Source organism: Chelonoidis abingdonii, chromosome 14 (assembly GCF_003597395.2).
Source record: "Chelonoidis abingdonii isolate Lonesome George chromosome 14, CheloAbing_2.0, whole genome shotgun sequence".
Lineage (NCBI taxonomy): Eukaryota > Metazoa > Chordata > Testudines > Testudinidae > Chelonoidis > Chelonoidis abingdonii.
This window is the reverse complement of record NC_133782.1, coordinates 33332167-33401405: the sequence shown is the minus strand read 5'-3', so window position 1 is coordinate 33401405 and position 69239 is coordinate 33332167. Positions and strand designations below refer to the sequence as shown.

The following is a 69239-nucleotide window of genomic DNA, read 5'->3' as shown; positions in this document are numbered from 1 at the left end:
AAATCACAGTGTCGATCCCCAGGCTGCCCTGACCTCATCACCTATTGGCTGTCATTTGTCAGACACAAAACCCTGGGGATAAGATAGATTTGTATTTTATTTATTTACTTGTTGCTATTTCTGACACATTTCATTTCAGACTCATTGATATATGCTCCCTTCCCTCCCCCCTTCCTACCTCCAGTAAAACTCACCATTCTTTTGGGACTCATGACCCACCTCTTGGAGCAATGGGCTCAGGCTCTCTGCAAACTCAGGCAGCATTGGTCACACTCAGGGCAACTCCTCGCTCTCACAACTCAGTTGGCTGGGAACAGCCCATGGAAAGCCCAGGAGCTGCAAGCAGACAGGGGCTGCAGGAATGTGTTCTGCAGTCACTCCTGGGGCCAAGGGATACATGTTTGGGGCTATGGAATGGAGTCTGTGGTTACTACCTGCCTGGGAGGAGGGAGTCTGAGCTGACAAATCCAGAGTTGGGAGACAGAAAGACCCTGGGGAAAGCAGTGGGGGAATGAACTGCGGGTGTCCCCCGGGAGCTGCATTGCAGGAGAGTGTGCCAACCTCTGAGCTACGGGTGTCGCCCTGGAAGCTGCTGTATGAAATGGCTAAGAGGAACCATTGGGCCAGAGAGCGAGCGAGTGACATCAGAGTCTGGTGCCTCAGAGCTCTTTGGGGGCAGGACTGCAAGAACCCGTCCTCTGACTAGTGAGTTATTGATCCAGAGTGAAATAGCTCCAGCTGGAGCCTGCCTGGGTTAGCCCAGAGCTCTAGGTTCGGGTCCTGCAGCCAGATGAGAGGCCCACGCTCCTGGCCTTTCTCCCCAGCCAGCACGGCGATGCGCTGAACCAGGGCGAGTGCTCGAATCCCTTGGGATACAAGCTGTGACGAAGTGGGGGTTTTCTTGGGGTTTTCTGTCTTTTCCAGGGTTTGCATGCACAGGGGGTGGGACTCAATGTACCTGGGTGTTACTGGTTTAACGAGGTGAGGGGAGAGGGAGTTTGTTGTTACAGAGGACCGGAGAGGGACCCCAGCCCAGGAGACACAACCGGTTCTGGCCAGTGGGAGGACAACGGGCTGCAGAGAGAGGACCCCAGTGACCTGACCAGCCGGTTCCAGCCAGAGGAGACCTGCGAGGAAAGGGGACTCAGGCCTTCCTGTTTACGACCCTGTTTACCTGGAGAGAAGACAATGGACTGAGGCGGAGCTTGAGGCCGGGGATATCAGAGACCCAGCTGGAAAGGGGCTTTTTTGGGCCACCTGGCGAGGAAGCAGGCAGAGCCCACCGGGATGCAGGGAGACGGGATGTGCTGTTATTGTGAGAGGCCAGGCCTGAGGCCCTGAGAGTTTCCTGTGCTGTGTTCACATCTCATAAACCCTCCTGTTTTATGCTGGCTGAGAGTCACTCTGGTCTAGAGAACAGGGTTGCATCAGCCCCTTTGGGGTGAAGAGGCCCAGGGGGTCCAGAGTGCGTGGACCTCCCGGAGGGGGCCCACGGCAGAGACAGACGTGCTAAGGCTCAGAGAGGTGCGGCTCCAGGAGGTGGAGGGGCCTGACCCGAGAGAGAGTGACCCCGCAGAAGGGCTGTCTCACTGAAAGGGGCACCCCCCACAGACCCCACAGGGCCAAGTGTGGGCACGATCTGTGAGTCCGTGACAACGTGGTAGCAGAGGAATGGTCTGTGGATCCACTGTAGACGTTTGGCCGGGCTCAGGCGCTTTTCAGTGAGTGGCTGCCAGCGATAGAACGAGGGTATTGAACGGAACCAGCCTGGAAATGGCCTATAACCAGCTCCGTAAGAGCGACCTGGCACATATGTGCAGGGAGAGGGGCTGAGTGTGGGGAGGCTCCTAAGGAGCGGCTGATTGATCAGCTTGTAGAGAATGACCAGTCTGAGGAACAGGCTCCAGACCCCAGGGGCTCCCGGGGTGCCCGGTGAGCTGGGAGTAGCCGTGGGGGCAGTCCTGTGTAGCGACCGGGAGGGTGTCAGACCCGACTCCCCAGTCAGCACAGGGAGACCCAGTCAAGTTCCTCCCTTGAGAGCTGCGGAAACTAGAGCTGGAGCTGAAAGCGAAGGAGCTGGCGCTGGAGGACGAAGGCTGGTGGACAGAGAGAGAGAATGAGAGGACCGTGTAGAACAGAGAAAACAGAGTTGGCGATGGAGGAGCGGCAGGCCAAGAGGGCCTCCGGGGGGTAAGTGGGGAAGGGCCCCGAGACACCAGTGGTGTGAGGACTCTGGACACCAAACTGCTGCCCAGTTCAGAGAGAGGGGGGGATATTGATGCCTATCTCACAGCCTTTGAGAAGGCTTGTGATCTGAACCAGATTGACCCCACAGACCAGGCTGCGCTGTCTGACCCCCCTGCCTGGGTCCCAAGGCCATAGAGGCGTTCAGCCAAATGGATGGTGTTGAGACGGGGGAACTATGACTGTTCAAACAGGCTTTGCTGCTGAAGTTTGATTGACCCGAGGCGAACAGGAAACAATTCCGGGGTGTGCGCAGACCTCAAGCGTCACTTACAAGGAGGTTGCCAACCTGCTGGGAATATCTCCGCAAGGGGGGGAAGGGTGCAGGGCCACCACCACAGAGGACGTGTATAACCTGGTGGGGTTGGAGCAGCTGTAATGACATCTGCCCTCCCAGACCTTAAAAATGTGGCTAGTGGACCGGAAGCCAGCGATTTGCGCAGTGCAGGGGCACTGGCAGACTGAGTTTGTGGACAGCAATCCAGGGGCAGGAGGAAGGCCACAGCAGGGCCTCAGAAGGGGAGTCACCCAGAGACCTCTCAAAGGTGGACTCCAGGAAGCCAAATCAGGGGTGGTGGGAATGCCGTGGGGGGCCGACCCCCCGCATGGACTTGAGGGACTGAAATGTAATTACTGTGGCCAAAAGGGGCACAGGTGGCCGCAGTGCTGAAGATGAAGGAAAATGGCAGCCAAGCAGCACCCGAGGGGTGTTAACTGGGTGGAAGCCCACCACGAGGGGGCACTGCCGGGCCAGAGGGCTGCTCCAGGGGGAGGGGACCGCCAGACCAGGCCAGCAGGGAAGGGGGGCCCCAGGTCCAGGGCGGCTGTACTCCATCCGCCGGGTGAGCGTGGGACAGGCCCGGGGGACATCGCCACATCATCCCATTGAGGGTGGGGAAGGACTGTCCAGGGGTTCTGGGACACAGGCGCTGAGGTGGACGCTGGCGCGGTCCGAGGTGGTGGACCCAGACCAGCTAGTGCCCGATGCCTACATGACCTGAGGGGAGTGTTCGGGCCCCCGTCAAAGTGCCTGTAGCGAGGATACACCTGAAATGGGGGCTAAGGAGGGACCCAAAGAGGTCGGGGTGGCATGATCAATTGCCTACTGAGGTCTAATGGGCAATGACTTGGAGAACTGGCCGGATGGCACTCAGAGCGCCCTGGTCCTTCCGGAGCCAGAGACGAGAGGGTCGAGGGGACCTCCCGAGGAGGGGGCCCGAAGGGCCGAAGAGTAGGGCTCGACAGGGCTGGGCCGGCGCTCTGTCCCAGGATGGGGAAACTGAGGCACCACAACCAGGGCTGTATCGTCAAACCCGACCGCTGACTTCAAACGGAGTTGCAGCTGGATCCCTCCTTGGAGAAACTGAGGCCCTGGCAGGCCACAGCGGGGCAGGGTCCCAGGGGGAGGACCACCAGGAGCTATTCCTGTGGAAAGGGATTCCTGTACCGGGAATGGGCTGGTTCAGGGCACACTGACCTTGACAGGTGGGAGGCAATTGGTGGTTCCCACAGAGGTACCCGCCACAGACTGTTGTACTTGGCCACGATATTCCTCTGTCAGGACAGCAGGGCATCCGGCGCACCAGGCAAAGGCTGCTGCAGCACTTTTACTGGCCTGGGTCTTTGACGCTGTCCGACAGTATTGCAGGTCCTGTGACTCCTGCAGAGGGTGGGGACGGCCTGTTTTGCTACCTTTGTACTTACAACTGGGAAACAGAAGATTTAGAAAGACTGGAGATAGATCCTCTCATAGCTGAGAGACAGACAAAAGAAAGAACAAAGGAACACACACCCAAAACTTCCCTCCCTGAGCTTTGAAAAATCCGATTTCCTGATTGGTCCTCTGGTCAGGTGTTTGGTTCCCTTTGTTAACCCTTTACAGATAAAAGAAACATTAACCCTTACCTATCTGTTTATTTCAATAACTCAGTCATGGGTTCGGGATTGTTATAAATGTGTATGGGTAGGGTTTTGTGGCCTGCCTTGTGCAGGAGGTCAGACTAGATGATCATATTGGTCCCTTCTGACCTATGAGTCTATGAGTCTATGAGTCTATGACAGGCTTGAATTGGGTATCTGGGTACTGGAGACAGGAGTACCTGCTAAGTCATTTTCAGTTAAAGCCTGCAGCTTTGGGGGACGTGGTTCAGATCTGGGTCTGTGTTGCAGCCGGCTGGCATGTCTGGCTCAACAAGGCAGGGTTCTGAAGTCCCAAGCTAGCAGGGAAAACAGGCTCAGAGGTAGTTTCAGCATATCAGTGACAGTCCCCAGGGGGTCTCAGTGACCCAGCCTGTCACACAGGGTGTGATGGGTTGGATCACAGAAGCCCCCTTGGGAGCTGCCACCAGATGTACCAAGACTGCTTTTATCCCTGCCTTCCCTTCCAGCTGCGGGATACCACACCCTGTCTTACTGAGCCAAACACTCCCGTCTTCTCCAACACAGACCCAGGGTCTGAATTACTTGCCCCAAAGCTGCAGGTTAACCTGAAAACAGCTCACAGAAGTGTGCTTGTCTTTAGCACTTAAATGCCCAACTCCCAATCGGGTCTAAACTCAAATAAATCTGTTTTACCCTGTATAAAGCTTATGCAGGGTAAAGTCATAAATTGTTCATCCTCTATAACACTGATAGATAGGCAGAGCTGTTTGATCCCCCCTCCCACCCCAGGTATTAATACACACTCTGAGTTAGTTAATAAGTAATAAGTGATTTTATTAAATACAGAAAGTAGGATTGAAGTGGTTCCAAGCAGTAAAGGACAGAACAAAGTAAGATACCAAGAAAAATAAAATAAAATGTGCGATTTATGTCTAATCAAACTGAATACAGATAATCTCACCCTCAGAGATGCTTCAGTGAGTTTTTCCCTCAGACTGGACACCTTCCAGGCCTGGGCACAATTCTTTTCCTTGGTACAGCTCTTGTTCCAGCTCAGGTGGTAACTAGGAGATTCTTCACAATAGTTCCTCACTCCCTTTGTTCTATTCCACCCCTTTATATATCTTTTGCATAAGGCGAGAATCCTTTTGTCCCTCTCTGAATTCCCACCCCCTCCTTCTCAGTGGAAAAGCACCAAGTTAAAGATGGATTCCAGTTCAGGTGAAATGATCACATGTCACCGCAAGACTTCATTGCCCTCTTGCCAGCACACACCTATACAGGAAGACTTACAGGTAAAATACACCCATCTGCAGACAATTGTCTTGGTTAATGGGAACCATTAAGATTTCAAACCACCATTAACAGCCCACATTTTGCTTAATTACAATAGGCCCTCAGAGTTATGTTTCAGATGCAAAAGTGGTACATTTATACAAAGAGGATGAATACATTCAGTAGATTATATGTTTTGTACTGATACCTTACAAGAGATCTTCTGCATGAAGCATATTCCAGTTACATTATATCCACTCTATCAAATTTTTATAAAACTATATAGACTGCAACTGTCACACAGGGCCTGGGGCAGAAATGGAGGTGCTGTAGGGACCCTGACAGGGAAATCATAAGGCTCAGCAGCAGCTGAGTGGGGTTTGGGTAACGCCAGGGTCGCCTGAACGTGGGACGTCAGAGCTGGAAGTGGGAGTTGGGCACCTCTGTCTGAATGGTAAGATCCTGTGCCGGCCCCAGGCAGAGTTAAAGGCATTTGGGAGCGATGCTCTGCGTTTCCTGGCTGAATGGGTTTGTATTTCTTTTCAGTGTCATGGGGATGGGGAGTGTCTGGGGTCTGCAACACGTGCTGTGGGGATCCTGGCACCAGCCATGGGATATTTCTTATCCCACAGGGACAGGCACCACCCCTCACCTTGAACTTCACCTTCTCGGAGCTTTCTGCCTGGCGACCTACAAAGAGCCTGGATTCTGCCTGCCTCCACCTAGCTCCTAGGCTCAGAAGTGGGGGTTTGGCCCACCCCTAGGCCTGGGCTGGGCACCAGCTCCCCTGGGTTTATAGCTGTTACACATTGAGATAACCCCCGTCTCTTTAGACTGTCCGGGGGAGCTGGGCACCCAGCTGCCATCTGAGCCTGGAAAATCTCCCCCCATCTTTTCTCTCTAGAATTGTTCCTTCCAATTTCAGTCCTGGGCTGGCAGCAGCAGGGCCTGGCACCGCCACTGCTGGAGGCCGCACGACCCTTGGCGTCAGCGCACAGATGGGAGCAGCCAGGCAAAGCACTGAGGGGGGGGCTCTGTGAACGGGGGGGGGAGTGTTAGGCTAAATCTTTCCAATTTGGGCGTTTGCTGCCTCCCTGTCCCATTACAGTGCTGCTGGATCCTCGCTCCAGGCAGGGCCCGGGGGTCCCGAGCTGTTGGGGGGCTGGACACCGGGTTCCCAGGTATCTAAATGGGAATCACCATGTCCCAACGGTGGCCAAGCAGGGACAGATTTTCTGGGCTTGGCAGCTTATTCTCCTGAAGGAGCAGAGACCAGTGAGGGGGTGTCAGGGATCAGTACAGACCAGCAGCTAATACATCCTGCTAAACCCTGCCCTAGGCCAATGCTCCATGTCTGTCCCCTGCTCCCCACGTGCTCCCCGCTCTCCGGGGCTCCTCCTGGCCTCCACCAGCCACCCCAATGTCTGGGTCCAGCTGCTCTGCCCCACCAGAAAGCCAGAGCTGGGAGTGCTAATGCACCCACTCAGGGCAGGCGGTCCCTGACCCTGTGCTGTGGGAACCCAGTGCTGTGGGCAGCCGTGGGGAGCACAGAGCCCCGGGAACCCAGACAGACAGACACACCACTGAAGACAAACTCAGGGAAACTGCTTGTGATGGGATCTCTGGGGTGCACCCTGGGACTGTGCAACCTCTGTGCTCCCTTCACTCACTAACCTGGGTTGTCTCTCACAACTTTTTTTTACTGGTGACAAGCAGCAAACCCCTCCAGGTGCTGTTACCACTCAGCACAACTGCATGTGGTGCCCCACACCCAGCTAGATTGCATGAATGCCCCCAGAGCCACTCACGAATCACACAGAGAAAGGCACCAACCAGATCCCCACAGCTCCCAGCCTAGTACCTCAGGAATATACCGTCTTGCACTGCTCAAGACCCTTTCTTGAGCAATGCAAATGTATTAATTGATTCACCACTTCATCAATGGAAAGTGGACACACACCAGCCTTTGTAACCGGAGCAGATTTACCAACCACTTCAGGCAAACTCCCTGCTAAGGACAAACATTAGAATAAGTTTATTGATTACAGAAGATGGATTTTAAGTGATCATAAGTGATAAGCAAAAAGTTAGAGCAGTTACCAAAATAAAATAAAATAAAATATAAGCGCCCAGTCTAAACTCTCAACCCTATTAGACTGGGCAACACCTAGATTAAGCAGTTTTTCTTACCCCACTGGATATTGCAGGTTGGTTACAGTATTTTATAAACAGGCTTTTCCCTCTTAGTCTGGGAACCAGTCTCTTCAGCTCCAGCATTCTCAGTGCCGTAAGTGTAGGTGGAGGAGAAGAGAAAGGACAAAGCATGGGACCACTGTGTTCTGTGTTATACCCTTAGTCCATGTGCTTGGAGAGCACAAGTCCAGGCATGTCTGGTGGGAACTGCAGAGTCCCCAGGCAAGGTTGAGCAATTCCCCTGGTGTGGCCTTGTGCAAGTGAGTCATCATATTATAGCTCCCTTGCTGGACAATGGCTGTTGATGGTTGTTTGACACCCACCCACCCAGGTGTTGATTGTCCCCCTGATTATTGTCTTTGGGGAGCTAGTATCTGGGTGCAGATAGCATATTTAAGGGACAACCATGCAACACAGTTCTCATAATTTCATATGCATTAATGATACACATATTTAGATGGAACAGTGGGTTTCAGCAGATCATAACTTTTCCCGTGATACTTTACAAGGCCCGCTTTATATGCAATATCACAAGTATATACAAATGATGAATATGAGGGTTACAGGGTACTTCCCTGGGGGGTAGAGTGTCACACTACTTTATTCCAGTGAGGAACTCACGGAGAGGGCCCCTACCCCCAGCACCAAGGGCCTGTCTACACAATGACCTTCCTGCTACATGAATTATGGTGTCAATTCAAACTGATTTGGTTACACTTATACAAACTTATACTAAATTTAGTTGAAGATCAGCTTGTATAGGTTGAGCTTAAGTCATTTGGGAAGAGGTTTAAGCTAAACTGAAATGAGGCATTGTCATAAATATAAAGGGAAGAATGACCAACCTTTATGTATGCAGTAATATAAAATCCCTCTTGGCCAGAGGTACAGAATCATTTACCTGTAAGGGGTTAATCAGTTCAATTAACCTGACCAGAAGGACCAATAGGGAAAGAAGATACTTTCAAATCGGGGGGGAGGAGGAGGTGTTTGTGCTCTCTGTGTGTTCCCTCTTGAGACAAAGAGAGAGACCAAGCAGGTAATCCAGCTCCTACTGAAATGATACAACTAAAGTAACATAAATTGTAAGTAATAGCAAGGAAATGTGTTAGATTGTCTTTTGTTTTAGCTTGTGAATTTTCCCTGTGCCAAGAGGGAGGTTTATCCCTGATTTGTAACTTTGAAGTTGAGCCTAGATGGGAATCCTCTGTGTTTTAAATCTTTTCATTACCCTGTAAACTTACCTTCCATCCTGATTTTACAGAGGTGCTTCTTTTATTTTATTTTTTTATAATAAAGTTCTTCTTTTAAGAACCTGATTGGTTTTTAGTGTCCTAAAAACCCAAGGGTCTGGTCTGTGCTCACCTTGTTTACCTATTTGGTTGGTATATTATTCTCAAGCCTCCCCAGGAAAGGGGGTGAAGGGGCTTGGGAGGATATTTTGGGGGGGATAGGACTCCAAATGTCCACTTCCTGAATGTTTGTTTAAGTCACTTGGTGGTGGCAGCAATACTGTCCAAGGACAAGGAAAGGAATTTGTGCCTTGGGGAAGTTTTTAACCTAAGATAGTGAAATATAAGCTTAGGGGGGGTTTTCATGCAGGTCCCCACAACTGTACCCCAGAGTTCAGAGTGGGGAGGGAACCCTGACAGGCGTCCTTAACCCAAAATAAGGGTGACCATGTGGGTTTGCATCAGCTCAATTAGATGGATTTACAAACTGATTTGAGAAAAACAGGTGCAACTCTTCCACACAGAAACTCAGGGTGAGGAATCCAGGCTCTTGACAAAAAGCATCTTGCTTGCAATTCTCTGCAGAGCCTGCTTTAGCTCCTTGTTTTGCAGGCTGTAGATGACGGGCTTCAGGACTGGCAGCAGCACAGAATACAACACGGTGGCCAGCAGGTCCTGCTGCAGGGAAGACATGGACCATGGACATATTTAAGAGAACATGGCGGTGCAGGTAAATAAAGAAAACACAACCAGGTGCAGCAGGCAGAGGTCCAGTAGAAAGGTATTACCGGTTTCCAGCACAGAATGCAACACTCTGCTGAGCCATGAAGCAGCTGCTATCTACTTCACACACCTCTGTTCATGGTTGGGATGTAGCGTGGGGGGGGGGGTAGCAGATTGCCACGTAGCGCTCATAGGTCATCACCATGAGCAAGGTCAGCTCTGCGCTTGCAAAGGTGACGACCAAGAAGACTTGGGCGATGCGGCTGTGTTGGTTAGGGGGTTGGCCCTGGACTTGGGGATGGTGATGGAGAGGTAGCAGAGATCAAGGAAGCACAAGTTGCCCAGGAAGAAGAACATGGGGGTGTGAAGGTGGTGATCGAGGGCTACAGCTGTGAGGATGACAAGATTCCCCACCAAGGTGGCTGGGTAAATGACTAGAAACACTATGAAGTGCAGAATCTGCAGCTCCCAGAGGTCAGAGAATCACAGGAGAGGGAACTCGGTGAGGGCGGTTCAATGGGGCGTTTGTTGCCTTGGCTGCCCAGTGGTGAGGGGAGGACATGGAGAGTGATCAGAGAAAGAGGAGTCAGAGGCACAACACAGAGCAGAGAAGATACTGGGCTTTTACAAAGTGAGAATGAGAGCTCGTGTTTACCTCCATGCCCAGTGCCCAGTGTGTGCACGTGTCTGTTCTTAGGCTACTTGTCTGGCTGTATCTAGCAAACACCCGTGTGGAAACGGTGGAGCAGTAGAGGACACACTTGGCCATTCCATTGGATTTTGCAATTCACTTGCCATTCCATGGAAAGTCCAATGTCCGGGAAGCTTTGGTGACACTTACACATTCGGGAGGGAACTGATCTTCTGGCATCATAACACACTGGTGAAACTGGTCTTCTGTGCCCCGGCCCGCTACCTCACTGTGCTGGGGGTTCGACTTCCTGCAGCTTACATGGGGCTTCCCCCTCCCTCAGAGAGCCCCTGGTCCCATCCAGTGCTTTGTCACAGATTCACTCCGGTCTCGGGCTGGTATGCACTGCCAAGCTGGGAGCACTTCATGCCTTGGAGGAAGCTGAGCTCTGCCCAGTTGGGGACCCCACTAGGCAAGGGATGAACTCTCCTGTAGACCTCGCTGTGGTCTCCAAGATCCGGGTTTCTGGCAGTGCCAGGCGCCGAAGTGGCGTCTACACTGCAGCTGTGCCACCGGCATGTCTTGTGCAGACAGTTCATTCTCTCGAATGCTGGCATTGTGGTAGCGGTTCAAGACCAAAGGCAGAGCAACCTGAGAGCTCCTCCGTGTCTCACACTCCTCCGGCCCGGACAGAAACAGACTCCAACCGATCACTCTGCGCAGACGAGCTCCCTGGCAGTCACTGCCTGGCTCCGTGGGAAGGGGGTTTATGTGGCTCTGTTCTCCAAGGGCTCTCTGCAGCTTGCTCCCCAGAGCCCTGCACAGAGGCGCAGAGGCAGAAGTTAACATCTCTCCTACAGGAGCTTTCTTCATGTTCCCCAAGGTTGAGAGACAGCAGTGACTAGTGGGGAGAGCTGCAGGCTGGAGCCTAGGAATTGCTGAGTCCTAGGCCCGGCGCATGGAGAGAACAGGTGTGCGAGCCATTCTGTGTGCCCCGTAGCTTTCTGTCTCTATTCTGCACACTGCATTCGGCAGTGCGGCTCCCGGCCTGGGGCCACAGACTTATGCCAGCAGGGCTTGGGCCAGCCCCATAGCTATGCAAACGGCTCAGGCCGGGGCTCAGTCTCTGGCTCCTCGCCCCTCCCCAGGCTTCAGCACCTGAGCCACAGCATCTCCGCAGCTTTGTCAGCACCAGGCCGCAGAGCTGCCCTGGACAGCCTGCTGGGGCGATGTGCCGGCTGTCACGACCTGTGTGGGGAGGCCTTGGGGGCTCGGGGCCCCACTTTCATGGTGAGCCCGGCTGGCCAGCCCTTGGTCTCGTTAAGGGGATCCAGGTGGAGGGGGCATTTGGCAGGTGTTGTCATTGAACACCCCAGGACAGAGGTGAGATGGCACCGCTGGGCCGCTGCTCCCTGGGGCTGGGTTTGGCCCCGGGAACCTAGAGGGAAAAGCGGCTGCTCCAGCCTTTCTTCCTGAGCCAGCCAGCCTGCTCCGAACTGCCAGAGCATTCACTACCTCAACGCCCTCCCAGCGTCCGGTAGGGGCTCATGTTCTCTTGGGACATCTCTGCCCAGGGCTTCCCATGGTGTCAGGCTTCTGCGTGGTGTACCAGCACACGTCCCAGCCAGGGATTCAGGGCATCCCGGCAACCCCAGTGAGTAGGGAACCCACCCAAGCCCCACAGAGCTGTGACTATCTCCAGAGGGCACCAGCTGGGGAGTGACTAGAAAACAGCTCCCCAGAGCAGGCCCTGGAGCCCTGTGCCCCAGGCAGGTCCACTGGATGCCAGTTGGCAGAGGGCATAAGGATATTGAAATCCCCTGGGTCTGGTGCTTACAGTCGAGTTCACCTGCGGGTGGCATGGAAAGTCTCCGCAAAGACATAAACACTGGTGTACATTACTGGGGTAGAGTCTTTTGGTTAGACCGTTGGTGCACATGGAGAAGCTGTTGTGTGCACTGACCGAGCCCTGCATGAGCCAGGCCGTGTAAACCTCAGGTCGTGACTCCCCCTGTACCTGTGTGTACACCCATGTGTGTCAGAGAGCGAGGGGGACCCTGAGCAGACAGCCCAGCACAGGGAGATGCCCCCAGCCCGGAAGCCTTGCAGGCCAGACTTGGAGGGGGGACCCAACCTCAATGGGGGGACCAATGCTGGGGAGAAGGGTCCTGCCACCCAGAGCCTGAGGGCGCGTTGGCACCGCCAGAGCAAGCGTCCAACTCGCGGCATCACCGCAGCACAGCCAGTGCCTGGTACGTGGAAGGAGCAGGCTGTGAAACAGCTGGTTGTGGTGTCCCAAGGGGCAGGTCTTTGTCCCCTAGAACAGACGTTCTCAAACTGTGGTCCACAGACCACCAGTGGTCCATGACCTCCATTCAGGTGATCCACGGATAGTTTCCTCTAAGGTGCATGCCTGGGCAGCCACACACGAAAGAATGAAGGGTCACCCATCTAATTAGTGGAGCCGTGCAGGAATGGCTCCACTAATTAGGTGCCTGGACCCTGGAGAAGACGCAGATGTAAGGTGAGGTGGTGGCTTTGGAGATTCCATCACCTCCCTAGGTAACCCATTCCAGTGCTTCACCACCCTCCTAGAGAAATAGTGTTTCCTAATATCCAACCTAGACCTCTCCCACTGCAACTTGAGACCTTTGCTCCTTGTTCTGTCATCTGCCACCACTGAGAACAGTCTTGATCCATCCTCTTTGGAACCCCCTTTCAGGTAGTTGAAAGCAACCATCAAATCCCCTCCTCATTCTTCTCTTCTGCAGACTAAACTATCTCAGTTCCTTCAGTCTCTCCTCATAAGTCATGTGCTCCAGACCCCTAATCATTTTTGTTGCCTAGGGCACTGACTCTTTCAATATTTTTGGCCACACCTTCTTGTAGTGTGGGGCCCAAACTGACACAGTGCTTCCAGATGAGAGCCTCACCAAATGTTGAATAGAGGGGAATGATCATGTCCCTCGATCTGCTGGGAATGCCCACGTATACGCCCAAATGCCATTAGCGGCCTTCTGGCAACAAGGACACCGTGAGCTCATATCCAACTATCTCGCACTTTAACCCTAGGCTTTACGGGAACTGCTGCCTAGTCACTCGGTCGCTAGTCTGTAGCAGTGCAATGGATTCTTCTGTCCTAAGTGCAGGACTCTGCGCTTGTCCTTGTTGAACCTCATCAGATTTCTTTTGGCCCAGTCCTCTAATTTGTCTAGATCCCTCTGTATCCTATCCCTACCCTCCAGCGTATCTACCACTCCTCCCACTTTAGTGTCATCTGCAAACTTGCTGAGGATGCAGTCTACACCATCCTCCAGATCATTAATGAAGATATTGAACAAAACTGGCCCCAGGACCGACCCTTCAGGCACTCCGCTTGAAACTGGCTGCCAACTAGACATGGAGCCGCTGATCATTACCCATTGAGCCCCACGATCTAGCCAGCTTTCTATCCACCTTATAGTCCATTCATCCAGCCCATACTTCTTTAACTTGCTGGCAAGAATACTGTGGGAGATTGTATCAAAAGCTTTGCTAAAGTCAAGGAATAACATGTCCACTGCTTTCCCCTCATCCACAGACCCAGTTATCTCGTCATATAAGGCAATTAGGTTAGTCAGGCATGACTTGCCCTTGGTGAATCCATTCTGACTGTTCCTGATCACTTGCTTCTCCTCTAAGTGCTTCAGAATTGATTCCTTGAGGACCTGCTCCATGATTTTTCCAGGGACTGAAATGAGGCTGACTGGTCTATAGCAAGGCCACCCAGAGGATTCAGGGGGCCTGGGGCAAAGCAATTTTGAGGGCTCCTTCTGTAAAAAAAAAGTTGCAATACTATAGAATACTATACTCTCATGGGGGCCCCTGCGGGGCCTGGGGCAAATTGCCCCACTTGCCCCCCCGGGCAGCCCTGGTCTGTAGTTCCCCGGATCCTCCTCCTTCCCTTTTTTAAAGATGGGCACTACATTAGCCTTCTTCCAGTCATCTGGGACCTCCTCGATTGCCATGCAGAAAATTGCAGACGCTCCCTGACTGGCCAGGGTGGGGCTAGCCTAGAAAAGTGACTTTCGGTTTTGCTTTTCCAGTCTCTGCGTCTGGGTCCAGGCTAGTGACGGTAACAGGGCCCCCAGGACACCCACAGTCCCCTCCCCTGGGGTTCAGGGCCCCCAGGCGGGGAGGGAACCCAGGAGTTCTGGCTCCCCCCCACAGCAGGATAGGACCCAGGAGTCCTGCCCCCCACAACCCCGAAGCAGGGGATACAAGTGTGTGTGCGCTGTGCCTCTAACACGGCCAGGGAAGGCCTTGTGTCTCCCACCCCCAGCACTGCGCAGGGTGGATGTACAGTGCAGGGGTGGGGTTGGAGTCACGGCCCAGCCCTGCCCACGGAGCCCCCCCCCCCCCCAGCCCCAGTTGTCACGGGGACTCACCCTCAGCAGAGTGGGGTCTATGACCCTGGACGGGCATGTCCGGCTCTGCCCAGCAGGGGACAGCGCAGTGCTGGGAGTGAGGCCCTGGCGGGTGGGGGAGAGTTCAGATCAGAGCCAGTGCAGGAAATTCAGCAACTTGCTGGGTCAGAGCCATCCCCAACTTCTGTCCATCCTCACCCCCCTCCCGCACTGTCCAACCCCACTTCTGTCTGTCTGTCCATCCTCACCCTCCTGCACTGTCCAACCTCCCTTCCATCCATCTGTCCATCCTCACCCCCTGAATGCCTGTCCAACCCTCCCTTCCATCCTTCTGTCCATCCTTACCCCCCCACTCTGTCCAATCCCCCTTCTGTCCATCTGTCCATCCTCACTCCCTCTCTGTCCAGCCCCCGCTTCTGTCCGTCTATCCATCTTCACCCCCCCCACTCTGTCCAACCCCCCTTCCGTCTGTCTGTCCATCCTCACCTCCCCACGCCTGTCCAACCCCCCTTCCGTGCATCTATCCATCCTCACCCCCCCACTCTGCCAACCCCCCTTCCATGCATCTGTCCATCCTCACCCCCCTACTCTGCCAACCCCCCTTCCATGCGTCTGTCCATCCTCACCCCCCTATTCTGTCCAACCCCACCCTTCCATCTGTCTGTCCATCCTCACCCCCTCACTCTGTCCAATTCCCTCTTCTGTCTGTGCGTCCCCACCCACATCTCCTTCCATCCCCACGCTCCTCCTTCCGTCTGTCCATCCATCCCCCTACATTTCCATCTCTCAGCTGTAACCTAGTCTCTTCCAGCAGCTGGGGCCATGTGGGGGGTCGTTAGTCCCTGATTGTCTGGCTCGGCTGAGAGTCCTGATGATGGGGGGCGTCCATCCCACTCTGGGCAAGTGGGGGCGTCCCCCTCCTCAGCAGAAGTGCAGGGCCCCATGATGCTCCCCTACATTTCTCCACCCCTCCCCTGGCCCCTAGCCATTCTCTCCATCCAAACATACATCCCCACCCCACCTCCTCCCATCCGTCTGTCCATCCATCCCTGTTACCCCCCCACACACGCATTTCTCCATCCAGTTCCCAGCTGTGCCCCGGTCCCTGCCTGCTCCTCCTTTCTGGAGGCTGGCGCCGTGTGCAGGAAAGGGAGCCCGAGGGGCCTGAGAGGAGCCGTCACTCTGATCTCTGAGCTAGGCCCATGAGCCTGCAGGACTCCCTGCCACAGGACCTGGCTGAGCAGGGGGGTGGGGCTGGGGTCTCAGAGCCATTGCTGGGGACACTCGCTGTGCCCATCAGTTTCCACGGGAACCCTGTATCTCACCACACACCCTTCCCCTGCACAGATCCCCGACCCCAGACCGAGAAGATGAGCTGCGGCCTCCTGAACAGTTCCAATGAGCCGGGTGAGTCAGGGCAGGGTGGCGAGGGGGTCCTATTACTGATGCCCCCCTCCCCCAGAGCCCATGGGACGTGTTGTGGGGGGCCCATGGCTGACATCCCCCTTCCCCAGCACCCATGGGAGTTAGAGGGGCCTGTGGCTGACGTCCCCCTCCCCCGGCACCCATGGGGGTCAGAGGGGCCCGTGGCTGACGTCACACTCCCCCGGTGCCCGTGAGGATCAGAGGGGCCTGTGGCTGATGTCCCACTGCCCCGGTGCCCGTGGGGGTCAGAGGGGCCGGTGGCTGATTTCCCTCTCCCCCCAGTGCCCCTGCGCAGCGGCTCGGTGACGGTGCTGATCCGAGGCTTTGTGGCAGACGTGGGCTGTGAGCTGCTCTACAGGAACGATGAGCAGGGGCCCGTGGAGGCCGTGTTCATGTTCCCCGTGGATGCCGAGGCGGCCGTCTACGCCTTCCAGGCCCGCCTGGGGGGCACCTGCATCCAGGCTCAGCTCCGAGAGAAGAAACAGGTACTGGGAGGCATGGGTCCCATGGGGGAGAGACGGTGCCAGGGGGCAGGGTATGGGTACATGCTGGCTAGGGGGCAGGGCAGTGCGCTGTTGGGGGGCAGGGGGATCTCAGGGTAACCCTATCTCTCCTGGCAGGTGCAAGAGCTTTACAGGGACATGCTGGCCAGGGGGCAGGGCAGGGGGATGTCGGGGGAATGGGGAATCTGGAGGTGACGCCATCTCTCCTGGCACACACAAGACCTGTACAGAAACACGCTGGCAGTGGGATCTCGTGGGATAAGGAGAGCTCGGGCTGACCCTGTCACTACAGGCGGGTGCAGGAGCTGTTACTCCTGGGAGAATGAGACACCAAAAAATTAAAATTTTGCATTTTTTTGTCAAAATAACACAATGTAATCATGCCAGTTTCCATTATTTTGGTAATTTATTTTAAAATAATATCAGCAAGTACCTCTGTAAAAACACAGACCAAAACTAAGATTCTGGTAATTTTTTTCAACGAATAGATTCCTTTTGAGGCCTATTTATGCAGAACTTGGTGTAAGAGTTCATTGAAACTACAGCATAGAACTGGATTTCCTGCCCCCCTCAGAAGCAGCACAAAGGCTTGGGGGAGTCAGGAGTAATGGAGGAGCTGAGGGAGAGGGAAGGAGTCTGGAGTGAACCTCGAGGATTGTTGGGGGTGGATGGGAGAAGTATGGAACAGGTTTTTTGCAGGAGAGGGATTGTTAGGGAGTTGGGGAGCCTCCCCCATACAGACCCTGGCTCACCCCAAGCCTCTCCCATTCAGTCAGACACCCCCCATCGATCTCTGGAGCCTCTTCCCCATCCCTGTGTGTCCCTGCATCCCCCTTCCCTTGCTCTCGTGTGGCCCTGCAGCGCCCCACCCATTCAGTCCTTGGCTCAATGGTGTCACCCCACTAGCTCCTGAGCCCACAGCTCAGTCTCTCCCCCTACCAGCCCTTCTGAACCCCACCCTGTGACCCCCCCCCCATGCAATCCCATGTGCTCCACTCTGTCCTAACTTGGCTCCGCGGGCAGGATGCTGTGAAGAACTCTTGGCCTCTGGTGGGTGAAGGTGGAACTGCAGCACTTCTTGGGCAGAATGTATTTTCTGTGGAGGGCGTGGGGGGAATTCTGCACCAAATGTGAATTCTGCGCAAACGCAGTGGTGCAGAATTCTCCCAGAAGTAACCTGTATGAGGATGTGCTGGTTGGGGGGCAAGGCAAGGGGATCTCAGGGGCAGGGGGATCTTGGGATGACGCTGTCTTTCCGGCAGGCACAAGAGATGTATGGGGACGCGCTGGCCGGGGGGCAGAGCTCCTTCTTGCTGCAGCAGGAAGGGGCCGGGGGCGACGTTTTCAGCTGCTCCCTGGGGAACCTGCCCCCTGGGGAGGAGGTGGTGCTGACCCTGCGCTACGTCTGTGAGCTGCCGCTGGAGCCAGATGGAGCTGCCCGATACATGCTGCCAGCTGTGCTGCGCCCCCGCTACACGCCCCATGGTGAGACCCACAGATCCCTCTGCCACTTTAGCCTGTCTGGTGAGACCCGCAGTCCCCAACACCCCCACTGCACACCCTATAGTGAGTGACCCCACAGCCTGTAACCCCACAAGGTCTCCTAGTCCCTGCTGCATACCCCACAGGGAAAGACTTCCAGGGACCTTCATAGACCCATAGGTCACTACTATGTGTCCCATGGTAAGCCCCCCCTCAGCCCTGCAATCCCAACTCCAGGGTATGTGACTCCCCATAGGCCCTCTCCTGATATCCCAGCATCCCTCCATGCCCCTCAGTGGCCCATTCCCCCCATAGAATCATAGGACTGGAAGGGACATCGAGAGGTCATCTAGTCCAGGCCCCTGCACTCGTGACAGGATTCATTATCTAGGCCATTCCTGACAGGTGTTTGTCTAACCTGCTCTTAGAAATCGCCAGTGTTGGAGGTTCCACAAGCTCCCTAGGCAATTTATTCCAGTGCTTAACCACCCGGATAAGAAGTTTTTCCTAATGTCCAGCCTAAACCTCCTTTGCTGCAATTTAAGCCCATTGCTTCTTATCCTACCCTCAGAGGTTAAGAAAAACAATTTTTTTCTCCTCCTTGTAACAATGTTATCCATACTTGACAACTGTTCTCATGTCCCCTCTCAGTCTTCTCTTCTCCGGACTAAACTAACCCAATGTTTTCAATCTTCCCTCGCAGGTCATGTTTTCTAGAACTTTAATCATTATTGTTGCTCTTCTCTGGACTCTCTCCAATTTGTCTACATCCTTCCTCAAATGTGGCACCCAGAACTGGACACAATACTCCAGTTGAGGCCTAATCAGTGAGAGTGGAGTGGAAGAATTACTTCTCGTGTCTTGCTTACAACCTTCCTGCTAATACAGCCCAGAATGATGTTCCCTTTTTTTTTGCAACAGTGTTGCACTGTTGATTCATATTTACCTTGTGATCCACTATAACTCCCACATCCCTTTCCACAGTATTTCTTCCTAGGCAGTCATTTCCCATTTACTATGTGTGCAATTGATTGTTCCTTCCTAATGGAGTACTTTGCATTTGTCCTTCAGACCATTTCTCCAGTCTGTCCAGATCATTTTGAATGTTAATCCTATCCTCCAAAGCACTTGCAGCCCCTCCTGGCTTGGTATCTTTCGCAAACTTTACAAGTGTATTCTGTATGCCATTATCTAAATCATTGATGAAATATTGAACAGAACTGGACCCAGAACTGATCTATTCGGGATCCCACTCATTATACCCTTCCAGCATGACTGTGAACCACTGAAAACTACTCTCTGGGAATGGTTTTCCAACCATTTTGCACTCACCTTATAGTAGATCCATCTAGGTTGCGTGTCCCTAGTTTGTTTAAGAGAAGGTCATGGGAGACAGTATCAAAAGCCTTACTAAAGTCAAGATATACCACATCTACTGCTTCCCCCCATCCACAAGGCTTGTTACCCTGTCAAAGAAAGCTGTCAGGTTGGTTTAACAGGACTGGTTTTTGACAAATCTATGGTGACTGTTACTTATCACCTTATTATCTTCTAGGTGTTTGCAAACTGATTGCTTAATTATTTGCTCCATTATCTTACTGGTCTGTAATTTCCTGGGCTGTCCTTATTTCCCTTTTTACAGGTAGGCACTAGATTTGCCCTTTTCATCTCTCCCATCTTCCATGACTTTGCAAAGATAATTGCTAATGGCTCAGGTATCTCCTCAGTCAGCTCCTGGAGTATTCTAGGATGCATTTCATCAGGCCCTGGTGACTTGAAGACATCTAATTTGTCTAAGTAATTTTTAACTTGTTCTTTCCCTATTTTAACCTCTTCTGATCCTACCTCGTTTTCACTGGCGTTCACTGTGTTAGACATCCAGTCACCACCAACTCCTTGGTGAAAACTGAAACAAAGAAGTCAGTAAGCACCTCTGCCATTTCCGCATTTTCTGTTATTCCCCATCCCCCAGTGAGTAATAGGCCTACCCTTTCCGTCAACTTCCTCTTGTTTCTAATGTATTTGTAGAATGTTTTATTGTTACTCTTTAGGTCTCTAGCTAGTTTGATCTCATTTTTTTGCCTTGGCCTTTCTCATTTTGTCCCTACATATTATGTTTGTTTATATTCATCTTTTGTAATTTGACCTAGTTTCCACTTTTTGTTGGACTCTTTTGGTTTTTAGATCACTGACGATCTCCTGGTTACTCCAGGGTGGGCTCTTGCCACACTTCCTATCTTTCCTACGCAGTGGAAAAGTTTCCTCTTGTGCCCTTAATACTGTGTCCTTGAAAAACTGCCAACTGTCTCCAATTATTTTTCCTGTTAGACTCACTTCCCATGGGACCTCACCTGCCAGCTCCCTGAGTTTGCTAAAGTTGCTTTCTTGAAATCCATTATCTTTATTTTGCTGTTCTCCCTCCTACCATTCCTTAGAACCATGAACTCTACCATTTTGTGATCACTTTCACCCCAGCTGCCTTCCACTTTCAGATTCTCAACCAGTTCCTCCCTATTTGTCAAAATCAAATCCAGAACAGCCTCTCCCCTGGTAGCTTTCTCCACCTTCTGAAATAAAAAATTGTCTCCACTACATTCCACAAACTTTTTATCTAATCTGTGCCCTGCTGTGTTATTTTCCCAACAGATGTCTGGGTAGTTGAAGTCCCCCATCACCGCCCAGTCCTGTGCTTTCAATGATTTTGTTAGTTCTTCCTGGTTAGATGGTCTGTAGTAGACCCTACCCTGACATCACCCTTGTTTTTTATCCCTTTTATTCTTACCCAGAGACTTTCAACAAGTCTGTCTCCTAGGTCCATCTAAATCTCAGTCCAGGCATACTCCTTTTTAATATATAAGGCAACACCTCCTACCTTTTCCCCTGCCTGTCCTTCGTGAGCAAGCTGTACCCTTCTATCCCAAAATTCCAGTCATACGTATTATCCCACCAAGTCTCTGTGATGCCAACTGTCTTAGTTGTGTTTATTTACTAGAATTGCGAGTTCTTCCTGCTTATTCCTGTTGTGGAAAAATTGACCACACAATTAATTTTGGATCAGATTAGCCTGAGACTCCTTTATTGATCAATCAAACATGCATGAATGGGGGAGTCAGCCAAGGCAGCCGAACCCCCTCTACCCCCCAACCCGGATAGATAAAATACGAGAGCTTATATAGGATAAAACCACAAAAATTACATATACTTCCTTAAAACTTTACATCCACATAAGGCATGAAGCAAAGCAGCTTTTCCTGTTTTCCTTAGATTTGCCCTTTGTGGTTTCTTGCTCTGTCACCTGGCAGCTATTAATCACAAGCTGTTACAAATGGTTAGTTTTGCTTCTATAGTTTCTACAATTAGTTCTGCTTTTATAATTTCTTTCTACCCTTCTTTTTTCTACCTTCACCCCCTTTTTCTACCTTCAGGCCATACATACAGTTTGTTAACCAAAGTTTAGGCCTCCAACCATTTTTCCTCCACATTCCCCATACTTCTCACCTTAGTATACAAACTTCTAAGATACTGATTTGATTCCACCCCCATCAGTTCTGTCTCGTCTCTCCTTTATCCCTCCCATAACAGCCCATGCTCTCCCCAAATTCCAAGCCTTCTCCCAGGTCTCCATGTTCTTGACTTACCTGTGGGCTTTGGTCACCTGCCCCCTTCAAACCTAGTTTCAAGCCCTCCTCACTAGGTTAGCCAGTGTGAAGCCAAATATGCTCTTCCCCTTCCTCGCTAGCTGGGCCCCATCTCAGCTTAGCAGTCCTTCTTCCTGGAACAGCATCTCGTGGTCAAGAAAGCCAAAGCCCTCCTGGCGACACCATCTTCACAGCCAGGCATTCACCTCCAGGATGCATCTGTCTCTGCCTGGGCCCCATGCTCACCCCATGTCTCTCTCTGCAGGGTGGGACGGGGAGGACGTCACCCAGGGGGTCCCACGAGTCCCCCAAGGGGAGCTGCCCTACACCCTGAACCTGAGCGCCATGCTGCAGTCACCCCACGGCATCGACCGTGTGCTCTCCAACTGCTCCCTCACCCCCCTGAGCTACACATCTGGGAACCGGACCAGTGCCCAGGTAAGGGCTCACCCGGACACTGGGGTCCCCACTATCCCCACTGGGAGGGTCAATATGGGCAGGCAGCTCTGAGCAGGGGGTGATGGGGGCTCTGGGCTGAGGGGTGGGTCCCAGAGGATGGGGTGTGGGTCCTGGGTGAGCATATACGGGGTGGAAGCTCTGAGGCAGGGCGGGGGTGGCGGGGAAGAGGGTTGAGCAACACCAACAGATCTGGAGAATTGCCCGTGTTCTCTGGGGAAAATCTCAAGGGGCTGAGACCACCTGTGGGGGTGAAATCCTGGACATTTGAGGGGTCCTGGTTCCCTCTGCTTTCTGGGAGTTTCCCTCTCCTTGATTTTGAATGGAAGAAAATGGTGGGGCCGGGAAATATCACCCCCAAATTGGAAAGATTTAGCCGAACAAAGTCAGAATTTTCCCAGTGTTTTCTGCAAGAAGAGTCAAGTCCCTGTGTTGCCTTTGGGGTGTTTTTCCCTCCCTCCCTCCTAACCCAGAGTTGCTCCCTCCCCCCGGCTGCATAGGGAGCACTGAGCTGGGAACCCTGCCCCTCCCCAGGAGCCAAGGGGAGGTGACGGTGTCTGTCTCCCCCCAGGTGTCTCTGGCCGAGATCCCCCCGTGGGACCGGGACGTGGAGCTGCTAGTGTATTACGCGGAGCCGCACAAACCCAGCGCAGTGCTGGAGATCGGGTTGCCCGGAGCAGAGCCAGGTGTGGGGGGTCCTGCACTCTGCTGCCCCTGGCCAGAGGGGTGGGAATGAGGGGGTCCATGGGGTGGGGATGTGGGGGGGAGGGGTTTCTGGGCAATGACTTGGGTTCAGGGGACCCGGGGCAATGAGGGGGATCGTAGGGGGATGGGGGGATATAGTGCAGGGGTGGGCAAACTATGGCCCACAGGCCAAATCTGGCCCCTCAGGGCTTTGGCTACGGCCCATGGCATCAGCACCACGTCCTTGCACCCCCAGGTGGGAGGTCACAAGGCTCCGTGCATTGCCTCCAGGCACCGCCACCCGCAGCTCCCATTGGACAGGAATGGGGAACCGCCTCCAATGGGAGCTTCGAGGGAGGTACCTGGACGCGTGGCAAGGGCAGCACATGCAGCGACCTCCGCCCCCTCTCCCCCCGGGGCCTCAGCGCTTCCTGGAGCGACGCGGGGCCGGGGACAGGACAGGCATGCAGAGAGTCTGCCCTGGCCCTGGTGTGCGCTGCTGCCACCCTGGAGTCTGAACCCCTCCTGCACCCCACCCCCCAACTCCCCGCCCTAATTCCCCTGCCTGCCCTGCGCACCCCTCCTGCACCCCAACTCCCTGCCCTGAGCCCCCGTACACCCCGCACACCTACTCCCTGCCCTAAGCCCCCTGCCTGCACCCTGCACCCCTCCTGCACCCCGAACCCCTTCCCTGAGCCCCCTTATATACCCCACACCCCTCCTGCACCCCACCCCTCAACTCCCTGCCCTAATTCCCCTGCCAGCACCATGCACCCCTCCTGCCCCCCCAACTCCCTGCCTGAGCCCCCTTGTACACTCCGCACCGCAACTCCCTGCCCTAAGCCCCCTGCCAGCACCCTGCACCCCTCCTGCCCCCCAACCCCCTGCCCTGAGCCCCCTTGTACACCTCGCACCGCAACTCCCTGCCCTAAGCCCCCTGCTGGCACGGCGCACCCTTCCTTCCCCCCAACTCCCTGCCCTGAGCCTCCTCGTACACCTCGCACCGCAACTCCCTGCCCTGAGCCTCCTCGTACACCTCACACCACAACTCCTTGCCCTAAGCCTCCTGCCTGCACCGAGCATCCCTCCTGCACCCCAACTCCCTGCCCTGACCCTCCTCATACACCCCACACCCTTTCTGTACCCCAACCCTTTGCCCTGAACTCGCTGGTGCACCCTGTACCCCTCCTGCACCCAACCCCCTTCCCTGAGCCCCCTCCCACACTCCACACCCCTCCTCTGCCCCAATCCCTTGCCTTGAGCTCCTTTCAGCACACCGCACCTCCTCACACATCCCAACCCCCTGCGCCAGCCCTGCATACAATTTCCCCACCCAGATGTGGCCCTAGGCCCAAAAAGTTTGCCCACCCCTGATATAGTGTATTAAGATTTTCAGAAAGTCTTTGCCAAGGTCCCTCACCAAAGGCTTTTACACAAGGTAAGTTGTCATGGCATAAGAGGGAAAGTCGTCTCATGGATTGGTAACTGGTTAAAAGACAGGAAACCGAGGGTAGGAATAAAGAGCCAGTTTCAGAATGAAGAGAGGTAAATAGTGGTGTCCCCCAGGGGTCTGTAGTGGGACCAGGGCTGTTCAATGTATTCATAAATGATGTGGAAAAAGGGGTAAACAGTGAGGTGGCAAAATTTGCAGAAAATACAAAACTACTCAGGATAGCTAAGCCCAAAGCAGACTGTGAAGAGTTACAAAGGGACCTCACAAAACTGGGTGACTGAACAACAAAGTGGCAGATGAAATTCAGTGTTGATAAGTGCACAGTGATGCACACTGGTAAACATAATCCGAACTATATGTATAAAATGACGAGGTCTAAATTACTGTTACCACTCAAGAAAGATCTTGGAGTCACTGTGGCTCGTTCTTTGAAAACGTTGCTCCTGCGAGCATTCTGCGCCAAAACGTTAAAAATTCTGCTCCAAAAATTCCACACACTGTGTTTTAAATTTCTGCAAATGTTATTTGTCAAATAAATGTGGAGGCTCCAGCCTGGCACTGGGGAGCACGGGCCACTGGCTGCATAGACGTGGGAGATCACTGTGCAGCTCCCCCCAGGACATGGACTCAGCAGGGAGGCTTCACCCAACCCTGACACAGCACAAGAACCGGGCCTGCCCCAGAAACATCCCAAAGCCCTGCCCTCTGTGCCAGGTGCACCAGATGTGGGGCAGGCAGGCTCAGGAAGGCAGGATCCAAGCCTGGAGGGGCTCAATGTGGGGGGATGCAGGTGTGGGTTGAGAGGGTTCTGGGTGGGGCAGTCTGGGTGCAGGCAGCTCAGTGAGGGATCTGCAGGTGGGGGGGATCTGGATGCACAGGATCTTGTTGGGAGGTTCTGGATGCAAAGATAATGGGACTCTGCAGGGGGTTAGGGTGAAGGTGGTTAGGGCTCAGCAGGGTGGGCCCTCGGGTGGGTGGCTCAGTGGGGTGGGGATCTAGGTGCAGCTGGTTGGGGCTCAGTGGGGTTGGGATCTGAGTGCAGATGGCTCATTGGGGTGGTCCAGGTGCAGCAGGAGTGGAGTTCATCAGGGTAGGTTCTGAGTGCGGGGGGGTGAGGCTCGGTGGGAGGGTCTGCGTCTGAGGGTGTCTGGATGCACATGGTTTGGATGGATGGGGGAGCAGCTCCCGTACAGGGATCCCACCCGCTTCAGCTGAGGAGCGATGGGTGCAGGAAGTGTGTGGGGGGAGGGAGTTTTCAGAACTTCCTGCAGCTGGGGGAGAAATCTGGGAGTGAGTCTGACCCGGCCCTAATTGCCCTGCCGGGGAAGAGGAAATCCTGTCCTCCCCAACCCAGCCGGGACTAGCAGCTGAACCCAGCAGAGGGTAGGAGCCAGTAGCTGGGTCTTTCCCAGTCCTGCCCCCTGCCCCACAGTGATTTACCTCTCCGCTGGCTGCCCTGGGCACCTGAAACATACGGCTGGGAGGGTCACATGACCACTCTAGTGGCTTCCCTTTGCTTCCTCAGCAGAAAGTCATTCTTTTGCAGGGAAGCACAGAAATCTGCACTGGACATAAATTCTGCACATGCGCAGTGGTGCCGAATTCCCCCGGGAGTAAAACATCCACTGAAAGTGCGGTGGCAATCCAAAAAACAAACCGAATTTTAGGAATCATTAGGAGAGGGATAAATGACAAGACAAAAGATATTGTATTGCCTCTAGATCAGCAGTTCTCAAACTGTAGCAACCTGAGGTCCCACAATTTGATTTTAAAATTTTTGGGGACCCTCCCCTGCCCTGCCCCTTCCTGGCCAATGGGAACTGCGGAGACAGCACTCAGGCGGCGGCCGTGAGCGGAGCTTCACTGGCTGCCATGGGGCCACAGGGAGCTGGCAGCTGTTTCCAGGCGGAGTAGTTGAGCGAGGGAGAGGGAAGAGTTTGTCAGCAGGACCTGAAAACACCATGGAGTTCCCTCGCAGACGCCCAGGGGTCTGCGGACTCCAGTTTTAGAAACGCTGCTCTAGATAAATCCATGGTTCGCCCTCAGAGACAATGGATTGAAAACAAACAAAAGGAAATATTTCTTCACACAGCTAAGGGGGGATATGATCGAGGTCTATAAAATCATGACTGGCGTGGAGAAAGTAAATAAGGAAGTGTTATTTACTCCTCATAACCCAAGAACCAGAGGTCACCAAATGAAACTAATAAGCAGCAGATTTTAAAAAAGCAAAAAGAAGACAATGCACAGTCAATCTGTGGAACTCCTTGCCAGAGGATGTTGAGAAAGCCAGGACTGTGATAGGGGTCAAAAAAGAGCTAGATAAGTTCATGGAGAATAGGTCCATCAACAGCTAGTAGCCAGGATGGGCAGTGATGGTGTCCCTAGCCTCTGTTTGCCAGAAGCTGGGAATGGGCGACAGGGGATGGATCACTCGATGATTCCCTGTTCTGTTCATTCCCTCTTGGGGCCTGGCATAGGCCACTGTTGGCAGACAGGATACTAGCCTAGATGGACCTTTGGTCTGACCCATTATGGCCATTCTTATGATTATGGGTGGGTGTTGAAGGAGCTGGGGATGAGGTGTGTGTGGAGCTGGGGCTGGGGAGACCAGAAGAAGCTGGGAACCAGAGTGAGGGGTCTCGGCAGAGCAGGGAGTGGGAGGGTGGGGTGCCTGGGAGCAGGTAGACACTGGGGTGCATTTCAGGTTTGGGGATACGGAGCAGAACAGGGGATGGAAGGGCAGGTGCTGAGGGGCTGGTAATTGAGATCAGTGTGGGATCTAGGGGAAAGGAATGTGAGGGGAGGGACAGAGGGATGTGGCTCTGGGGCAGTCAGGGGATGGTGGGGGATCTAGGGAGAGGGAGATATGGGAAGAGGGACAGAGAGGTCATGTTCTGGGGCAGTCGAGCACTGGGGGGTGGTGGGGGATCTATGGGGAGGGCAGGAGGAGGGAGGGACATGGATGGGACTCTGGCTGGAGCAATCAGGTGGGCCTAGGGGCTCTCGCAGGCTCACAAGGCTCAACTCCATGCCTGCTCCATTTGGGGCTGGCCCCATCTCCCCACAGGCTCCCTGATGGGCGACCTGGCCGTGATGGTGACCCTGCTGCCCAGCCTGCCCGAGGTGGTGCCGGGCCAGAGCCCATCCGGGGAGTTCATCTTCCTGCTGGATCGCTCCGGCAGCATGCAGTGCCCCGTGGACGGCCGAGACCGCTCGCCTCAGCGCATCGACAGCGCCAAGGTACGACCAGGCAGGAGGCTGCGCTAGATGGGCCTGTGGAGGGGAGCAGCTCAGGCTGGCAGGGCCTCGGGGGGACAGAGCCGGGTGGGAGAGCAGCCCAAGCTGGTTAGGCCCAGGGGGAGTGACTCCATCTGTCTGTCCATCCCCAGGAGACCCTGGTCCTGCTGTTGAAGAGTTTGCCCCTTGGCTGTTATTTCAACATCTACGGCTTTGGGTCTCGGTTCGAGTCCTTCTACCCGTGAGTCCAGGGCTGGGGGGTTGGCGGCAGGGCAGGCTGGGCTTGGGGTGTCCCTGGGTTGGGGGCAGGGCTGCCTGGGGTCGGGATGTCCCTGGCTCCAGCTGTCCCTCCCCCTGACCCCTCGGCGCCCCCCGCAGGCAGAGCGTGGCATACACCCAACAGACCATGGCCGAGTCCCTGCAGCGCATCCAGCAGCTCCAGGCCAACCTGGGGGGCACCGAGATCTTGGCACCGCTACAAGCCATTTACCGCAGCCCCTGCCGGGACAGGCACCCGCGTCAGGTATCAGGGGCAGCAGCAGGGTGTTCCGGGCCTTGGAGAGGGTCTGGGGGGAGCTGATGAGGGTGCTTGGAAAGGGGCTGGGGAAGTAGCTGACAGAGGCTTTACGGGGGGGCTCAGAGTGGGACTGTGACTAATGGGGGGGGGCCAGTGCCCCGGGGGTGGGAGCATCCATGGTGGGCAGGAGCTAAGGGGGGCTACGTCTGTCTAGAGCTGGATGGCAGCACTAGGAGGGAGGGAAGGAGGGAGGGAGGAGTGCCAGGGAGGTCTCTGGGGTGGGGGGTCAGTGGGGCAGGCTCTCTGGGGGCTGCCCCTATTCCCAGGGGAAGGGGGTGTCTCCAGGAGGATTTGGGGTCCCTGGCTCTGACAGCATCTCTTCCCCGCCAGCTGTTCGTGTTCACGGACGGGGAGGTGGGGAACACCAAGAACGTCATCACTGAGGTGCAGCGTCACCAGGGGTCTCACAGGTAAAAGGGGCACCTGCCCCCCAGCATCCCTCCCACCATGCCCCCAAGCGTCCTCCAAGTCCTGCCTCCCAGCGACTCCCCATCCTGCCACTTACCACCCCTCCAACCCTGCTGTCACGGTGTGTGGAGTGGGTCCCAGCTGAGAGTGCCAGCTTCAGCTCAGACTGTCGGAAGCAGGGCAGGCGCCCCAACCCCCAGCCTGGGGGTGTTCCCTCGAATTCGGTTTCCCCAGCCAGGACCAGATGTACGCGTCCGGATCACTGGGCCAGTCTCACCATGGATGATCCCTGTGGGTGCTCCAGCCAAACTGACCCCCGGACAAACTGGATGGAACAAGATTGGGTTGGGCGCATAAACCCAAAGTCACACAGTTCTCCAGGCACTGAGCCCACTGACGGGACACTCCAGAGCTCACCTGTGAACTAACTACGGGTGTGTTAGCTCGGAGAAGGGAACAGCTAGTGAGAGGTTAGCGCAGTGAACCACGGAGCAGGTGAGTCAGTTTGTGGGTTCAGAGGATGGGAGAGACGTGGGATCTGCATTCTCAGGGTGCCCCAGAATGGCTTTGGGGACCTCAGCCTGGTGTGCAGAAGGCTCCTGATGGCAGCCAAAGAGCTTGGAGATGCACAATCCCTCTCAGGGTCCCTTTTCCTCTCTGAAAACCATCCAGTGAGTTTCCGTCACTGCCCGGGACTTGCTGTGTGGCCTGAACGCAGACAGTTCATGGCGCATCCATTGACCTGCGTTGGGAGCCGTGCTTCAGAGTGAACGGGGTTCTGCATTTACATGGGCCAGGTGCCAATGGGGGGGACACGGTGTGATGGCTGAGACCGTCCATCGTCACACCCCAAAACACCCACACTCAGGATTGCTCCAGTGGCACAAGCACAAGGAACTACGGAGTGGGGTGAGCTTGCAATCAGCAGGGTTATGGAGAGGTGACAACACCGCCGCCGCCTTGTCTCTGGCTCTCACGAATTCAGAGCAGCTGTGGTTCCCGGGGCACACACCGGGCACGTGTGACGCGCTGACGCCCACTTTACTCTGCTCTAACCAGTGTCCGGCTCGAGCGCGCAGCGGCCCTGCAGCGGGTCTGTGATATGCGCACTGGTGAATTGCACCCCCGCGCTAATCAATCGTAACCTGTTACACAGCATCATGCCTGTCCCCCAGCCCTGCCGCCTGGGGACCGGCAGCCCCACAGCACCCCTCAACCCTGCCCCCAGCCCTGCTGCCCTGGGGACCGCCTGCCCCACAGCACCCCTCAACCGTGCCCCCAGCCCTGCCGCCCTGGGGACCACCTGCCCTACAGCAACCCTCAACCCAGCCCCAAGCCCTGCCAGCCTGGGGACCATCTGCCCCACAGCACCCCTCAACCCTGCCCCCAGCCCTGCTGCCCTGGGGACCGCCTGCCCCACAGCACCCCTCAACCCTGCCCCCAGCCCTGCCGGCCTGGGGACCCTCTGCCTCACAGTATCCCTCAACCCTGCCCTCAGCCCTGCTGCCCTGGGGACCGTCTGCCCCACAGCACCCCTCAACCCTGCCCCCAGCCTTGCTGGCCTGGGGACCCCCCAGCAACCCCAGACTCTGTCCCTCCAGCCCTGCCTGCCTGGAAACTCCCCCCGTAACCCCAAACACTGTCCCTCTTGCCCTACTGGCATGGGCACCCTCAGCAACCCCAAACTCTCTCCCTCCAGCCTGGGGACCCCCAACACCCACCAACTGTGCCTCCCATTATCTCGCCAAAGCTGCTGCCTGCCCTCCCGACCTGGAGACCCCCCTCAAACTCCCTCCAGCCCTGCCAGCATGGAGAACCTCTGCCCCTATCATCTCCCCCAAGCCCTGCCAACAGAGAGACCCCAGCCCCAGCATCTGCCCATCCCTTCACCTCACCCTGCCCCCCAGCCCTACTGGCCCCTCTCCAACTGCCCCCCAAGCACTGAATTGACCCGCCAGCTCTGCCCCTCCTACTCCTGTCTCTGACCCCCGACCCCACGGACTCTGCCCCCCTACAGGTGCTTCTCCTTTGGCATCGGGGAAGGGGCCTCCACGGCGCTGGTCAAAGGCATCGCCCGGGCAGCAGGGGGCAGCGCTGAGTTCATCACGGGCCAGGACCGCATGCAGCCCAAGGTGAGAACCCAGGAATCCAGGCTCCCCCAGCTCTAACCCATCAGACCCCACTCCCCTTCCAGAGCTGGGAGAGAACCCAGGAGTCCTGACTCCCAGGCCCCCCGCTCTAATCCACCAGGCCCCATGCCTCCCCCTCGCCCCATGCCAGGGTAGGACCCTGGTGTCCTGGCCCCACCCTGACTGTTCCGATCTCTCCCCCAGGCCCTGCAGTCTCTGAAGCGGGCTCTGCAGCCGGCCGTGACTGGGATCTTACTGAGCTGGGATCTGCCTCTCGGGATGGAGGCGGCACTGCTGGGCCAGGGCCCTGAGGTGATCTTCCCTGGGCAGCGGTGTCTCATCTATGCCCAGCTCCGTGGGCAGCCCCAGGTGAGAGAGCAACCTACACACACACACACACACACACACAGTACGCCCCCAGGGCTTGGGATCAGTGACTGAACCAGGAACCTCCCACCCCCGCCTGGGTAGTAACTCTGAAAGAAACAGTGAGAGGTAAAAAAGCATCCTTTAAAACGTGGAAGTTAAATCCTAGTGAGGAAAATAGAAAGAAGCATAAACTCTGGCAAGTGAAGTGTAAAAATATAATTAGGACGGTCAGAAAAGACCTGAAGAACAGCTTGCCAAAGACTCAGAAAGTAACTGCAAAAAATTTTAAGAACATCAGAAGCAGGAAGCCTGTGAAACAACCAGAGGGGCCACTGGATGATGGAGGTGCTAAAGGAGCACTCAAGGACTATAAGGCCTTTGCAGAGAAACTAAATTAGTTCTTTGCATCCATCTTCACAGCTGAGGATGTGGGGGGAGGGGGATTCCCAAACTGAGCCATTCTCTTTAGATAACAAATCTGAGGAACTGTCCCAGATTGAGGTGTCATTCAAGGAGGTTTTGGAACAAATTGATTAGCTATTCTCCAGGCATTTTTAGTTTATGTGACACAAATTTTAAAAATGGCTCCAGAGCCGATCCTGGCAGTTACAGGCCAATACGCCTGACTTCAGTACTGGACAAACTGGTTGAAATTATAGTAAAGAACAAAATTGTCAGGCGCATAGGTGAACAGAATTTGCTGGGGAAGAGTCAACACGTTTTTTGTAAAGGGAAATCATGCCTCACCAATCTACTCAAATTCTTGGAGGGGGTCAACAAGCATGTGGACAAGGGGGATCCAGTGGCTATAGTGTACTTGGACTTTCAGAAAGCCTTTGATAAGGTCCCTCACCAAAGGCTCTTAAGCAAAATAAGCAGTCATGGGATAAGAGGGAAGGTTCTCTCATGGATCAGTAACTGATTAAAAGATACAATATCAGGGTTGGTTGGAAGGGAACTCATCTACTCCAACCCCTTGCTCAGGGCAGGATCAATCCCCAGACAGATTTTTGCCCCAGATATGTAAATGGCCCCCTCAAGGATTGAACTCATAATGCTGGGTTTAGCAGACTAGTGCTCAAACCACTGAGCTATTCCCTCCCCAAGGAAACAAAGGGTAGGAATAAATAATCAGTTCTCAGAATGGAGAGAGCTAAATAGTGGTGTCCCCCAAGGGGTCTGTACTGGGACCAGCACTAACATATTCATGCATGATCTGGAAAATGGGCATACATTCAACATATTCATACATGAACTGGGAAAAGGGATAAACAGTGAGATGGCAAAATTTGCAGATACAAAACTACTCAAGATAGTTAAGTCCCAGGCAGACTGCAAAGAGCTACAAAAGGATCTCACAACATAGGCAGGGAGTTATATGGGCCTGCGGAGCCTGTGCTCCACCAATATTCAGGAACATAGGCCTGGCTCCAGCAATGTTTGGGCTTATATTTAATCAGAACCATCCTGTCCATCGGACAGGGCAACCGCCCTGGGCCCCACACTTCAGGGGGACGCAGGGTCCAGGGAAGCCTGGGGGGTCAGCAGGTAGCCTGGCACTGGCAGCAGCAAGTGACCCAGCCCCAGCCTGCCCCACCCCCACTCCACCTCTTTCCTCAAGTCCCCGTCCCCGTCCCCGCCCCCGCCCTGCCTCTTTCCGGCTTCCTCCCCCTCCCCCGAGTGATGCTGGGAGCCGGCGGGCCAGAGCACAGCAGGGCAGGCTGGGGCCAGGTTGCTCGCTGTTGCCGGCACCAGATCCCCTGCTAATCCCCAGGCCACCCTGGACCCTGCATCCCCGTGAAGCGCGGGGGTCCCCAAAGTGCGGGAGCTGGGGCAGTTGCCCTGGTCAGTCCTATGGACTGGACAGCTCTGCTTGGACCCATTTTGGGCACCACCAAAAATTATACAAACCTGGGTGACTAGGCAAAAAAAGCCGCAAAGAATCCTGTGGCACCTTATAGACTAACAGAGGTGTTTTCTGGAAGGTCACCAATGCATTGTAGTTTCCTCAGGAAATCAGTGGTGTCATGGAGATAGCTGGGAGTGCTGGTGGCATAGGGTCTGAGCAGAGAGTCCACATATCCAGACAGTCCTTCAGTGAGAGTGCCATGCTGAGTGATGTGGGCATCCCAGGATTTTCCGGGGTTTGTGTGAGGATTTATTGTTCGTCGGTGGTAGGCTCTTAGAATAACCCCTAGGTCGGGCGTCTAGAGTGACCTCTCGGTGATGTACTTGATGCTGATGTACATCGGCCGATACTGATGACAGCTCTCTACGGAAAGGATAAAGTGGACCTAACAAATGCAGGAATCTGTAGCCAATGGTCGCAAGTATACAAAAACCTGATTAGAGGACAGGTACAGTCTCTTCAGAAACCTCTTCGTGCCACACAATACAGACCCTTAAGGTGGGGCCATCCTGCAGGCAAAAAACTCAGGACCAACTTCAAAGAGAAACTGCTGAGCTTCATTTCATCTGCAAATTTGACCCATTCACTCAGGATTAAACAAAGACTGTGAATGGCTTGCAATCTACAAAACCAGTTTCTCCTCCCTTGGTTTTCACTCCTCAACTGCTAGAACAGGGTCTCATCCTCCCTGATTGAACTAACCTCGTTATCTCTAGCTTGCTTGCATATATATACCTGCCCCTGGAAATTTCCGCTACATGCATCTGACGAAGTAGGTATTCACCTACGAAAGCTCATGCTCCAAAACCTCTGTTAGTCTATAAGGTGCCACAGAATTCTTTGCTGCTTTTACAGATCCAGACTAACACAGCTACCCCTTTGATACTGGGCAAAAAAACTGCAGCTGAAATTCAGTGTTGATAAATGCAAAGTAATGCACATTGGAAAACATAATCCCAACCCCACATATAAAATGATGGGGTCTAAATTAGCTTTAAGCACTCAAGAAAGAGACCTTGGAGTCATTGTGGCTAGTTCTCTGACATCATCCACTCAATGTGCAGTGGTGTCAAAAAAGCAAACAGAATGTTGGGAATTATTAAGAAAGGGATGGATAATAAGACAGAAAATATCATGTTGACTCTGTATAAATCCATGGTACATCCACATCTTGAATATGGTGTGCAGAGCTGGTCACCCCAACTCAAAAAACATACTGGAAGTGTAAAAGTTTCAGAAAAGGGCAACAAAAATAATGAGGGGTATGGAACGGCAGCTATATGGGGAGAGATTACTCAGACTGGGACTTTTCAGCCTGGAAAAGAGATGACGAAGGGGGGATATGATTGAGGTCTATAAAATCATGACTGGTGTGGAGAAAGTGAATAGGGAAGTGTTATTTACTCCTTCTCATAACACATGAACTAGGGGGTCACCAAATGAAATTAATAGGCAGCAGGTTTAAACTGTTGGAAGGCAGGATACTGAGCTAGGTGGACCTGTGGTCTGACCCCATATGGCCCCTCCTAAGTTCTTAATGATGGTCATTGGGTTGGAAGTCTCTGTGCCACCCCAGGACATTGATTTCAGTGAGGGATGTTAACTCTGATCCCTAATGATGGCAGTTGGGCTGGGGGCGTCTCTGCACTAGCCTGGCTGCATTGATCTCAGGGGCAAGTCTATGCTATACATTTACATCTGCATAGCTGCGCCACTGTAGCACATCTGGTGAAGATGCTCTAAGCCAACGAGAGAAGCTCTCCTGCTGACACGGCCCTATCTCCATGTGGGGCTAAGGTCAGTGCAACTACGTCACTCAAGGAGCTGGAGCTCAGGTGTGTGGATTTTTCACACCTCTAAGCGACGTAGTTATACTGCAGCATGTGATGTAGATGAGACCTCTGTGGGGATTGATAACTCTGTACCCTACCAGTGACCACTGGGCTGGAGGTCTCTGTGCTACCCCAGTCGCATTGATCTTAAATGGGGTCATTATCTCCTGTCCCTACTGATGGGCATTGGGCTGACTAGAAAGCTCCCTAACTGCTGTGAATTGGGCGTATTTACCCGCTTTGTTGTGTAACCTGGGTCGGGGGGGTCCCCAGGCATCTTCTCCCCTCTCGTACTCCACCTCTGACCTGCTTTCTCTGCCCGCAGCCCCCCAGACACTGCCGTAGGGGGCGTCACCCTGCAGTATCGCATCCAGGACCAGACTTACAAGGAAATGTTGCAGTTCCCCCTGCAGCCACAGGATGGAGACAGGTGATAGCAATGCTCCCCTGGTCCTCGTCCGTCCCAAGCCTCTGGGTCCTGCCCCCCACATCCCCACCCCCAACAGAACAGAAATGGGAGGGGACCTGCCCCAAGTCACAGAAGGAAGCAGAAGTCTTGGCTCCCAGCCTCCCTGCTGTGACCACTAGACTCCCCCCGCTACTCCTCCCCTATAGCCAGAAATAGAATCCAGGAGTCCTGGCTTCCCCCCCCCCCGCCCCACACACACACACTACCCGCTAGCCCCTCCTCCCCTCCCCACAGTGGCTGGAACCCAGGCATCCGGGGCTCACCGCATGACTCTCTGTCCCTGGCACAGGCTGACTGTTCACCGGCTGGCAGCCAAATCGCTGCTGCTGGAGCTGGAGGGGGCCATGGACACCGGGTCGGAGGGGGACCGACGCCGGGTGCTGGAGACCAGCCTGAGCTCGGGGGTCGTCTGCTCCCTCACAGCCTACGTGGGGGTGGACACGGAGCGGGGGCAGCCGGTGCAGGGGTCACTGGTGAGACGGGACATCCCGCTGGCAGGTAACCCTGGAAGCGGGATCGGGGATTCTGGCACTGGGGGGACAACATGAGAGGGAGCTCAGATGGGAGGGGAACCCAACCTGGCACTGTGGGGGAATGTGGCACCGGGGCGAGGGAAGGGGGAGGGAATTATGGGAAGGATCCCAGAACAGGGGGATCCCAATCTGAGAGGAGGGACTCAGGAGCATTGGATTGGGGGCATCATGGTTATGGGCTAATGTTCCTGTGCTCTTCTCTGTGCCCCAGCTCCCATGGGGCTGTGCCGCCCCCTCCCTGCCCCCACAGGGCAACCCCAGTGCAGGGGGAGAGCGGCAGATGCCAGCCGGGTGGGATGGGGAGCAGCCCGTGGGTCCTGGCCTGTGGGACGGATGGACAGATGGACCCAGAATCGGAGACCCAAACAGATGAGGGCAGAGACTGAGAATCAGACAGTCGGACCCAGACAGAGAGATACAGACAGGCAGGGATGGGAGGGGAGAGTGCATCGCTGTCATGAGCAGACCTGGCTAGCAGGGGCCTCTCGACAGACACCCCCAGCATCCTGCCCTCATTCATGGGGTGCAGCACCCGCCCCCGCATCCCCTGGGGCTTGATGAGGGGTCCAAGCTGGGGGAAAGCTGCAGGGGAGGGGCAAGATTCAAAGGGTCCCAGCTTGGGGGGATGGGCTAAGGGGAGATCCTGACCATGAGGGAGCTGGGGGGAGAGAAGGATGGGGCTGGGTGTCGGGGGTATCCAGCTGGGGGGGCATGGAGGAGGGGTCCCAATGGTGTGTTGGCTCTGGGTGCCGTGGGGGGCAGGATTTCCCTTCCCACTCTTAGCCTGTGTCTGCGTGTCTGTCTGTCCCTCTCTGTCCGTCTCTCACCCAGCCTTCAGGGCCGCACCCCGAATGCGGAAAATGCTGTATTCCTCAGTGGGCCATTCCCTCTCTGTGCCCATGGCCCAGGCCCAAGGGCCCTCCTGTGTGTCCATGGACTGCGCCATGGCCTGCAACTCTGACAACAGCTCAGATGTGCAAGTTGAGAGCCGCCGCCCCCGCCTCCTCCTCTGTGACACTCACTCCCAAGGCTTCCTACAGCAAGCAGAGGTTACGTTACCCTCCACGATCGCTCATCGTGGCTCCCGCGCCATCCCAAAGCTCAGCTTGAGGAGCACCGAATACATGTTCAGGAAGGTCTGCAAACCAAGAGCCCCACCGGAGACCACGTCCCAGAAAGGTGAGGCGGGCAGGGGCTGGGACTCAGGACTCGGGGCAGGGGGAAACACCAGGATGACGCTTCATCGGGTCAGAGACAGACATTCCCTGACAGTCCCAGAGCTGGACAAGTGTTTAACAGCTATATAGAAAGTGAAGGAACTTCCTGGACAAAACAGGATGCTGGGGGAGGGGGAATCCACAGCTGGTTGTTTTTTAAGTGTCGGGACGCAAATTATCTTGCAAGAAAATGGAAAAAAAATAAGGAAACTCCCAGGCAATAAACTTTGTGAAGCTGGAATTTGGGGGGTGAGTTTGTATCAATGAGCTAAGTGTAGAGAGGGCCCAGTTGGGCAGCGGAGGGGTAATCAGTCGCTTTTTAGTAACAGAAATGTCGCTGGGCAGTTTTCTCTGAAATGGGCACAGCTAAATTCCCAGACAAAAATACCTTGTGAAGCTGGGCCCAGCCTTGGGTGTTTGTACAGGTGAGTTCAGGATCACGGAGCATGGTTGGTCCGGTCTGGTTTCTATAAAAGAAGCCCATGAAAGGCAGAAATGTTAAAGTTAAGGCTCCCCTTAAACCTGAATTTGAAAAGTGTGGAAATACAGACTTGCTGTAGCCCAGGTAACCTTAACTCTGCCTCATAACCCTGGCCCAGGCATAGCTATAATATCATATAGACTGTGTAACATCCTGTCTCCCCTATACCCTTAGACACGTCTATGTCTCCCCAGACGTATGTCTGTATCGCAGGTTGTAGTGCGGGATGGTCCCGGGGTCAAGATGTTTGAGAAACATCCTAGGGTTATGAGATGAATGATTGGGGCTGAGACATTCACAGGGCCCAAGGGACTTTGGTTCCCAACTCCAACTGTAAATTAATTGTCATCCCATGGGTGCAGGAAGGGGCAGAGTTGAGGGTGCCCACAGAGAGGTTAAGGGTGCAGAGGAGCAGATAAATGATGCCCATTGATGGGGCAGAGTTAAGGATGCCCATGGATGGGCAAAATTAAGGATGCATGCAGGGTAACAGTTAAGGTTGTTGGCTGTCCCCCAGCCTGGACAGGCCACGTTGCCGTTCTGTACCTATAACCCTGTGCAAGAGCCATCTCACCACGTCTCTCCCTAGAGCAGGCACTGGCAGAGTCTCCCCTGCTGAGGCTGGTGTCTCTGCAGAATGCTGACGGCTCATGGGACCTGGACTCCCAGCTTGCCGCCGTGCTGGGGGTGAGTGAGACCGACGCCAGAGGGAGGATGCCCAGTAAGGTGAGTGCAGGGGGCAGAGGAGAGGGGAGAGATGGGGGGGCAGGTGCCATGAGTTGGGCCTGTTCTCTGCTCCTAGATGAGACTGGGCGTGACCCAGGCTGGGGGCGGGGGGGCGAGTCTGAGGGCGTCTGGATCAAATGACCCCTGAATCTGGAGCCCAGTGGGGGAGACGGGCCCACAGCGGGGAGCTGGAACCCCCTTGCAGAGGATCACAGCATTGGATTGAGGGGTCCCAGAGCTGACTGGGGGGACATGGGGAGGCCCAGGCTGGGTCCTCTCTGAGACTGTCTCCCTACCCCCAGGCATCCCACCGGGCATCTGCGTAGGGGGTCCAGGGTGCTAGAGTGGGGGGGCTAGGAACCCTCTGAGTCTGGGGAAGGGGCGCTGAATTGGGGAGTCCCCAGGGCAGGGAAATGGGGGCAGCGCCGGGGGGGCAGAGAGGTCTCTAGAGTGGGGGGGTGGGGGCAGCACTGGGGGCAATCAGGGGGGCCCCTGGCGTGGAGGATGGGCAGCATTAGGGGGCAGGGGGGAGGGGGAAAGCACTTGAGGGCCAGGGGGGGTCCCCAAACTGGGCGCTGTCTCAGGCTGTGTCTGGCAGTTCACACACTATGTCCCAATGTCTTCAGAATGCGTCTCAGGGTTGTGTTCTTTCTTTCTTTGTGTTCTATTCATTAGGCTGACAATTTCCACCCTCCCTAATAATGCTCGTTATATATTTTAACCCCGTATGGAAGGACACATTGTTGTGTGCAATTCAGCCTTGGTCGGTGGTGTTCAGTACATCATGTCCGTCGCTCATGCGCGCGTCATGGCGCTAGTCCTCTACTGGATGTAGTAGTCTGGTCGAGAATGTATGTGTATCAGCTATGTCTTATTAAACATATAGGAAATCTCGAAATGAGACACTGTTCTCACAATCGCTTCAAATAGTTCTTTCCTCACAAAATGAAAGACAGATACTGGTGAGGGCATGGCTTCGCCCATGAACCTTGAGGTGGCACGCCACCTCCCCCACGCAATGGCAGGAAAATGAGGGCAGCTCCGAGAGGCGCAGGGGCAGATGAGGTCATTTTTCTTAGATGTGGGCAGGGCTCTGGTCGGCAGTAACGTCACACCACCACAAATAAAGAGTTTTATCCCTTTTCCGAAAGTCAAAGTCCCCTATATTGGGGGGTTTTCCGGTTATTTCAACTAATTCTAATTTAATCAATAAAAGATCGTTTAAGTTGTGAATACTGATGCTGTTTTAAGTTAGAAGAAAAAACGCCCATCCCAAGACGGCACATCCTCTGGCTAGTGTTATTCTTTTATTAAAAAATGTGAGCCATGAGATTCTGAAACCATGATGTCCATGGGTTTGCATATGTGGACTGAAGTGCGGCCAAAGTTTGTCTGTCTCAGCCCTGGTGTAGGCTCATTTGCTATGGCGCTTAGCTAGTTAGTCCCTAAGAGGAGGGCGCGGCGTTATGCCAGACTGGATTTAGAAGTTGGGGAGCCTGTACGCGATGCGCAGAAATTCCTTAGACAGATGAGCCACCACCATTGGGGTGTAGCGGGCAATGGTCATTGGGTGGTGTGTCACTCTCAAACTTGGAGCGCATGTCTCTCTAGTATCTATCACTTTAAACAAATACAAGCACGCACTCTACGCCCCTATGGACGTGTTGATCTAGGGCTGGGGGAATAGCGTTGACCTCGAGCATTTCCAGATAAGTTGGTTCGAATGAGGCCCGGCCTCACTGCATAACCAGGTCTGGGCTCCGATCAGGCAGCAGCGAGCTCGTTATCTGCGACTCTATCGACCTCTTCCGCATCCCGTGGCAGAAACTGTCTCTGTATTAATTCTTCTCTGTCTGGTCCTAGTAGTGGGACTTCGATCCTTCTGATTTGATTCTTCAGTGCTCTGCACCTGCCATCGGTTGTTTGGGTGGGAGTCTCCGATTCTGGGTGGTCCATAATTCTGATACCAGTCCGTCACAAATTAGGCTCGGAGACCCACGTGTGGAGCTGCTCCCTCCCACCAGTCCGGCTGAATCTGCCGCGTCCTCCCCCTTGCACTGGGTTGAGAGGGTGTGCGAGCCAGCACTGGGGCCAACAGCTGGCCCTGGCGTGGAAGGAATTGAGATGTTAAAAGGCTAGCATTAGGGGCAGGGAGGCGGCGAAGAGCACTATGGGGCCAGGGGGTGGTCCCCAAACTGTGGTGCGCGGGAATGTCGTCAGGCTGTGTCTCTCCCTCCTGCACCGGTAGGCCCTGGGGAGGCATGGGAGTCATGAACTTTTTGAAACTATCCCCTAGAGAAGGGATGTACGTGGGTGCCATCTGGGAGGAGGGCCGGGGGGTGTCCCAGGGGTGGGGGGATGGGGGCAGCTCTCAGGGGAACAGGGGCTGGGTGCTGTCTCAGGCTGTGTCTCTTCCCCCCGCCCAGGATGTGCCCCCCAGCGTCTGGGCCACGGTGCTGGCCGTGGTCTGGCTGCACGGCCGGGCCACGGGACAGCGCGACGAGTGGGAGCTGCTGGAGGCCAAGGCTGTGGGCTGGGTGCAGGGCAGAGCAGGTGAGACAGGAGTGGGGGGTTGGGAGCAGGGTCCAGGTCGTCTGCCAGAAAGCCCCTCCCCCATCACCCCCCCGAGACCCTCTGTAGACTGTCCCACAGCCCAGCCTGCCCCCTCACCCCGAGATCGCACAAGCCCACAGTCCCAACCCCACCCCATAGGACCCCACAGTCCAGCCAACCACAGCCCTGGGACCCTGCGCCCCATGGGCCCTCCGGCATCCTAACAGCCTCTGGTCCCCCAGCCAGACCCCCAGAGGCCTCCAGTCCCAGCACAGACAGGTTCCCAGCCCCCTGTTCCCCGTCCCCCCAGCTCCCTGACAACAGTGCCCCAGGCTGTGAGCTCTCTGCCCTTTGTCCCTCATTCCCTGGCTGGTGTCTCCTCCTTCCCCCCTTCCCCAGGCTGATGTCTCTCCTGACCCTCTTCTGGTTGCAGGGCTCCGGCTGAGCGAATGTCTGGAAGCCGCCAACACCCTGCTGGGCTGCAGCGTTGGCCCTGCTGTCTTCGGGCTCTGAGCCCCCCTGGATCCCTGGATCCCCCCCTGCAAGCTACCCAAGGCCTCCTGCCCAGCTGGGACCCCCCCACCCATCCCCAAATCTCTCACCAAGCTACCCTGGGCCTCCAGCCCGCTAACCCCCCCACAGGGATCCTAAATTAAGAGCAGCCAGTTGGTTGCATAAGTTTAAGGAAAACAGTTTAAATTGATCCTGCCACTTACAGCAGAGGAAGGTCGTTGTGCAGACTGGCCCTTGCTGCTGCGTGCGGAGACTGTCTCTGCCAGCCCCTCGCTGGAATAAAGCAGTTCCCCAGGTTTGTCTGCCTGGCTTTGGCTGGGGCCCTGGGGCTCCGAGCTCCCCACGGCTGCCCAGGGCACTGGGTTCCCAGCAGGGTCAGGGACCGCCTGCCCTGAGCGGGTGCATTAGCGTTCCCAACTCCGGCTTTCTGGTGGGGCAGAGCAGCTGGACCCAGACACTGGGGCGGCTGGCAGGGGCCGGGAGGAGCACTGGAGAGCAGGGAGCACATGGGATGCAGGGGACAGAGTTTAACAGAGCCCAGGGCAGGGTTTAACAGAATGTTTTAGCTCTGGGTTTGTGGGGGTCCCTGACACCCCCTCACTTGTCTGGAAAATCTGTCCCTGCTCGGCTGCTGTTGGGACACTTGATTCTCATTCAGATACATGGGAACCGGGCGTCCAGCCCCAGCAGCTCGGGAACCCCCAGCCCTGCCTGGAGCGAGGACCCAGCAGCGTTGTAACGGGACAGGGAAGCAGCAAACGCTCTCCCCACCTGCTCACACAGCCCCACCAGTGCTTTGCCTGGCTGCTTCCGTCTGTGCACTGACACCAACAGCTGTGTGGGCTCCAGCAACCAAGTCTCCTGTGAAGGGCCAGCTCTAGCACTTTTGCCGCCCCAAGCACAAAAAAAAGAAAAAGAAAAAGAAAAAAAAGCCACGATCACGCTCAGCAGCAATTCGGCAGCAGGTCCTTCGCTCCGACAGGGAGTGACAGCCCTGCCGCCTAATTGCCACCGAAGGGCTGGATGTGCCACCCCCTCTTCACTGGCCACCCCAGGCACCTGCTTGCTAGTGTGGAAGTAGAATTAATTATACTGTAAAAATAAGAATGGATTAAAGAAATGTATGTACCTTTAAGCAGAAATAAGAAATGTTGAAATACAGGTGCCAGGAAAAGAAACATTAGGCATAAACAAGGGTGCTAATGGCAAAACATTACAGAAGATCTGGTAATAGTTAGTAGGAATAAGATATGCATGGCGTTAGCCAGTGCGATTACAACTTATCAGATTCTGGCTTTTCCTTGTTATTCATTATGGTTATATTGTTGCTCGCCCTTTTAATCTGTATAAAAAGATAGTTTTGTGTCTTCATGTGCTCACATTATCTGGTGCTATTGGCGACCACTGTGCTTAATAGAAACAGAATGTGGCGACAATGTGTAGTCCTGAGTCTAATTTTACAATTTGGAGTTCACGAGATGGCAACCACTTCACTGGGCTGTGTGATTCCTGACCGTTTTTGGTGGATGACGTGGCAGCCGGGCACCTGGGCATTTGGCTGAGCGCGTCTCCACGAGAACGAAAGGCGCACAACCAAGTGAAGTCTACGCACCGAAACCTGTTGGTTTGCCCACTCCGTTCTGTTATGGGATCCGGGATCTGACAATCAGGAATCTGGTTCAGGCTATTATTTCTGTGTTTTTGCCGGATGAGAACTTCCTGTCTCTGTGTTATCCATCCTCTTTGTGGAGTGTTTTTGAGTCTGGGTGCACGTCTTCCGTCCACTGATTGAGGCGACAAGGGTTTCCTGTCCCCGTGGTCTGAGGTGACGTGGAATCTGCACAATCGAAGCCGCCACCGCACTTTGGGTAAACCCTGTGTGAAAGCAAGGGGCGATTGAGCAGTTACCTTGTGGGTCCTTTTGTGTGTAACTAGGCATCGCTCTGACGAACCTAATTTCCTTTCTTGTGTAATTGGTGTGTGAAGTTTCCTGTATGGGTAACCAGCCTGTCTAAGCCGGGCAGTTCCCCAATGAACTCCGGGGGACTATGTATTAGGATGTCGACTCTGTTAGAAAGGGTCCATGGACTCCGTAATAATATTCCTGCGAAAATGGTCTAGGTAACTCAGGCGCGATTCAACCAACTCAGTGGCCACTGTTGGAAAATCTTGGAAGCAAAGACTGAGTGGAAAATGTCTTAAAGGACAAAACTCGGCCAACCTACACTACATTGGCTAAAAGATAGGTTACACTTTTCATGCCGTGGTGGAAGAGGCCAAATCGTTAGGTGGACACAATAATCTACTTTCCTCTTCAGTTAATCAAATAATCAAGTAAAAGCTTTTAAACCTCCTCCCACACCAGCACTGAGCGCTCCCTCTTTACCTCCTATACTCCAAGACCCGAGGACCATCCAAACACTTTCATTACTCACCATTCTCATTGTAAAAAGGACAACAAAGCCCTTGTTCTGTTCCCTTTGTTATGTCTGCTCAAAAACTGATTCTTTGTTTCCATAACAATTCGCAAGGGGTGGGGCTCCTCAACTTAGCCCCACCATTCCTGGCCCTTTCTTAACATTTCTTTCAACAATTGTGAAATGACACATAGGCACTCCAAACTTGGTTCATGGAAAAAGACGTCGGGCCCAGACAAGCAGGCCAAGCACACGAAACAGAAGAAAACAGGTTGAGAAGCCCTAAGGGAATAGTGTCAGCGAAAGAAAAACCAGTAAGTGCAGCATGAATCCCTGGAACAATACTTAAAATGGTGATAATCTGAGGTGATAAAGTGTCATTTGGACATAACAGTATTTCAGGAAAGAGAGTTGAAAAAGTATACTCTACAGAGGTCTGAGAGAATAAGCGTTTAATTTTGTGGATAAAGTGTTAAAAGACCATGTACAGAGAGAATTTTGGTTTTCTTTGGCCACCATTCTAAAGCGAAATGAGGCCTTTCCAGAAGAGTGCTTACAATAATCCATATTATATATATATATATATATTATATAGCTATGTAAAACAAAGCAGTGTAAAGAAGTGTTAAGAAAAGAAAATGTAACATGTATCTATTGTCTGATGAAATATGTAACATTCTAAGAATCTTAACCCAAAACACATCTGGGTTTCGTAAACTCCTGTTTTCTAGGTGTGAGATAAATTTGGTTATTTTTTTATTTTGTTTTTAATGCCACTAAAAATTCATTTGACTCTTTAATTCAAAGTTGCAAAACTGACAGACCTTTTTGCAAGACCCAGGTAATTAGTGCTGTTTGGCTTTGGGATTTAGCATTTAACCCTTAAGGGGTAACTTGATTCTTTACAAAAATTAAAATGTTTTTAAATAAAGACCAAGTCATGGTTGCAATAGGGCAGTCAAAATCAGGAGAATAGGTACAGATTCTGGAGTCTTTTTGTTTGGTTGGGGGTTTTTTTGGTAACAATAGCAGATAAGAGCTGTAATAAAAGAATACGAAATTAACAGTGACCCTCTGAAGCAACAGCAGAGGTGAGGTGCACAAAACAAAAAGAAGCAATGTTAAAAACACTGAGCCTTAAAATAGCTCTGTGTAATCAGACTGTCACTTTTATAAGGGTACATGCTAGGCTGGTGCCTGGAGCCAGCCCTGCTCCTGTGCTGAGAGCCAGCGGCTGCAGGGCCAGGCCCTGATGCTGCCAGCCCAGGCCATTGAACTGGGAAGGAACAATTCTAGAAAGAAAAGATGGGGAGATTTTCCAGGCCCAGATGGCAGCCGGGTGTCCAGCTCCCTGGACAGTCTAGAGAGACGGGGGTTGTTATCCTGATGTGTAACAGCTATAAACCCAGGGGAGCTGGCACCCAACCCAGGCCTAGGGGTGGGCCAAGCCCTCACCTCTGAGCCCAGGAGTTGGGTCAGGGCAGGCAGAATCCAGGCTCTTTGTAGGTCGCCAGGCAGAAAGCTCTGTGAAGGTGAAGTTCAAGGTGAGGGGCAGTGCCTGTCCCTGTGGGGTAAGAAATATCCCATGGCTGGTGCCGAGATCCCCACAGCACGTGTTGCAAACCCCAGAGACTCCTCGTCCCTGTGACACTGAAAAGAAATGCAAACCCATTCAGCCAGGAAACACAGAGCAAGGCCCCTGCGGCTGGCACAGGATCTTGTGATTCAGACAGGTGTCCAACTCCCACTTCCGGCTCTGACGTCCAATGTTCAGGCTTCCACGAGATTCCCCAACCCTGCTCAGCTGCTGCCAAGCCCTGCGAGCTCCTGCTGCACCTGACTGTTCGCTGCCAGGGTCCCTACAGCCCTGCCCGTGACCCCAGGCCCTGCACCTCCAGCGGGTGCCCAGGTTCTCGGCCTCACGGGAGGCTCCAAGCAGCTGTCGCAAGGCCGGATCCAGAGTGGCTTGCTCTGAGCTCCAGCTGGCTCCTTATGGCTTTTACCCCAGGGCTTTGAGCAGTCACCCTGGTTCAGCTCCTCACCCTCCTGGATGGGGAGAGAGGCCAGGAGCATGGGCCTGTCACTGGGCTGCAGCACCCGAACCCAGAGCTCCAGGGGAGGCTCCAGCCGGAGCTGTTCTCTGGATCAGTGACTCACTAGCTGGGGGTTCTGTTCTTTGCCCCCTGGGGAGCTCTGCAGGCACCAGGCTTGAGTCACTCGCTTGCTCTCTGGCCCAACAGCTCCCCTTACCCGTTCCCCATGGCAGCTCCCGGGGTGACCCCCGCAGTGCAGTCAGCGCTCTCTCCTGCACGGGGGAGCCCAGGTCAAATCCCGTCTTCCCGGCAGGCAGAGGGGGATCAAGCCAGGTCTCCCACAGCCAGGGGTTGGGGGGTAACATATGGCTCTACCCCCTCCTCCCAGGGCTTTCCTGGCATGGTGCCTAACTCCAGGGTGGCGTTCCAGCTGTGGTGCCTGAGCACAGAGGTGCCTAAATTCCAGAGGAGGCTGGGCTTAGCACAGTTCCCATTGCCAGCTTTGACAGGGGATGTGGGCCCAGCCTTGTCTGGCAGCCGTCTCTGCTCTCCCCCACAGTGGGGCACCGTCCCAGGCAGGGCCTCCCCCAGCCCCCAGGCACACACCCTCCCCAGTCCCTCTAACGAGGTGTATGGGCCAAACGCCAGCAAATGGAACCTTCAGAACCAGCCTTGAGCTCACCCCTGGGCTGTGGGTTTCAGGGCCACCTCCCAGGGCTCCCGGGTGACCCTGCTTCTGGCAGCCTCCCAGACTCAGCCAGTTCTGCTCCTGTCATAAATAGATAGCTAAGGGTTAATGTTTCTTTTACCTGTAAAGGGTTAACAAAGGGAACCAAACACCTGACCAGAGGACCAATCAGGAAACTGGATTTTTCAAAGTCAGGGCGGGAATTTTTGGGGTCTGAGTCTTTTGTCTGTCTCTCAGCTCATGAGAGTTTTTCGTATCTTCTATCTTCTGTTTCCAAATTTGTAAGTACAAAGGTAGAAAAATAAAAAATAAATTGGCTATATTAGTGTTGTTTTGTGTATTTACATGTGTGGTAGCTTCTGAAATGTTTCAAATTGGATATCTTTGAATCGACTGTTTATTCATATTTTTCTTATTAAGCAATAGCCCTGTATTGTCACTATGCAGAGATTATATTCTTATGTCTTTTTCTTCTTTTAATATATAAGTTCTTTTTAAGACTTGTTTGCGCTTCTTTCTCTTGCGTAGGCTAAGGAACACAAGGAGGGGAATTCTCTTTGTGTTACGATCCACGGCAGGGTAGCTCTGCAGCCCCAGGGGAATTGGTGGGAGCGGGAAGGATAGAATCATTTCTGTTTCCTTGTATTTGGGTTGTGTCTCTTTGTGGAGAGAGGAGACATACTTTGGTATGTGATGTAAAGAGAGTTGCCATCAGTAACTCTCGGTTGCCGAGAGGAAGTCTGGGTGGGAGAGAGAGGGGGAAGGATGGGTAATTTCCTTTGTGGTAAGACTTCAGGACCTCTGAGTTCATTGGGGTCCCCCAGAGAAAGTTTGGGGGACCAGAGCGAGGCAGGCGCTGTAATTCCTGTCTGGTGGCAGCGAGATAAGATCCAAGCTGGTAATTAAGCTTGGAGGTTCATGCTAGGCACCCACATTTTGGACGCTAAGGTTCAGAATTGGGAAAGATGCTTATGATAGCTCCCTTCCGAGGCGCCAGCCCCAGAGTGACTCCCAGGACCCACCCCCCTCCTTCATGGCGTCCCTGCCCAGCCACAGGTGTAGCCCTGCCTCTGTTGATTAGCTCATTTGGGCTTGTGGGGCACTAGGCATCCTCTGCTCATGGGCCCAGATCCCCAGGGCAGATCCAAGGAGCTCTCTGCTCTGTGCCCAGCTTTGGGGCGTTTCCTCTCCCCAGTCTGGCAACCCCACCAGGGCTCTGGAGAGGCAGGGCGGGAAGGAGAGTGCGACCACAATGGGGCCAAGACAGGGCCTCCCTCATGTCCCAGATTCACGGCTCTGTAGGCTCTAGGACCAGGATGGGCCATCCCATCTGGCCTCCCGCAGGCCACAGGATTGTGCATCAAGTCCACTGTAGACTAGCACCCTGTATTGCTTTTAGGGGCCACACTGCACAGCCAAATCACTACCTTCTGCTAGGGCACCTCCTCCTGGCCGCTCTGGGCATTGCTCCTTCAAGGTGCTGCACCCTCCTCTGGGGGTCTCACTTCCCACTGTCCTGGCTCCATGACACCGTGCCCAGGGAATGGCAGGGAAACTGGGCCGCCCTCTGCTCTGGGTCCCAGATCAGGACCCTTCACTCAGCAGCCCAGGTCTGTGCTGTCCTGCACCTTGCTGCTTTCCCCTGCGCCTTTCCGGCTCCCCCCTCTGGGTTTGCCAGCCCAGACTCCCTCCTCCCAGTGAGTAACCACAGACTCCACTCCATAGCCCCAAACACGCCTCCCTTGGCCCCAGGAGTGACTGCAGACCATATCCCTGCTGCCCCTGTCTGCTCGCAGCTCCCAGGCTTTCCACAGGCCCCTGCTGCTCCCAGCCAGCTGAGCTGTGAGAGCAGGAAATTGCCCAGAGTGTGACTAATGCGGCCAGAGCCTGCAGAGAGCCTGAGCCCATCGCTCTGAGAGGCAGGAGCTGCTTCCTGAGTCCCAGTGGGGTGGTGAGTCTCACCGGGGCTTGGGGAGAGGGAAGGGAGCAGGTGCCAACAATTCTGAAATGAAAAGTGTCAGAAATAGCAAATAAAATAAAAACCTCTTTTATCCCCAGGGTTTTGGTTCAATGTCTGTCTGACAAATGACAGCCCTGGGGCCATGAGGCCAGGGCAGCCTGATTTTTAGTATAGTCAAACAGAGTTTGAGGGGGACACTCCAGCTGCATTTCCTGCCCACCCAGGGCTGGGTTTAGTTTAGGGGTCCCCTGTGATGCACAAGGGGAAGTGTGTGTCTGGCAGGTCAGACCCTCCTTGGGGAAGGCAGTGCGGCTGGCGCAGACAGCAGGCCTGCCAGTGAAATGGCCCTGGAGGGCAGCAAAGGGGCAGGCAGGAGACAGCCTCAGTTCAAGGGTGGGGGGAGGGAGGGCGGTTTGCAGAGGTGCCCTAGCACGTGGCCAGCTGTGTGGACGGAAGGGGTTGCAGATGGTCCCTGGCTCCCAGTGTGGGGGACAGGGACTTTGCAGACAGTCCCTGACTTAGTGTAGCTGAGAGTGGGGATTTTGCAGATGCTCCTTCACTGGGTGGGGAGGGGCTAGCAGGGGAAAGATATTTTGATTTTCCAGCCTCTGCATTGCTCCCCTGAGGTGAGGTCCACCATGGTGCCCCTAGTTCTGCCTCCCTTGGTCCAGGGTCCCTCAGTCCTCTACGCGTCCTGCCCTCACCCCTGGGTCTAGGCTTGTCCCCCTGACTCAGGGCTTTGCCCCCACAGAGTCTCCCCTCGCTGGGTGTGGGGGCCCTGTGTGCCAGGGCAGGGTTGGAGGGGGGTGACCCCTAAACCTTTGTGGCTCTGCCCTGTACAATCCCTGGTTCCCCCGCCCCTTTCTGTTCCTTTTTGTACTTCTCCCTGCATGGATCTCCCGCTGCCCATCCCCGTGGCACCCAGCCAGGTTGGTCCTGCTCCCCACAGGCTCTGGGAGCTGCTGGGGGCCTGTTCCCTGCTCAGATCTCACCCCCCTGCCCATGACTCAGCCTTGGGTGCTCTGCCAGAAGCAGCTGCAACAGCAAGAGCCACAGCCAGTGAATTGCTATAGCTTTCACACCGATTCCCTTTCTCCAGCCTGGGAACTAGGCGTCAGAGTTAAATCCCAGGGACAACAAACCAGCTTCCCTTCCCACCAGAGCCTTTCCCGGGGCCTCTGCCATTTCCTGGTCTGTGGCACTTACCCTGGAGCAGGTGAAGAAGTGCCTGGCCCCTGGCTGTGAATACCTGCTCTGCAGGGGGGACACAGCAGCATCACAGGCCCTATTCTGGCACCGGCTCAGGACTGGGGGTGGCAGGCAGACGAGGTTGCGCTAGAGGGAAAGCGCATGTTTCTGGGTGTAGGTAACTAGCAGCTGGCACAGCTCACCCAGGGCTGGGGTTGATCCTCCACGGCAGCCAGCGTTTGAAGCAGGATGGAGATTTGTGCCTCAGTTTCCCTAGGAGTTCATTCAAGGCCTTGCCAGGCATGCAAGTTACCTGGGTGAGCCCAGTGTTCCCATCTAACCTTGCAACTGGGAATTCTTCACCTGGCCAAGAGGCAGTGAGATGAAACGTGGCCCTGAGAGTGGGGTCTGAAGCCTCTCTTGGTCATGTAACTCTGACACTCCTCACCCCTGGCACCCTCAGATCCCTGCTCCTCCACAGAGACGCCCCGCGCATTCAGAGCCAGGTTCCTGCTGCTGGAGAACCCAGCCCACTGCCGGCTTTTCAGCCCTGCCAGGCCCAGGCCGGCCAGCTCCGGAAAGGGAGCAGGACCCCCAGCTGTGGCCAGGACTGGACTTTGCAGCTTCAGGCAGGGAGGGTCATGGCAGCCATTCCAGTCCCCAGTGAAAATAAATAGCAGCACCCGCCCCCACCTCCACCCAGAATGGCCGATCTGCAAACCTTCTCTGGTCTCTGCAGAGTGACAGCCCAGCTGGGTGAACCCCCTGGTGACCCACCCAGGTTCCCCACAGCCTCCCCCAGGAGTCCTAGTTCTCTTACCTCTTCTCCTGAACAACCCCCCAGCGTGGCACTGGGAGCGGGGCCCAGAATGGGGGAGGAGTGGGAGTGTGGATCCGAACCAGAGCAGGAAATTCAGCACATTGTTGGATCAGAGCTGCCTCTGGATCCCATGAGCCTCAGCCCCCGCTCATGCCTGTCCACCCCCCCCATACATCTGTCCATCCTCACCCCCTACTCTGACTCCCCCTCCTTCCATCCATCTGTCCTCAACCCCACACCTGTCCGACACCCCCTTCTGTCCATCTTCAGCCCCCCCATATGCTCTGTCCAACCGCACACACCTTCCTTCCTTCTCTCCATCCATGCTGACTCCCCACAGACTGTTCTTCCCACACACCCTTCTTCCTTCCATCTGTCTGTCCATCCAGCCCCATACACTCCCTTGGGCGGGGGGATGTCCACCCCACACTGGGCAAGCAGGGGTTAACCACAGAGGCCCCACCCCCGCTTTGGCATGCTCCAGGTGGCAGGTGTGGCTAAAAGGGAGCAGGCGGAGGACAGGTCTGGTCCTGTAGAGGTGCCATCAGCCCTCAGATGTGAGTCTCCCTGAGTAGGCTCCAGGGGACCCCCCCAGCTCCACAGACACCAAGCGGTTGACTGGGGAGGACGCAGGGGTAGGAAGCAATCCAGGGACTAGACTGGGAGCCAAGACCTGAATCCTGACCCGGGAGACTGCCAGCTCCATAGGGCAGATACCCGGTGGGAGCAGGGCGGGACCCGGTGGAGAAGGGTGGGCCCAGATTCTCCTGCCTGTGCTGGCATGTGGTCACTGCTGCCAGAGACCCTGAATGTGTTTGTCTGGCCCAGCTGAGAGCCCTGAGGACGGGGTGTATCCCCCACCACGCTCTCCTACATTTCTCCATCCATCCCCCGGCTCCCAGCTGTACCCCGGTCCCAGCCTTTTCTTCCCTGCTGGGCCTGGCGCCATGTGCACGGGGGGGGGGGCCTGAGAGGAGCTGTCACTCTGATCTCTGAGTGAGGCTCCTGAAAGCCTGTGGGACTCCCTGCCACAGGACATGGCTAAGCAGGGGCTGGGATCTCAGAACCATCGCTTGGCGGGGGGGGGGGGCACCCTCTGCCTGTCAGTTTCCATGGGAACCCCGTATCTCACCCACCCTTTCTCCACACAGATCCCTGACCCCAGAGTTGAGATGACGAGCTGCGGGCTCCTGACTGGCTCCAAGAAGCCAGGTGAGTCAGGGCTGTGGGGATGGTGCTGGAAGGGAGAGCGTGGCCCTATAGAGGTCATTGGGGGGTCCGTGGCTGACGTAGCCCTTCCCCCGGCACCCATGGAGATCACAGGGCCCGTGGCTGACATCCCCCCCAGCGCCCATCAGGGCCCTCTGGCTGATGACCCTGTTCCCCCCAGTGCCCCTGCGCAGCGGCTCGGTGACGGTGCTGATCCAAGGCTTTGTGGCAGACATGGGCTGTGAGCTGCTCTACAGGAACGATGAGCAGGGGCCCGTGGAGGCCGTGTTCGTGTTCCCCGTGGATGCCGAGGCGGCCGTCTACGCCTTCCAGGCCCGCCTTGGGGGCAACTGCATCCAGGCCCAGCTCCGAGAGAAGAAACTGGTACCGGGGGCAAGGGTCCCATGGGAGAGAGACGGTACCAGGGGGCAGGGCTGGGGGGATCTTGGGGTGACCCCGTCTTTCCCGGCAGGTGCAGGAGCTGTACAGGGATGCGCTGGCCGGGGAGTAGGGCAAGGGACTGTCAGGGGCGGGGGGTCTCAGGGTGACCTGTCTCTCCCGGCAGGTGCAGGAGCTGTATGGAAACATGCTGGCCGTGGGGGCAGGGGTGGGATGTTGAGGGTCTGGGGGGATCTCAGGGTGACCCTGTCTCTCCGTCAGGCATGGGAGCTGTATGGGAACACACTGGCCAGGGGACTGTCTGGGGCAGGGGGATCTCGGGGTGACCCTGTCTCTCCGGCAGGCACAGGAGCTGTACGGGGATGCGCTGGCCGGGGGCAGAGCTCGTTCCTGCTGCAGCAGGAAGGGGCTGGGGGCGACGTGTTCAGCTGCTCCCTGGGGAACTTGCCCCCAGGGAGGAAGTGGTGCTAACCCTGCACTACATCTGCACTGGAACCGGATGGGGCTGCCCGCTGCATGCTGCCAGCCATGCTGCATTCCTGCTACACACCCCACAGTGAGCCCCAGAGATCCCCCTGTGCCCCCCATGCACCCCACAGTTAGACCCATGGCCACTTCATAGATCCTGCTGCACCCCCAGGGTACAATCTGACTTGCTGAATCGCTGTTCCCCTCCTTAATCCTCCAGCCCAGGGAGTCTTTTACACGGCTTTGCTGTGTGAACGCCAGGCCCCTCCAGGCTCTACTCACACACAGCCACACACAGCTGAGTTGCATGAAGCTCTCCCAGCCCCACCAGAACCACACACAGGGCAACATTTGCAAATTCTCCAGCCCCAGCGTCGCACCCCAGAGACTGTCCAGCTCAAGTTCATTAATGAGTTAGTCAGGCCATCCGAGGGTAACGATCCTGCACCAGCCCTGCTGGGCTCAGACACATTCCCCAAACACTCCAATCCAACCCGCTGGTTTAGATCAAACACTAAAGCGAGTTTAGTAGCTAGAGAAGGAAGGGTTGTAAGTGATCCCAAGTTATGGGGCACAAAGGTCAAAACTGGTTACATCAGAAATAAAAGGTAAACGCGCACTCTGCATCCTGACTGTTACCAGGCTCCAGAAGGTTTGAAGCAGGCAGCTTTTCTCGCCCTACAGGATGCTGCAGGCAGTTCCCAGTTCTGAGTGCACCGGCTGGACTTCCCTCCCAGCCTGGGATCAATCTTCCCAGTTCAGTCTGTCAAGCTTTCAGGAAAGAAGGAGCAGGGATGGAGGAGAGGTGCCCAGGGGCCAGTTTTCCCCCTTTTTATATCCTGACACGTTTTATTGGAAAAGTCCTGGCTGGGTGAATTGGCTGGGCAGCTCCAGGGCATACCTGACCAAGCAATTGTCCTTCAGGTGAACTGTAAATCTCTCGTTTACAGCTCCCCAGTGGTGAATGGCCGGGGATGGTTGCATATCACCTGGCTGGGGGTTGTTCACCCAGCCGCCGAGGTGCTTGTCTGTGGACATTTCTCAGATTTACAACATGGTGCAGCTCCAAACATAGAACAGACTCTCATAACACCATATACGCACCTTTCACCAGGACGGTAATATTCAGCAGACCATGATTTTTCAAATGATACCTCACAAGGCAGACTTTGTTTCAGATTTACTGTCATCTTGTAAAAGTGGTGACTGTTCTCGTATAGACTGTCACGGCTTCCCTCTTAAAAAACCTGTTGGCGTGTCAGTCACCCCAAGGCAGGGTGCGTTAAGGCCCGGTTGAGTTTTGACAGCATAATTCCCAAGTGTTTTTCTGATCTTACACAACTTTGCACAAGCCTATGTGGTTATCCCATTTAACACTTTGGGGACCAGTCTCGCAATCTCAGGCATTAGCGCATGTCTTTCCTGGCGTGTTGGAAAACACCATTTTCTGTTCTTGCAGCACGGATATCACTTCTGTCACTTCAACTGGTGTTATCTCCAGGTGGATATTTACTTACATTCTGGAAATGTCATGGGATAATAAATTGTCATGGGATAAAAGGGAAGGTCCTTTCATGGACTGAGAACTGGATAAAAGACAGGGAACAAAGGGTAGGAATTAATGGTAAATTCTCAGAATGGAGAGGAGTAACTAGTTGTGTTCCCCAAGGGTCAGTCCTAGGACCAATCCTATTCAACTTATTCATAAATGATCTGGAGAAAGGGGTAAACAGTGAGGTGGCAAAGTTTGCAGATGATACTAAACTGCTCAACATTAGGTTAAGACCAAAGCAGACTGTGAAGACTTCAAAAGATTCTCACCAAACTAAGTGATTGGGCAACAAATGGCAATGAAATTTAATGTGGAGGGAAATGTAAAGTAATGAACATTGGAAAATAACCCCAACTATACATACAATATGATGGGGGCTATTAGCTACAACGACTCAGGAAAAAGATTTGAGTCATCATGGATAGTTCTCTGAAGAGTCACGCAGTGTGCAGAGGTGGTCAGAAAGCAGCAAACAGGATGTTAGGAATCATTAAAAGGGATAGAGAATAAGACTGAGAATATTATTGCCCTTATATAAATCAATGGTTGCGCACACTTTGATTACTGTATACAGATGTGGGCTCCTCACCTCAAAAAAAAGTATTCTAGCACTAGAAAAGGTTCAGAAAGGCATATTAAAATGATTAGGGTTTGGAGCGGGTCCCATATGAGGAAAGATTAAAAGGGTGTCTTCTTCAGCTTGGAAAGACGAGACTAAGGGGGATATGATACAGAATATATAAAATCATGAGTGATGTTGAGAAAGTGAATAAGGAAAAGTTATTTACTTATTCCATAATACAGAACTAGGGGTCACAAATGAAATTAAATGGGCAGCAGGTTTTAACAAATGAAAGGAAGTTCTTCTTCACACAGGGCACAGTCAACTTGTGGAACTCCTTACCTGAGGAGGTTGTGAAGGCTAGGACTATAACAGCGTTTAAAAGAGAACTGGATAAATTCATGGTGGTGAAGTCCATAAATGGCTATTAGCCAGGATGGGTAAGGAATGGTGCCCCTAGCCTCTGTTCGTCAGAGGATGGAGATGGATGGCAGGAGATCACTTGATCATTGCCTGTTAGGTTCATTCCCTCTGGGGCACCTGGCATTGGCCACTGTCAGTAGACAGGATATTGGGCTGGATGGAGCTTTGGTCTGACCTGGTACAGCCGTTCTTATGTTCTTATGGAAAGTATTATCTTGGCATTTAGCCATCCCATCAATGAGGTGGTGTGCCTCAGTTTCCTTTTCTACACAGCAGATCATGTTTGCCATGGCTCCTCCACCGTGATGGGTTTTAAGTCTGCTTGCATGCATTATCTGTGAAACAGCATTACCCTGAGGCTTCTTGAAATAATCTGCGGTCTTGTTCACCACGTCCATCATTTCCAAGCATTGTGCCTGTTGTAGCTTTTAACGGGGTTAAACATTAACACTAAGTTTCTCCTTGTAAAAGGGCATTTGAACTTATCGCGCCTTTTTTGTATGTAGTCTGTTCCTGGGGTGGGTTTGGGTCATACCCATTGTGTCATTTAACTCTTTAACCAAACCTTTGCCTTCAGTTAGTTACTGGCTCTTTCTTCACCTTAGGGTTCCTTCGCTATCCGTTAATAATCCAGCCCTGTCTCTGGGGCTGGGGTGTCTCAGGGGTTGGTGAAGCAGCGAGGCAGGGGGCTCCCCCACATGGGCAGGCCCCCTCTGGAGCTGTGTCCCAACGCCATGGCGATGCCTCCGTAAGAAGGCCACCCTCCGCCTTGGGGTTACTGTGTTCCCCTCACCTTCAGGGCTGACCTTCCCGAGCCCCCTTTTCTGTAACTAGCAGTATTCTCTCAGCTGCTTCCTTGGTGCTGTCCATCAGGAGAGAAACCACCCCAGCCCCATCAGCCAGGCTGTTGCATCTTCACTGACCCCTTTCCCCCAAGCCGAGTTTACATCCTGTCTTAAAGAGAGACCATCACTTTCCAGAAGTACGTCCAGACTTGTCGCCTGGAGAATACAACCAGCCATCTACTCGAGGGTCTGGAGTGGGAGCCTGTCTGTCACCGCCACCTCATGTCCCCAAGGAGCTGGCTGTGAGACTGCTTTCCTCAGCTGCACGGTCCACACTCTGATTCTGCTGCTGGAGTGGACTGGAGTTGAGTCTGTATTCCCCCCACACCCCCAGGCAACCAGCGTGAGGACAGTCACGTGCTAACAACGCTACTTCCCCATGAGGCTGGCCAGGCACAGCCAGCAGCTACAGGGGCTGCCCATTTTCTACAAAAATCCACTCTCCATGTTCCTTTCCTGGGACTGCCTCTAAGGTCCCTTCCCTGGTGCCCTTTAGAGCGAGATTTATGGTTTGCTCAGCTGCAGAACTCTGCCAGTCACCACCTGGAAGAGTGTCCTCTGTTACGGGCACTCCCTCCCGCTCCCTGGGATCAGAGGGCATGTTGCCTTCTGCTGTGGTACACACAGGACCGGCGCTAGAGTTTTTCGTGCCCTAGGTGCATGGCCATTTTGCCACCCTGCACGCCACTCCCGCGGCTCCGGTGGAGCTGCCGCAGCCATTTCTGCGGAGGGTCCGTTGGTCCACAGCTCCAGTGGAGCTGCCGCAGTCGTGCCTGCGGGAGGTCCACCAGAGCCCCGCAGGACTAGCAGACCGTCCACAGGCATGCCTGTGGCAGCTCCACCAGAGCCGCGGACCAACAGACCCTACACAGGCATGACTGCGGCAGGTCCACTGGAGCCGCCTGCCGCCCCCCGCCCCCCAGCAAAATGCTGCCCCTCGAAAATCCTGGTGCCCTAGGCGATTGCCTAGTTCACCTCAATGGAAGGACTGGCCCTGGGTACAGAAGCTGGTCTCAACCCCTCCCATGTCTGGAAGCACGCTGCTCCCCCTGCTGCTGCAGAGCAGAGAGCCTGCTGGTAGCAATCTCTGGGGCTTTCCCATTTCCCTCTGGGGTTCCAGCACAGGATTCCTTCCTGCGGCGGCAGCTTGCCACACTAACAACCTCATCTGTGCAGAAAACATCATTCCCCACAAGCATGTCGACAAGGATATCGTCCACTGTTCCCATCTTCAATTCACTTTCTGAGCCATCAGATTCTGTGTGCACCTTGGCTAAAGGGCTAGGAGTCTTGGCTCCATCCTCCTACTGGTAAAAGCTCTCCCATTTGACCTGGCAACATGTCACCTTCTTGCATGTAATCTGTGCACCTGTATCTTCCCATCCCAGGTGTTCCCTGTTACTAGTTCAAAATCTTAATACATCACCTGTCTGGTTCTGCGGAGCCAAATCCCAGAAAACCACTGTGGTACGCTGCAGGCGCTTCCGAGGTTTCTATGCTGAGCACAGTGGTACTAACAGGGGCTTGCTGTCCCTTCACGCAGAGCAATGGTTTCTCACGTGGTCAATGGAATTACAGTGGCAGGTGCTCCTCTGTTTTTACAAGAGGTTTGAGGTGGAGATGAGACAAATGGTTTCAGGGGAGGTGCGTGCCCAGCCTCCCAGTCACCCTCCTTTTTTCCAGAGATAGAACGGGATCCCCCCTTCGCTCCAGGTTTAAACCCCAGGTTCTATGACTTGTTGGACATCTGAACTTGCGCAAAGATGTCATCCAAAGTGGACAGTTCTGTCACAGACTCCTCCCACAGACACTGCTTCGCATCATTATCCCAGAGACTCCGGAAACATGCTTGGCCAATGAGATCTAGCAATTGTCTGAAATCTGCACCACCTTCACTCATTTCCTTCTCAGGTCATTCACCCTGTAAACATACTCCCTATGACTCGCACCAGCATTCCTTTGGCGACCTCTACATTTTGTCCTGCACACCTCAGGAGTAAATTGAAACTCTTTCCAATCAGTGTCCATGAACAGAAACTATGCCAAAGCATCCAGAAATGGCATTGCACTGGGTACAGCCTGAGCTTTACCAGGCAGTTCTGCACTCAGTGTGAGGATTCACTTGCCCGCTGGAATCCCATGGGCATTGCCCAGCTTTTCAGCAGTGGTGAAATATTCCCTCATACAGTCAGTTTCAATATATACAGGCCCACAGCTGGTCCCCATCCGAAACATTTGGAGTTAAAGGGAGCTGCTGGTGACACTGGGATTTCCTTCTGTTTGTCTAATGTTTCCAGCAGGTGGTTTCGCTCTTTCTCCTCGGTCTCTTTGCCTCTCAGCTCCAAAACTCGCTGATGTGCTGCTATTTCCGTGGCCGCAGTTACTTCTTTCTCCCTCTACACAGGCTGGTGAGCCTTGACCTTCAGTTCCAAGGTTCACTGGGATTCTTTCTCCTTTCCTGATACCTGCTGTTTGCACAGCACTAACCTTGCAACTGCATCAGGCTCACGAATTTTTCTACCTTTCTGTGTCTATTTCCCTTTCCCGAAATAAGCAAATCGAAAATAACAAAACTGGAACTTGGTTTTCACACTTGAGCCCACTTAAAATCATCACACAGGTGCTCAAAGTGCAAACGTCACTCAGAGCAACAAGCTGTGCATATAAACCTGCTCTCACTGTGCCACTGTGACATCCTTGGCTTGCTGAATCGCTGTTCCCCTCCTTAATCCTCCAGCCCAGGGAGTCTTTTACACAGCTTTGCTGTGTGAACGCCAGGCCCCTCCAGGCTCTGCTCACACACAGCCACACACAGCTGAATTGCATGAAGCTCTCCCAGCCCCACCGGAACCACACACAGGGCAACATCTGCAAATTCTCCAGCCCCAGCATCACACCCCAGAGACTGTCCAGCTCCAAGTTCATTGATGAGTTAGTCAGGCCATCCGAGGGTAATGATCCTGCGCCAGCCCTGCTGGGCTCAGACACATTCCCCAAACACTCCAGTCCAACCCACTGGTTTAGATCAAACACTAAAGCGAGTTTAGTAGCTAGAGAAGGAAGGGTTGTAAGTGATCTCAAGTTATGGGGCACAAAGGTCAAAACTGGTTACATCAGAAATAAAAGGTAAACGCGCACTCTGCATCCTGACCGTTACCAGGCTCCGGAAGGTTTGAAGCAGGCAGCTTTTCTCGCCCTACAGCAGCGGTTCTCAAACGTTTGTACTGGTGACCCCTTTCACACAGCAAGCCTCTGGGTGCAACCCCCTGCATAAATTAAAAACACTTTTTTATATATTTAACACTATTATAAATGCTGGAGGTAAAGTGGGGTTTGAGGTGGAGGCTGACAGCTCGCAACATCCTATGTAATAACCTCGTGACCCCCTAGGGTGTCCTGCCCCCCAGTTTGAGAACCGCTGTCCTACAGGATGCTGCAGGCAGTTCCCAGTTCTGAGTGCACAGGCTGGACGTCCTTCCCAGCCTGGGACCAAGCTCCCCAGTTCAAAGTCTGCTAAGTGTTCACGTTGCCTTCAGGAAGGGAGGGAGAGGTGCCCGGAGGCCGGTTTCCCCCCTTTTTATATCCTGACCCTCCTTACTGGAAAAGTCCTGGCTGGGTGGTGTGGCTGGGCAGCTCCAGGGCACACGTGAGCTGCCAGCTGTCTTTCGGGTGAATTGTAAATCTCTTCTTTCCAGCTCCCCCGCTGGCGAATGTAGCTCCCTGTATACCTAGCACCCCATAACCCTGCTATGCATCCCCCAGTGAAACGCAGAGCCCTGCACAGCTCCTTGCCTCCCCTAGTCCCCCACATCCCCAGCTACATGCCCACGGTGAGCCCCGTAGCCCCCCCATCCTTGCTTTATCCTACATGGTGAGACCCATGACGCCCTGAACCCCCACTATGCACCCCATGGTAAGTGACCCCACAGCCTGTACCCCATGAGATACCATTGCCCCTGCTACATACCCCACAGGGAAAGACCCACATGGATCCTCATAGCCCCTTAACACCTCATAGGTCACTGCTATGTGCCTCACAGTTAATGCCCCCCCAATCCTGCAATCCCTACCCCAGGGTGTATGACCCCCCCCAGACCCTCCCCCAATATCCCATGTCCCCCTATGCTCAGCAATATCCCACTGTCCCGGCCTTCACCCCATGTCTCTCTGCAGGATGGGACGGGGACGACGTCACCCAGGGGGTCCCGCGAGTCCCCCAGGGGGAGCTGCCCTATACCCTGAACCTGAGCGCCACGCTGCAGTCGCCTCACGGCATCAACCGCGTGCTCTCCAACTGCCCCCTCACTCCCCTGAACTACACGGCTGGGAACTGGACCAGCGCCCAGGTAAGGGCTCACCCGGATGCCTGGGTCCTGGCCATCCCCAGTGGGAGGGGCAGTGGGGGGGCAGCTCTGAGTGAGGGAGTGATGGGGGGCTCTGTACTGAGGGGTGGGGTACAGGGTTGTGGGGGATTTGGGGCAAGGCTCGGGGGGGCAAGTCCCAGGGGACCATCTGGGCATGGGTCCTGTGGGGGCCTATACAGGGGTGGGAGCTCTGGGGTGAGCCAGAGTGGGTCCCAGAAGTCCCAGAATAGGGGGAGGGACGAGTGACACAAACAGATCCGGGGAATCCCCAAGTTCTCTGGGGAAAATCTCAAGGGGCTGAGACCAGCCCATGGGGGTGAAATCCTGGGCATTCATTCGCCCTTGTTCCCTTCACTGTCTGGGATTTTCCCTCTCCTTGATTTTCAGTGGAATAAAATGGCGGGGGGGGGAATTTTACCCTCAAACTGGAAAGATTTAGGGCCCCCCCCCCAATTTCAGAAATTTGCTATGTTTTCCCCAAGTGTTTTTCCCTCTCTCCCTCCCACCTAACGGGGGGTCCAGCCCCAGTTCCCAGGGGTGGTGCAGCCCACGTTCCTGGGTCGCCCCCTCTTCTCCAGCTCCATGGCAGGGCACTGAGCCAGGCGCGAGAGCCAGTGGAACCCTGCCCCCAGGAGCTAAAGAGAAGGGACTGTGTGTTGCCCCCCAGGTGTCGCTGGCCCAGCCCCCCGCCCCCTCCGCTGTGGGACCAGGACATGGAGCTGCTGGTGTATTACGTGGAGCCGCACTAACCCAGTGCGGTGCTGGAGGCTGGGCTGCCCGGAGCAGAGCCAGGTGGGGGAGGGGTGTCCGGCACCCTGCTTCCCTTGGGTGGGGAGGGCTGTGGGGTGGGGATTAGGGGTGGGCATTGAAGGAGCTGGGGATAGAGTGTGTGAGGGAGATTGGGGACAGGATCAGGGGGTGGGCTCTGCAGTGTGGGGAGCAAGGGCTGGGATTGGAGGGTGGGGTGCCTGGGAGGAGCCTGACAGTGGGGTGCCCTGCAGATCTGGGGGGCATGGGGAAGAACATGGGATGGAAGGGCAGGCACTGGAGGGCTGAAGATTGGGGAGGTGGGGAATCTAGGGGAAAGAGCTGTGGCAGAAATGTATTTTCTGCAGGAAAAAAATTCTGCGGGACACGAGTTCTATGCATGCGCAGTGGGGCACAATTCCATCAGGAGTAAGCCTGGCAGGAGGCCATGCTAGATGGGCTGGTGGGGCAGATCCGGTGTGGGGAGCAGCCCAGGCTGGCTGGGCCCATGGGGCAGAGTTGGGGGGGGGGAGGAAAGGGGCATGACTCCATCCAGCTCTGTCTGTCCCCAGAAGACCCTAGTCCTGCTGTTGAAGAGTTTGCCCCTGGCTGTTATTTCAGCATCTACGGTTTTGGATCTCCTTCTACCTGTGAGTCAAAGGGACAGGGCAGGGAGGGGACTGGTTAGGTTAGGGTGCAGGACTGGTTGGGGTCAAGGTGTCTATGGGCTGGGGGCAGGACTGGCTGGGATTGTGGTGTCCCTCGGTTGGGGGCAGGACAGGCTGGGGTTGGGGTGTCCCTGGGCTGGGGGCAGGGCTAGCAGGCAGTGTGGGTAGCTGGGGTCGGGGTGTCCCTGGCTCCAGCTGTCCTGACCCCTCGGCGCCCCTCACAGGCAGAGCGTAGGATACACCCAACAGACCATGGCTGAGTCCCTGCAGTGCGTCCAGCAGCCCCAGGCCAACCTGGGGGGGCACTGAAATCTTGGTGCTGCTACAAGCCATTTACCGCATCCCCTGCCAGGACAGGCACCCACGCCAGGTACCGGGAGCAGCATCAGGGCGTCCCAGGGGCTCGGAGAGGGGCTGGGGGAGCAAAGGGAGGTTGTGGGGGGGCCTCTCAGAAGGAAATGGGGCCGGGGAGGATAAACTCAGAGACTTTCAGGCCAGAAAGAACCATCCTGATCATCTCATCTGGCCCCAGCCCCTTGCCCTCTCAGATAGCCCCTGCCCCCCCCAGTCAACCCCAACCCCTCACCCCCTGTGACAGCTCCAGCCCCTGGGGCTGAGTCACTGATGCCCCCAAATACTGAGTTACAGACGTCAGGTCCCAGAGCCCCCCTAGTTACTCCAGTTCAAATCAGCAAGTGCCCCAGCTGCCGCGGGGGATGAACCCCCTGGGAAGGATTCTCTGCCCCTCGGCTCTCTGAAGGAGGCTGTTCCTGAACTTCCTAGGGGAGAGATCCTCAGAGAGGGGCAGGGGGCTTTGGGGGCAGATGACAGGGGGCAATGAGGGGTGCTGGGAGAGGAGCTGGGAAGCAGTTGATGGGGGCTTTTGGGAGGGCTCAGAGTAGGACTGGGGCCAACTAGGGGCTGGTGTCCCTAGGGGTGTGAGCAGGGCGTGGCAGGCAGGAGCTGGGGGGGGTACCTCTGTGTAGAGTGGGGGGGGCAGTGCTGGGTGCTGTGCTCAGTTCTTGGGGGGGCGTCCTGCAGCCGAGGGTCAGGGCGGGAATGTGGGGGCATCAGGAGAGTCCAAGAAAGGTGCCCACAGCTGTCAGGCAGGTTAGTGTCTCCAGGGGCTGGTGAAAAGGAGACACGTGAGGGTTGGGGATCACAGTTAGAGACAGGGAGAAGTTCGAGGTCCCCATCTGTCAGCCCCCGCAGGAGAGATGTCTGGGAGGGGAGGGAGGGGGCTGGGGGGGTTTATGGGGCTGGGGGTCTCTGAGAGTGGGGTCAGTGGGTCAGGCTCTCTGGGGGCTGCCCCCATTCCCAGCCAGAGTGGGTTTCTCCAGGGAGATTTGGGGTCCCCGGCTCTGACAGTGTCTCTCCCCCATCAGCGCTTTGTGTTCACAGACGGGGAGGTGGGGAACACCCAGGACATCATTGCTGAAGTGCAGCGTCACCGGGGGGCCCACAGGTAATGGGGGCACCTGATCCCCCAGCCCTGACCCCCAACCCTGATCTCCAGCCTCTCTGCAATGGGGACCCATGCCCCATCATCTCCCAAGCTCTGCTTTCCTGCCCTGCCACCCCATTTCCCTCAGCTCTACTGGCCCCTCTCCAACTGCACTGTTCCCACCCCAGCACTGGCTGAGCCCCCCAGCTCTGCCCTTCTCCCTCCTGTCTCTGCCCCCCTGCAGGTGCTTCTCCTTCAGCATTGGGGAAGGGGCCTCCACGGCTCTGGTCAAAGGCATCGCCCAGGCAGCAGGGGGCAGCGCCGAGTTCTTCACAAGCCAGGACTGCATGCAGCCCAAGGTGAGAACCCAGGATGCCAGGCTCCCCTGGCTCTAACCCACCAGACCCCACTCCCCTTCCAAAGCTGGAAGAGAACCCAGGAGTCCTGTCTCCCAGCCCCCCGCCCGCTCTAACCCACCAGTCCCAACTGCCCTTCCAGACTGGGGATAGGACCCTGGTGTCCTGGCTCCACCCTGGGTGTGCTCGTCCCTCCCCCAGGTGCTGCAGTCTCCGAAGCGGGCTCTCCAGCTGGCCGTGACTGGAATCTCGCTGTGCTGGGATCTGCCCCCCGGGATGGAGGCGGCACTGCTGAGCCGGGGCCCTGAGGTGATTTTCCCTGGGCAGTGGTGCCTCATCTACGCCCAGCTCCACGGGCAGCCCGAGTTGAGAGAGCGAGGCCTCCACCTCTGGGACGCCCCCAGGGCTTGGGATCAGTGACTGAGCCAGGAACCCCTCACCCGCCCCTGGATGATAACTCTAACCCTAACAATGGCCATTGAACTGGGGGCTCTGTGCTACCCAGCCCCATTGATCTAATGGGGATCGTTAACTCTGACCCCTAACAAGGGCTATAGGGCTGGAGTTCTCTGTGCTACCCAATCCCATTGATCTCACATGAGGGTGTTAACTCTTGCCCTAATGATGGTCATTCAGCTGACTAGGAAGCCCAACTGGTGCTAATCAGGCGTATTTACCCCCTTCGTTCTGTAACCTGGTTCTGGGGGTCCCTGGGCATTTTCTCCCCCCTCGCACTGCCCTTCTGACCCCCCTTCTCTGCCGCAGCCCCCAGACACTGCTGTGGGGGGCGTCACCCTGCAGTACCACATCCAGGACCAGACCTACAAGGAGATGCTACAGCTCCCCCTGCAGCCACAGGATGGAGACAGGTGACAGCAATGCTCCCCTGGCTCCCCAGGCAGCTGGCTCCTCCCCCCCCCCAATTCCCACCCCCAAGAGGACAGAGATAGGAGGGGACCTGCCACAGGCCACAGAGGCAAGTAGGAGTCCTGGCTCCCAATCCCCTTGCTGTGACCACTAGACCCCACTCCCCTCCTATAGCCAGAGATAGAACCCAAGAGTCCTGACTCCCAACCCCATCACCACACACTATCCCACTAGCCCCTGCTCCCCACTGTGCGGCTGGAACCCAGGCATCTGGGGCTCACCCATGACTCTCTGTCCCCTGTGCAGGCTGTCCATTCACCGGCTGGCAGCCAAGTCGCTGCTGCTGGAGCTGGAGGGAGCTGCGGACACCGGGTTGGAGGGGGACCGGCGCAGGGCGCTGGAGACCAGCCTGAGTTCAGAGGTCGTCTGCTCCCTCACGGCCTACGTGGGGGTGGACATGGAGCAGGGGCAGCCGGTGCAGGGGTCGCTGGTGAGATGGGGCATCCTGCTCCCAGGTAACCCTGGAGGGGTCAGGGATCCTGGCACCAGGTGCAGCAGGTGGAGAAGACTCAGGTGGGTGGAGGAACCTGACACCAGGGAGGACAGGGAATTCTAGCACAGGGGGATCCCAGTGTGAGAGGAGGGCCTAGAATTGGGGCAGGGGGGAATTATGGTTATGGGCTAACGTCCCTTTGCCTCTCTACCTGCCCCAGCTCCCATGGGGTTGTGCTGCCCCCCCCCCAGGTCCTGCCCTCATCCTTGGGGTGCGGTACCCATCCCTGCATCCCCTGGGGCTGGAGGGAGGGTCCTGGCTGGGGGGAAGCTGTGAGGAAGGGGCTGGATCTGAGGACTCACAGCCTGGGTTGGGGAGAGATTGGAGCTGGGGGGATCTTGGCTCAGAGGGAGCTGAGAGGAGGATGGGGCTGGGTGCGGGGAGGGGATCCAAGCTGGAGGGCAGGGAAGAGGGGCCCCACTGGTGCATCGGTTCTGGGTGCTGGGGGGAGGGGTTCTTCCCTCCCTTAGCTTGCCTTTGTCTGTCTCCGTGTCTGTCTGTCCATCCGTCTGCCCCCTAGGCTTCAAGGCTGCAGCCAGCATGCAGCATGTGCAGTATCTCTCCCTGGCGTCACGTGGATCCCATCGGGCCATGGCCAGATGCACTCCCTGTGCATTCAGCTGCCCAATGCAAGCACCCCACCCTCGCGGCCAGGGACCACACCAAGGACCGCCTTGCAATGAAGCTGTTCCAGGTGGAACATATGGGACTTGCCCCCATGAGCGCCCCCCCAAGTGCTCCCCAAGCCCAGAACCATCTGCCTCCCCCCATACCCAGAGCTGAGCCAAGGGAGCCCACAGTGAAAGGGCAACCGCAGAGAGTCCTGGGAACACGCATCATCAGACGCGCAGCCCAGCAGGTGAGGGGGACAGGGGCTGGAAGTCAGGGTGCCAGGCGGGGGCCAAACGCCAGGATGACCCTTTCTCGGGTCCGAGACAGACGTGCCCTGACGGTCCCGGATCTGGGCAAGTGTTTAATGGCCACATCCCAACTGAAGGAACTTCCTGGGCAAAACACCGGTGTGACACTGGGAGAGGGGGAATCCGCAGCTGGGATTTAAAAGTGTCGAGATGCAAATGATCTTGCAACACAACGAAAAAAAAATAGGGAAACTCCCAGGCAATAAACTCTGTGAAGCTGGAATCTGGGATGTGAGTTTGTATCTATGAGCTAAAGTTTGTGGTGGGCAAACTGGGTGGGCGGGAGGGAAATCAACCTGGACAGGTTCTGTACCCATAACCCTGTGCAAGAGCCATCTCCCTAGAGCGGGCAGTGGAAGAGTCTCTCCTGCTGAGGCTGGTGTCTCTGCAAAATGCCGATGGTTCGTGGGACCTGGACCCCCGGCTGGCTGCCATGCTGGGGTTGAGACCAACACCAGGGGGAGGATACCCAGTCAGGTGAGTGCAGGAGGCAGAGGAGAGGGGAGAGATGGGGGGGCAGGTGCCATAAGTTGGGCCTGTTCTCTACTCCCAGGTGAGACTGTGCGTGACCCAGGCGGAGGGGGCGGGTCTGAGGGCAACTGGATCAAATGACCCCTGAATCTGGAGCCCAGTGGGGAAGACAGGCCCACAGCAGGGAGCTAGGCACCCCCTTGCAGGGAATCGGAGCATTGGATTGAGGGGGCACAGGGCTGGGGGGGCAGACATGGGGGGCCCAGGCTGGGCCCCCTCTGAAGCTGTCTCCATACCCCTGGGCATGGCACTGGGCATCTGGGCAGGGGGGCTGGTAACCCTCTGATTCTGGGGAGGGGGTGGGAGCACTGGATTGGGGGGAACCCAGGGTAAGGGCATGGGGGCAGTGCTGGGGGAGCAGGGGAATCCCCTGGGCGGGGGATGGAGGGGCAGGGGAGTCCCCAGGGCAGGAGGATGAGGGCAGCACTAGTGGGGACAGGGATCCCCAGGCAGGGTGCTGTCTCAGGCTGCCTCTCCTCCTGTCCCCCCATCCCGCCCCACAGGACTTGCCCCCCAGCGTCTGGGCCACGGTGCTGGACGTGGTCTGGCTGCACAGCCGGGCCGCGGGGCAGTGCGACGAGTGGGAGTTGCTGGAAGTCAAGGCCGCGAGCTCGGTGCGGGGCCGAGCAGGTGCGGCAGGGTCCAGGGCAGGGTCCAGGGTCTTGACTGGAGAGACCCTGCCTCATGGGAACCCCACAGCCCAGCCCCCCCCAAGACCCCTTGCCCCAAGGGCTAACAGCCCCAACCCTGCCTCACAGGGCCCCTATCCCTGAGAGCCCTGCCTCCCAGGTTCAACAGCCCAGCCCCCAAAAGCCCAGCCCCAGCCTGGTCCCCCAGTCCCATGACAGTCTTCCAGCTCCCTGCTCACTGTCCCAATCTCGGCTCCCTCCCAGGGCCCCCATTCTGTGAGCTCTCTGCCCTTTGCCCCAACCCTCCCTGTTCCCCAGGCTGGTGTCTCCCCCCTGACCCCCCTCTTGTTTCAGGGCCTCGGCTGAGTGAGTGCCTAGAAGCTGCCAGTGCCCTGCTGGGCTTCAACATTGGCCCTGCCGTCTTCGAGCTCTGAGCTCCCCCTGCCCTGGGATCCCTGTATGCACCCCCCAAGCTACCCTGGGCCTCTGAACTGGAGCTTGAAGGCCAGCAGGGGGCACTGGGGGCAGGCCCACCTAGCCGGTCTCTGCCTAGCCTGGAGCTAACCCCCAGCTGGGATCCCATTGCTGACTCCAATTCGGATGCATCTGCTTCCTGCTAGCTGAAGAGGACTAAGCTCCACCCCACACTGGCTGTAGCCTTTATTTCTATTTAGCAGAGAGTTAGTGATGTTATCTTACCCACGGTGGGTTCACCTCTGGTGGCCACAGTTTGAAGCTCAACAGAGGGAAAGACCCCTCTGCTACTTGGTTCAGACTTAGAACCTCTACGTACCTCGCAGTCGCTTTTTCACAGCATGACCCGTTGGCACATCTTTCTCATGATCTTCTGCCATAGAGTCGCTCTTTGGTCACTTACTTATGTCAAGCATCTCTTATGCTGAAGGCATCATATGGCTAAGCTGGCATTTCACAGCTGTTGTGATAAATAAAAGGGGGAGTAGCTCCCTTTGATGGACACCCAGCCAGCCAGTTAGCTGGAAAATCCCTCTTACTTGCTTTACTGTAAAAGGTTAAAAAGTCTCCCAGGTAAAGAAAAAAAAATGGGCACTTGACCAACAGAGCCACTGGGAAGGTAGAAGTTCCTAAAATTGGGAAAGAAACTTTTCCTTTGTCTGTTGTTCTCCCTGGACTGGAGGGTCAGAGCAGCCATACGCTACGCAGCTGAGCCAGGTATGATCATAAATCATCAGATCATGCCTAGAACTACTGATCTCAACTCCAAATGTGTAGATAGATCAGAATGCTCAGCTAGACACGATCAGGTTATTTCTTATTGACTTGTGGACTCCTCTGTGCAGGGGTGGCTCCAGGCCCCAGCACGCCAAGAGCGTGCTTGGGGCGGCAAGCCACGGGGGGGCACTCTGCTGGCACTGCGGGGGCGGCAGGCAGGGTGCCTTCGGCGGCTTGCCTGCAGGAGGTCCGCTGGTCCCAAGGCTTCGGTGGACCTCTCGCAGGCACAGCTGCGTGAGGTCCGCCAAAGCAACGGGACCAGCGGACCTCCCGCAGGCAAGCCGCCGAACGCAGCCTGCCTGCCATGCTTGGGGCAGTGAAATGCCTAGAGCCGCCTCTGCGCGAACCCCACGTGCTTTTGTTTTGCTTGTAACCTTTAAGCTGAACCCCCAAGAAAGCGATTTTGGGTGCATCATTTTTAGAATTGCTCTTTTAAAATCTAGCAAAAGCCTAAGTCCCAGATGTATTTTTTTTCTTTTTGTTTTTAATAAAATTTACCTTTTTTAAGAACAGGATTTGGATTTTTCGTATCCTAAGAGGTTTATGCACATGTTGTTTGATTAGCTGGTAGCCACACTAATTTCCTTTGTTTCCTTCTCAGCTCTTCCCCAGACTGTGGGTGTGTGTGTGTGTGAAAGGGCTTGAGGGTACCCCCCCAGAGAGGAATTTCCAAGTGCTCCTTCCTGGACTCAAAGGGTTGTGGGGTTTTTTTTGTTTTTGTGGGTTTTTTGCACTTGCGTGGTGGCAGCATCTACCAAGCCAAGGTCAGAGAGAAGCTGTAACCTTGGGAGTTTAATACCAGCTTGGAGCGGCCAGGATTAATTTTTAGAATCTTTGCAGGCCCCACCTTCTGCACCCAGAGTGCCAGAGTGGGGAATCAGCCTTGACAGCTGTGGACACCGCGTTTCAGCCCTGCTTTACTTAGATACCTACTGTCCACATATCCCAGTCGCTCCCCAGCGTCTCCAGCCGTACAGCCTATCTCTGATAATGATCCGTAACGGAGCCTCTGAGTTAATCATAACATCACCCACCACAGCACTGACCCCACAGCTCCGTATCCTCCAGGCTGCTCCCAGCTGCCATCACCTCTCTGCACTGGGGGGGCATACTTGGGAGCAACACCACCACTGTTTGTTTTTTCCAAATGACCGAGGGGTCCC

General features: G+C 55.2%; 2 protein-coding genes, 1 long non-coding RNA gene and 1 pseudogene across 4 annotated transcripts; all 4 read left to right on the top strand.

Moving 5' to 3' along the window:
• Positions 1-14610: 14610 nt before the first annotated feature.
• Positions 14611-30897, top strand: LOC116827372 (von Willebrand factor A domain-containing protein 5A-like). 2 transcript variants are annotated; one of them, XM_075072365.1, is made up of 11 exons: positions 14611-14749; positions 15933-15992; positions 16293-16495; positions 17776-17998; positions 21899-22071; positions 22661-22775; positions 27297-27469; positions 27619-27707; positions 28374-28453; positions 30469-30583; positions 30785-30897. In XM_075072365.1, exons 1-11 carry the CDS (start codon positions 14626-14628, stop codon positions 30798-30800), a joined length of 1371 nt encoding a protein of 456 aa, XP_074928466.1. In that variant the 5' UTR covers positions 14611-14625; the 3' UTR covers positions 30801-30897. The 2 variants fall into 2 exon arrangements, with proteins under 2 accessions (XP_074928466.1, XP_032640738.2); XM_032784847.2 differs by lacking the exons at positions 30469-30583; positions 30785-30897 and adding an exon at positions 27845-27989 and having other exon boundaries at positions 28374-28457.
• On the top strand, positions 30836-41478 carry LOC142047737 (von Willebrand factor A domain-containing protein 5A-like). The gene is made up of 7 exons (XM_075072366.1): positions 30836-30949; positions 35016-35120; positions 35449-35657; positions 36524-36871; positions 37980-38116; positions 40543-40669; positions 41103-41478. Exons 1-7 carry the CDS (start codon positions 30924-30926, stop codon positions 41180-41182), a joined length of 1032 nt encoding a protein of 343 aa, XP_074928467.1. The 5' UTR covers positions 30836-30923; the 3' UTR covers positions 41183-41478.
• LOC142047738 (uncharacterized) lies at positions 30969-31629 on the top strand. Its single transcript, XR_012657011.1, has 2 exons — positions 30969-31497; positions 31556-31629. It is a non-coding gene; the product is annotated as an uncharacterized LOC142047738 (long non-coding RNA).
• A 9982-nt stretch (positions 41479-51460) lies between the features above and the next one.
• LOC116827365 (von Willebrand factor A domain-containing protein 5A-like) lies at positions 51461-67259 on the top strand (annotated as a pseudogene).
• The last annotated feature ends 1980 nt before the right edge of the window (positions 67260-69239 follow it).

Excerpts from the sequence above, each read along its gene's own strand:
- LOC116827372 (XM_032784847.2), top strand. The coding sequence starts at position 14,626 with ATGACCCTGGACGGGCATGTCCGGCTCTGCCCAGCAGGGGACAGCGCA. Across the intron at positions 14,750-15,932 it reads GAAATTCAGCAACTTGCTGG|ATCCCCGACCCCAGACCGAG; the intron begins GTCAGAGCCATC and ends TCCCCTGCACAG. Across the intron at positions 27,470-27,618 it reads AGCGCATCGACAGCGCCAAG|GAGACCCTGGTCCTGCTGTT; the intron begins GTACGACCAGGC and ends GTCCATCCCCAG.
- LOC142047737 (XM_075072366.1), top strand. The coding sequence starts at position 30,924 with ATGCCCAGCTCCGTGGGCAGCCCCAG. Across the intron at positions 35,658-36,523 it reads ACGGGACATCCCGCTGGCAG|CCTTCAGGGCCGCACCCCGA; the intron begins GTAACCCTGGAA and ends TCTCTCACCCAG. Across the intron at positions 40,670-41,102 it reads CTGGGTGCAGGGCAGAGCAG|GGCTCCGGCTGAGCGAATGT; the intron begins GTGAGACAGGAG and ends TTCTGGTTGCAG.